General features: G+C 42.5%; 2 protein-coding genes across 2 annotated transcripts; one reads left to right on the forward strand and one right to left on the reverse strand.

Annotated features, from left to right (window-relative positions):
* Window positions 1-11,690: 11,690 nt before the first annotated feature.
* Window positions 11,691-21,589, reverse strand: LOC138771128 (C-type lectin domain family 2 member D3-like). Its single transcript, XM_069950616.1, has 8 exons — window positions 21,520-21,589; window positions 20,189-20,269; window positions 19,214-19,321; window positions 17,188-17,229; window positions 16,392-16,433; window positions 15,831-15,884; window positions 14,245-14,399; window positions 11,691-11,807 (listed from the first exon to the last, which is right to left on the reverse strand). The coding sequence occupies exons 1-8, from the start codon at window positions 21,566-21,568 to the stop codon at window positions 11,691-11,693; spliced, it is 648 nt and encodes a 215-aa protein (XP_069806717.1). The 5' UTR covers window positions 21,569-21,589.
* A 20,748-nt stretch (window positions 21,590-42,337) lies between these two features.
* LOC138792543 (CD209 antigen-like protein C) lies at window positions 42,338-54,076 on the forward strand. Its single transcript, XM_069970151.1, has 8 exons — window positions 42,338-42,557; window positions 42,642-42,752; window positions 43,437-43,478; window positions 46,498-46,542; window positions 47,419-47,472; window positions 49,111-49,262; window positions 51,645-51,754; window positions 53,198-54,076. Exons 1-8 carry the CDS (start codon window positions 42,527-42,529, stop codon window positions 53,403-53,405), a joined length of 753 nt encoding a protein of 250 aa, XP_069826252.1. The 5' UTR covers window positions 42,338-42,526; the 3' UTR covers window positions 53,406-54,076.
* Window positions 54,077-72,089: the final 18,013 nt, after the last annotated feature.

Below are 72,089 nucleotides of genomic sequence, written 5' to 3' on the forward strand. Positions count from 1 at the left end.
GACTGGACCTGGATTTCTGGTAAGTACAGCCTTGTTTTACAGCATGATAACAACAACAAAAAATAATGAATGTAAATTGCAAACTTGCTTTATATCTACAGTTGATTTAGATTTTGAAAGTTATAATGACAGTGACACTTTAATGAAAAACATTTTGCAAACTAAGTATTGAGACAGACCGGTAGCCAGGACTACACCTCTTAACCAGCAAAGACTGTTATATAGAGTTATATCCATGTTTATAGCTGTATCCATGTTTTCCAGGCGTTCCTCAGGTGGTCATATAGCAACACTGCCTAATACTTTATCTACATACATATTGCTATACAGTGACCAGATAATAATGCCATGATCAAAAGCCAACTGGTCCACATTGCTATAGTTGGATGTACAATAGATCTGTTGTGTCCATTCCCATCCCCTGAAGACTCTCTCAGCTGGATGCTTGTTTCTCCATGATCAACTGGGATGAAACCAGAATGGTGGAGCTCCCTGGAGGGTGATGGTCCTGGTGTAATAATATTTTATCATTATTGTGTTTATATTGCCATTGTAACATGTTCATTGTCTTTAATGCCTTAAAAATATATTTTATAAAATGAAAAAAAAAAAAAAACTTTCCTCCATTCTCAGTATTGCCTTTCTGCATGTACACATGGACCCTTTACTTAAAAGAAAAAAAAACATATAATGTGGTGCAATATTCTGCCAGGATTGTATTGTAGATACTTGAAAGAAGAACTCCTCATACTCACATATACTGTATATAAGGACTCTGCATATATGACGGCCTTCTGCCCTACCAGCTCAGAGACTGCCATGTAGGGTAGTATGAGTCTTATATCTCTGTCTCTAGGTTGAGCTCCCACTGAAGATTCGCCCAAGTAGACGTACGTTGTCAGTAAGATACTTCGGCATTTAGCAACTTTGTCTTACTGGGGATCAGTCCCTCTTCCTCTCATTTAGAGGGTGACTGTCCTGATGTTTAAGAAGGATCCCAGGCATAGACAAGGGTTTACACAGCTGACAGTTACCCCACTTCTAAAGCATAGCACTGCATACTAGTGGTGTCAGTCTCTCTTACAGAACTTATGGTGCGTTTACACAAACAGATTTACTTGATAGATTTTTTAAGTCAAAACCAGGAACAGATTATAAACAGAGAACAGGCCATAAAGGAAAGACTGAGATTTCTACTTTTTTCAAATCCATTCCTGGCTTTGGCTTCCAAAATTGGTCAGATAAATCTCTCTGTGTAAACGCACCATAAGGCTCCTCTCACTATCCTGACTAGATAAGGACTTGGCACTCACAACTCAGAACCCCGAACTAAACGGAAAACCCTTATCTTATATAGTGTTACGTGACAGGAAGAGGGAAGAATAGAGAGGTTATAGAGTAGAACGTCTGCACCTGTAATTGGACAACATATAACAGATCGGCTAAACCTAAAAGTGTCACTGTTGTTTAATTTCATTTTTTTTTTTTTTTGCAGTAATCAATAGTACAGGTGATTTGAGGAAACTGTGTAATTGGGTTCATTACGCAAATATGCCATTATCTGCATTTAAAAAGACTTTCCCCAGCCCCCCCCCCCCCCCCCCTCGATTAGCGAACGATTAATGATAATTTTAGATTTAGATCTAAATCAACAATCAATGACACACAAACGATTTTTCGATCGTTGCCTGCAATTATACATAACGATTAGCATTTAAATTTGAACGATAGAACAATTTTTCACACAATAATCGTCCTGTGTAATAGGGCCCTAAGGGCACCTCGTGCACAAGGCAATCACCGGAGGTTTCACCCCCTTGAGGTTTTGGTCAATAGACTTCTATCTTCACCTAAGTAGGGAGAGATCTACCAATCAGAGCCAGCGAGGTGGGGAGAAGTTGAAATGACTTGGCGCCTAGTTCCCAGCTAAAAGTACCATTATTCTTACTCTGAAATGTCGCAGGATGCCACAGCTCACTGTACAAGGTGTTGTAGCGGTAGGACGGCCGGTCACTTGCTAGATGGAAGTGTGACGCTACTCCTGTGGTGGATGGCCGAGATACAGCCAGACCTTAAGGTTTTGTCACGTAACGCCAGTGCCTGGTGGGCACACAGGTGTGATGGCACGTCTGCTTTTAAGGAGTAAGGCCAGTTGTACCCTTTTCCCCTGTGGTCAGTGTCCTGTTGGGTTGCTACCGGGTCCCTTGGGATAGTCTAGTCACAGATGATATAGTCACAGGTGGCCAGAGCGGTGTAATGATCCTCCCAAATAGTAGGACCTGACGCCCACAGAAAGGAAAGATGTCCCAAGGTTGCAGTGTATATGCTGTGCAGGTGGTAGTGGATAATCACAGACTCCGTGGATAACATTGACTCAATTTAGTATTGGCAAATGTGCAACAGGTGATACAGATGAGCTCGGATATACACTTGATAAAGTTCCAATAAATACTCGAACATAGAACCACCAGATTTGTGTGATAAGTGATACTAAGTAGGTTATAGTAGAGTTGGTAAAGTTGCACTAAGGTAGCGTAGTAGAGAGGAGGGTGCCGTGAGAGTCTCAACCCAAGTAGTAATGTTCGCTGCCAGGATGTTGGAGTATATAGAAGAATACTTTTAGAAGAAGAATGAGAAAAACCTGTGCCTGTGTATTGACCTTACTATAGTCTTCACACCACCTTATGCCCACTAGCATTGGCTGAACCGTACTAATAGGTGACACAGGCCCCAGACCTTGTTACCTGGGATGAGCAGAGCGCTGAGGGCTCTTTGGCTGACACTCGCGCTGCGAGATGGAGTTCCTAGATGTTACAGTAACTTTGCTCCACCCGGATCAGTTGCTTTTTGGCTCTTTAGTGGATACTGTTCTGCACTGTTGTTTCTCCTAGTCCACGGCGTGGGTTAAGATGATCTATTGGCTAGTCCTCTCCCAAGGGGTTTAACACTGCATCATGCAGGGTTTAGGCACTGAAGAAAGAAGTTTATAAGAGGGCACTGTCCTGCGTCCTACCCATGCGGGGCACTGACTAAGACTACAACGACTCTAGAGACCACTGTGGAGAGCTATCTGGTCTGCGTCCTTCCTCCACAGAATCTCGTCTAAGACTCCTCCTTCACCCAAGGGACTAACTTCCTATCCAGTTTCTAACGTGCGCTGTGGTTGGGTGGAAAGAGTGCAGCAGAAGTGCAGAAAGAGAAGAGGTGATAGAACAGAAGAAAGTAAAGATCCTACTGATTCACAGATTCTGGTAAACATAAATACATTAACCCTTTGAGACACTTCAGCAGTGCAGCTTCCACATTTCAATACATAACACAGTGACATCTAGATGTCATCTCGTAATACTACTTTAGCTGCAATAAGACCACAAAAACTACAGACTTTTGCTAAGGCTGTGAACAACAGTAACACCCCTAGTGGGACACCACATATCCTGTGTGAGAGCTATAGGCTTACTAATCCCCCATGTGCTTGCATTGCTTTCATAACATGTTGCCCTTGGACACAACCCACTAAGGTAGGTCAGACATGCTCAGTTCAACTGCAATTGGTCTCTAGCTAGGCTGCAAGCAAGGGGGGTTGTGGGAAATTGTGGTCACTGTTACTTGGCAACAGCAGGATCACTGCTTAGAGAGTAAACCATGGAGTGATTAAAATCAGTACAGTGAGTACACATCTGATTTTGTAAGCTTTGCTCCATGACTCAACCCCTTTAGTTTCCTTCTGCAAATGCATAATGCAATATATCACTCTCCACAGGTCAACAGCGGGTTATCATGATATGTAGTCAGTCTTGTTTTTTCTCTAATGGACGGACCACAGTATCATGGTGGTGTTCAATGGTCAATATTTTAGACAACACAACTTTTTGTATGTAATCACATAAGATTATGCTTTAGATGTAAATTATACTTAGTCTTCTCTGATGACAGTAGTGCAGGTTGTATGGATGAACCTTTACCCATTTAGGGTGGGTTCACACTACGGAATTCTCGCGAATAAACTCTGCGGAGTTCCGCAGTATGTCCGCGCGCACGGCCGTGCACCTTTCCGCCGGCTCCATAGACACCATTCTATGGGCTGGCGTATTCCGCTATCCGCCGAAAGAAGTGACATGTCGGCGGAGTTTATCCGCGAGAATTACGTAGTGTGAACCCACCCTTAGTGTTCCAAAATGTGATTCTACCGTGGCTCCAGCCCCCGACCATAACTGTATCCTATGTCAGATCCTCTGGAGGCCCAAAAGCTGTTTGGTATCTGGTCTATCCTTAAAGAGACTCTGTCAGTAGGTTTATGTTGTCCTATCTAAGGGTAGCATTAACTATTGACAGAGAAGCTGAACAGAATGATGTATCACTTACATAGTTCTGTGCAGCTGATCCAGAGATATTTGCCTGAATAACATGGACAATAAGTCGTCTGCTCCATAATGTGCATGAGCTTAGTAGTCCTGGATGTTTATGAGAAACAGAAAACTCTGCCCACCAGCTGATGATTGACAGTTATCTATCTATGCTCTGTACAGGCAATCAACTGTCAGTCAGCAACTGGAGGGCAGGGAGGGAGGGGTGTGGCAAGAATCCTATTCTCCTGCATATTAGGAGAACGGCTTAACAGAATGATGTAAGTAATTAACCCATCTGTTCAGCATTTCTGTTACTAGTGCATGCTGTCCTCATTTAAGGCAGCATAAACCTAGTAACAGATTTCATTTAAGCAGACATTTTTCATGTTGTGCAGCAGTTCTGACAGTTATGTGAGATGGTGAAACAGCCACATTGGCTTTAACCAGGGAAATATAACTGTGTATAGAAATATGTATGATTTATTGTTTCAAACTGACATTCTGCATTTTGCCACAAGATGTCGCTGTTTTGCAGTACACCTATGTTGTTAAGGCTGTGTTGTTGTCATGGGAGACGGAACTGACATTTTGAAAATGTGACCTGAGGGAAGAAGAAGTAGGAGATGAGGGCAGCCATTTTGATGAGAGAGCTGGCTGTAATAAATGCAGACTGAGGCCTGACACCATAGACGAGAGGCATATTTCTTCTGGGATCCCCCAACCGCTGTGGAAGGCAGCTACACTTACCTGTGACTGGATATTGCTGGGAGAGAAGAGGTTCACTGAGTCAGCTAAGGAGCCCTGTCAAATCCAGTTGTAAAGAGGAGCAACCACCATCTTTGGTACAGAACTTTCACAAGAGGGCCCCCCTCTCAAACTTTCTGGGACCAATATCAGGACTGTAGTTACTATTATCTGTCAGAGTCCGCAATATATCATGTAAGGAACATCGCAGCTGTAGGACATTGAAACAAATGCTTGGCCCGTGATACCACCTCTCAGGGTATTTGCCCATTTGTCTTTTTATACTGTACTTTGTGGTTTGATAATATAGAAACATAGAAACATAGAAGATTGTCGGCAGAAAAAGACCACTGGGTCCATCTAGTCCGCCCTTTTAGTATTTTCTTCCTTATTATCTTAGGATAGATATATGTCTATCCCAGGCGTGTTTAAATTCTGTTATTGTAGATTTACCAACCACCTCTGCTGGAAGTTTGTTCCAGGTATCTACTACTCTTTCAGTAAAATAATATTTTCTTACATTGCTTCTGATCTTTCCCCCAACTAACCTCTCACTGTGTCCTCTTGTTCTTGAGCTCAGTTTTTTACTAAAAACACTCCCCTCTTGAACCTTATTTAGTCCCTTAACATACTTAAAGGTTTCAATCATGTCCCCCCTTTCCCGTCTTTCCTCCAGACTATACAGATTCAAATCCTTAAGTCTTTCCTGATATGGTTTATGCCTCACACCCTCCACCATTTTTGTAGCTCGTCTTTGGACCCGTTCTATTTTATCAATGTCCTTTTTTAGGTGAGGTCTCCAGAACTGGACACAGTATTCCAGATGTGGCCTCACCAGAGCTCTATACAGCGGGATCACAATCTCCCTCTTCCTACTGGTTATACCTCTAGCTATACACCCCAGCATACGATTTGCTTTCCCCACCGCCTGGTTGCACTGGTGACTCATTTTAAGGCTTTCAGAAATCATTACCCCTAAATCCTTCTCTTCTGAAGTCTTTTCCAGCACAGTACTGCCGATGTGATACTCGGATAGAGGATTCCTCCTCCCCAAGTGCATTATTTTACATTTGGAAACGTTGAACTTCAATTTCCACTGTTTGGACCACGTATCTAGCAAAGCTAAATCGTTTTCCATATTACTGACACCTCCAGGAATATCCACCCTATTGCACACTTTTGTGTCGTCAGCAAACAGACAAACTTTACCTATCAACCCTTCTCCTATGTCACTTACAAACATATTAAAAAGAATAGGACCCAGAACAGACCCTTGTGGCACACCACTTGTAACCAGTCTCTGCTCAGAATATACACCATTAACAACAACCCTCTGATATCTCTCCTTCAGCCAACCACAAATCCACTGAACTATCCAGGGATTTAGTCCAATTCCCTGGATAGTTCAGTGGATTTGTGGTTGGCTGAAGGAGAGATATCAGAGGGTTGTTGTTAATGGTGTATATTCTGAGCAGAGACTGGTTACAAGTGGTGTGCCACAAGGGTCTGTTCTGGGTCCTATTCTTTTTAATATGTTTGTAAGTGACATAGGAGAAGGGTTGATAGGTAAAGTTTGTCTGTTTGCTGACGACACAAAAGTGTGCAATAGGGTGGATATTCCTGGAGGTGTCAGTAATATGGAAATAGTGGGTATAGTTTCTAAGATTGTAAGCTACTGTGCTACACCGCTAACGCCCATGAGACGCATTCTCACATAGTTGTTCCTGTTTATTCAAGTGTATGGTGGCCGGCATATCCGAACTCACTAGTAAGTAAAGTTATTACGTACAACATATTTCCTGATGTGAAAACTGCATTTGTCTGTGCCTTGTACTGTAAATTGATGCTATTCAGTGACAGAAAGTACTCTCTGCAGGAAGTTAAGGGGTTAACTGTATGTTACAGATTGTATGTGCTTGAGAGGAAGTTTGCCAGCCACTTGGCCAGGGGCGTAACTAGGATTCATGTGGCCCCGTAGTAAAAATCTTTACAGGGCCCCCCTCCCCTACACACAGCACAAAACACTGCATATATATATACATATATATATATATATATATATATATATATATATATATATACATATACTGCCTTCAGCTACAAAAGTCACTGCCAGTGCAGGGAGACAATGGCCGCTTGCTCTGTCAGTCCATTGTATTTAACTATAAGGGCCTATTAGGAGCCCTTATGTTAAATACATAGGTGCAGGAGCAGACTGCCTCCTTCCTAACCCCTTCTGTACTGCAGTGTAAGTGACCCAATGTTCACTTACATGCTGCAACACAAAAAAAAGAGGGAAAAAAAAAACAAGGAGATCTCTGCTTCACTGCTCGTGCACTGATAACCCCTCACCTCTGCATGGAGAGCAGATTTTTCTACAGAGAACAGAGGTCAGGGGTTATCAGAGAAGTGAAGCAGAGAACTCCTTGTCTTGTGCTTTTTAACCCTTTTTTGTGTTGCTGGGGTCACTTACACACTGCAGTAAAGGGTTAGGCAGAAGAACACAGGATGGCCCCATAGCAGCTGCCTACCCTACCTCTATGGTAGCTACTCCACCTGGCCTATCACAACCCTTCCTCAAGTCTCCCCCTTCTCCTGTCCATACTGTGTCGAGCTACCTCTGGCTCCTCTCCACCAATAGGGAGCTGCCTAGCAGTCTTTAAGTAGAGCTGGAGAGAGCCATGTGCTCAAATTCAGTACCAGCCAGTTCCTAGTCAAGTCTGAGTCCTGCTAAATATGCATCTAGCCAGGCCAGAGGCCTGTTAACACTCCAAGAGGGCGGCTACTGCAGACGAGGGACTTAGGTATGTCCATGCTGGAGAGATTGTCATTCTAGGTATTTTCTCACGTCCTGACAGTTTACAGAGAAACTTATCAAAGTGGTTAGAAAAACGTGCTATATGCCCCCTTGTCTTATGCTCAGCTTCTTTTGCTTAAAGGGGTTATTCAGCATTTAAAAAAAAGTCCACGTTCTTCCAGAGACAAAACAACTCTTGTCTCCAGTTCAGGTGTGGTTTACAATTAAGCTCCATTCACTTGCAAACCCAACCCAAACTGGAGACAAGAGTGGTGCTGTCTCTGTACCTAGGATTTCACTGCATTGAGCACTTTAGCTAGCAGTCGGCAGTGTTGTCGTTTGGCTGGTCTCCCTGAGATCAGTGATCTGTTTTTCTTATGGCTTTACAAGGCATTGCTCCCACCTAGCCAGAATTCTTCTCCACACTGATGAGGGGCAACAACCCGAAACAGCTGTATGTGGATGGATACCTATGGGGATTTGCTAATGCTCTGAACAGTTCCTGACATGGACCGAGGTGGCAGCAGAGAGCACAGTGTCACACTGGAAAGAATACATCACTTCCTGCAGGACATACAGCAGCTGATAAATAACTTTCTGACACCAGTTGACTTCAAAGAAAAACATACTTTTTCACTTCACCTTAATTTCTTAATTTTAATTTTAAAAAATTTACTGACGCAATAATACAATAATTGCAGAAGATTTGGTTAATCCTACAGCGACTGCTGATGTCTGACATGCACTTAGTGCAGCACCTAAGGGGTCGGCATGTGATTGGCTTCTCAGCCAATCAGTGTGTGCAGTGGTGTCCTGCCTCTGATTGTCTGAGCGGGCGATTCCTCATGTCAACCCCAACCCCCAAAATACTGTACAAAATGAAGATGGTGGCAGCAGGGGAGGTCACAGATACACCCTGACACTGGTATTTAGAACCACTATTACATACAAAACATGGTAGAGATTTTTTCTATTAGAGCCCAGGAGCTCCATCTTCTGTTGCTGCTTGGTATAGAAGGGGTCTTAGCATATTTTTATCTTTTACAAATATAATATAACTTAACAGAACAGTCTCGATCATTCCAGCGTCCTGATATGGTTTCTACACAGTGTTCAGTATTCAGGTAGTTGTCAGGCTTACCTGGTGCCCAGTTGCTGTAAATGAATGAGAAGAAAACAAATAATTTTGATGTAAAAAAAAAAATGTAATATCGAACATACAATCAAGAGATACATCTGTCCTCATCTATAGGTCTTATCAAACTGAGATGACAGGAAGCTTCTTCTACAGAGTTTCATTATCGTTTAAAAAAGTTCAGTATACAGTATTAGTAAGTGTACTCACTGACAGCAGCTCCTTATGTACTCACTAAACTTACTGACAGCAGCTCCCTATGTACTCACTGCACTTACTGACAGCAGCTCCCTATGTACTCACTGGACTTACTGACAGCAGCTCCCTATGTACTCACTGCACTTACTGACAGCAGCTCCCTATGTACTCACTGCACTTACTGACAGCAGCTCCCTATGTACTCACTGCACTTACTGACAGCAGCTCCTTATGTACTCACTAAACTTACTGACAGCAGCTCCCTATGTACTCACTGCACTTACTGACAGCAGCTCCCTATGTACTCACTGGACTTACTGACAGCAGCTCCCTATGTACTCACTGCACTTACTGACAGCAGCTCCCTATGTACTCACTGCACTTACTGACAGCAGCTCCCTATGTACTCACTGCACTTACTGACAGCAGCACCCTATGTACTCACTGCACTTACTGACAGCAGCACCCTATGTACCTTTAACCAACAAAGAAAATGCACATTTGGATGATACACCTGCTATATAACTAAACAGTAAGTACCTAAACTTGCTAGGTGAATCAATAATCTGTATGTATTAGTATCTGTAGCTATAGGCCAATATGTCTTACAACACCTATTTACAAAGAAATTGCCAAACTATCAAATTATCACTGTATTGAATCTTTATTAGATAAAACTATATATAAAAAAAAAACAAAAAAGTGTCAGCACTGATAAACTAAATGGCATGGGACAAACAATGTATATAAGTGTCATAGAGCAGCATGAATGGTAAACAATATATAATAGAATACTACAGCTGCCTATGCAAGATGTAAACTACTGCATGAAATAGATCGCCAATGAAAATAAAGTGCCTAAGTGCAAATAAATTATCAAGTACAAAATAAACGGCAACCCAATGCTATACACATGTAATCTTCAATGCCATTACCTGTATACAGTCCCAGCGGCCATGTGCTCCCACGCATTTCGGCATCCACCTTTGTCAAGGAGGACCTTGTGAAAGTTGTAGAGCTAACATCAGAACCCCCTCCTCCAGGTTGTGTTATCCTGGTCTGTATGCTGAACAGAGATCCTGTCCACAAGATGGCTGAGCAAGGAGGAGCATGTGACTATGCCCCTCCCTCTCTGTCTTCCATAGACATATACAGGTGCAGTGGACGGCACTGAAGCAGGGGCATGTGAAGTGTCCCAAAGCTGGTGTCCACTGCTTCATCTATGCAAGTATAGGTCGGTCTTGTATGTGCATATGCTCTGAGACTGAAGTTGTAGTATGCTGCTCCCACCACTTGGTTTCACTGTACTGTTTGCACGACTGATGGAGAAGCTATAAAAAGATTAACTGTCTACTGTGATGATTTTATGTGTATCCTCTATTATTTATGCCACTGTTTGCTGTGACCAATCTCTGAGCTAGGTACCTCAGGGGTCCCCAGCCTATCCTAGAGTATTATCTTAGTCTTTCTGCTCAATAAGAGCCCCCCCTGATTAAGTATATATTGGGATTAGGGTTCTGTGCTGTCAGTATGTTTTCTGAGAGAAGGTTTGTAAAGAGAGCTCCTGCTGCAGTGCCTTTCCAGGGCCTGGCCTGGAGGCCAGGACCCATTTGCTACGTTTCCTTAGGGGTTGCCCCAATGGCTTGCTTCTCCCACCTACATTCCTATAAGTCTTCAAAGTTTTATGCAAATTTGGAGATAAAGCTAACAGGGTGTTCCCCTGGACTGAAAAAGGTCAGCAATAGAGATGAGCGAACCTTGAGCATGCTCGAGTCCATCCGAACCCGAACTTTCGGCATTTGATTAGCGGTGGCTGCTGAACTTGGATAAAGCCCTAAGGCTATGTGGAAAACATGGATATAGTCATTGGCTGTATCCATGTTTTCCAGACAACCTTAGAGCTTTATCCAAGTTCAGCAGCCCCAGCTAATCAAATGCCAAAAGATAGAGATGAGCAAACCCGAACCCGGTTTGCTCATCTTTAGTCAGCAACTATCAGTCCCTTACTGCTAATGCTTCTATTCCCAGAAGTAAGCATCTGATCTGTTTACAATAAGGAGATAAATGTTGTTGGGCTTTTTCAGTGGAGGGGACAACCCTCCCCCCCCCCCCCCCCGGGCTTTATCATGTAATTTCCATACAAGCTCTATTGTAAACCGCCTTTATTTATCCAGCAAAAAGATAATGACAGGTCCACTTTAATACATTGGGTGGTTATAATCCGTGCCTCACAGGATGTGGGGAGTCAAGTTAAGAATCAATGGATCTGGAGATGGTGGGTCAAATAAGTAAGCTAGTGTCAGGTGGTAAGATGTGTGTTGGTGTCAACCCCAAGGGAGGTCCCAATTTAATCTTTTCTATAGGGACCTCTTTGCTCTGTACCTGAACATTATGCTAATGAATGTAAATGATTACTTTAACATTGTGTAGTTGCTATGTAACTCCTAGATTGTCATATGAAGTCTCCTTACTTATAGGAGACTTGTGTCCCATCCAGCCACTTCAAGGTTTGATCTTCTTTTGAGTCTCGTCTCATTCCGATCCAGTATCTACTGTTCATGTTATATAATTTTTTCAAAGTATCCTAAGAAAATTAGTGACAATGAATGTTTAATGGAAAGATAAATGAATGGATAGATAGCCCATATATTTACAGGGAATCTAGAAGTATCATCTAAACCATGGATCTCCAAACTGCGGCCCTCCAGCTGTTGCAAAACCACAATTCCCATCATACCCGGACAGCTAAAGCTTTGGATTTGACTGTCCAGGCATGATGGGAAATGTAGTACTGCAACTGCTGGAGGACCGCAGTTTGGAGACCCATGATCTATACTAACCCACTTGTATACTCTATTTTTCATTATCATTAATTTTAAAACTAAAAACTGCATTGGAATCAGGATGTCATGAGTTACAAGATCATACAAGTTGGCTATTATACATGATACCGGTAATAGATTCCCTTTAATGAAGAACTCCAAGTTTTTCCCCATATAAAGCTAATTCACTCCCGGTAGTCCTTCAGTGTAATCTGTTTCATCCCAGCTCAGCTGCATTAATAAATTTCAATATTCTATCTGGGTCATGTGATCCCCAATCTGACTACCAGAAAATTAAATGATTTATGTTGACAGGATGTCAGTCTCTTATGGGTTGATAACTTCCTGTTACATCATCACCTATCTGATCCCTGCCCATTCATCACCACCCTCCTTGTTCCTCTGTAAGTCTACCCATGGGAAGAGATATTGAACATAGAATGTCTTTCCCTTTGTAAGAGACCAGGAGAAACGTGATGGTAAAGGAGTCCATACAATGATCAGCTGCACAATAATACAACTCCGATGACTCACGCTGCCTGTCTCTTCTGTGGGAAGATTCTCTAGTGTGTCCTGTTGAATGCCACATGACATCTGCCCTCCTCCTGTGTGTAAGGACACTGAAGCTGCATCTCATATATTACTCTATAGTGTGAATTAAGGAAGAGCTGCTCTAGTTGTTGATCAGTTACTTGATCTTCACCTAGTTTTGACTCAAAGAAGGTGCTCTAATGACACTCCCGTGTCTCTGCAAAGTCAGAGTCATCATGGGAGATGTAGGTTGCATTAGGATAGCCACATCAGAGGGGAAACAGGAGTCAAGATGGCAGACATCCCGTCCAACACAGTAACTAAAATGCTGGTTTCACATATGGGCAGGTTTCGTGCAAAATTACTGTGGAAAAGCATCGATTTTTTGCAAATCATGGCAGAACTGTAGCCAGGAGACATTTCACCACTAAAAGTATCAGTCTTTTTGGGTGGCCATGGGCCCCCAGGAGCTCAGGGCCCCGGGCTACCGCCCAAACGGACATATTGTAATCCGGTACTGTTTCAGCCAAAACCAAAAGTGGATTTAAAGTAATGAGCAAAATAAAGGAAAAACCTATATGTCTCCTACCTGCCAGATCCACTCCTGGCTTTGGTTCAAAAACTGCAGAGGTAGTTTTCAAAAAAAAAAAAAAAAAACCCTGCCATGTGTGAAATCAGCAAAATAGCTATACACAAGACATCTACAAGAGCCTCTAAATGATTTGGGGGGAAAAAGAGCCAGTGGAGCCTCATTTAAAAGACTTAAAACACAGGACTAGCCAGATATCCCTCCAGGAAGGACCCAGCCAAGGGGTGGCTCCTGTAGGGAAACTACCAAAACCACCAAATTAAGTGGCCCTATAAGTCAATGTAATGACAAGGGAAAAACCAAGGCCAGGTATCAATCCACAGACAGCTGTTTCGGGGTGTTGCCCCTCATCAGTGTGGAGCAGGATTCTGGCTAGATGGGATTATGCAAAAAACGATCCTGTGGAGCCTCATTTAACTGCTCCACAGGCTCTTCTTTTTGCATATTCATGTTTCCCAAGGGCGCAACGCACCTAGGATTTCACTGCGTTGAGCGCTTTAACTAGCAGCCAGCAGTGTAATTTTTGGCTGGTCTCCCTGAGATCAGTGATCTGTTTCTCTTATGTCTAAATGATTCTGTAATAGCAGCCTATGCTGCGCTATATAAGCAGGAAGTTTTCCTGGGTGCTTCTTTAAAGGGGAACTATTCTCAAGTTAGATTCATCTAACCTGCTAATAGTCCCCTATAGTGCCGGGAACGCTGAGGAGTAAGGTCTTACCTTACTCCTTGGCGCCGGTCCCGCGCTGTAAGTTGGAATAAATTCTGCTCTGGAGAAACTTTAGGAGCACTGACGCATCATCCAGCCTACCCCCTCCATTGATTATCATTAAAATTTACCATGACTAACAGTGCGGGACTGACGCCAAGGAGGAAGGTAGTAAGAGGCTATTAGCAGGTTAGATTTGTGTAACCAGCTGATAGTTCCCCTTTAACCTGTATACTTCTTGAGTGATGTGCTGAATGGAAGTAATTGTATTTTATTTCCATTTATTGGAGATTATTTTCAGATACTATTGCTGTTACTTTGTATTAGAAAGGATAACTGTAGGTGATTCTCGTTTCCTCTATACAGTTCTTACCGCTTCAGCCTTGTCCTTTATCATTACAAGAACAGATTTCATTTGAGAGCATTTATCTCGGGCCTCATCCCAGGTTTTTGTTTCCTCAGACACGTAGTAATATGAGCATCCATTTGTATACCAGCCATCATCAGAACATGAGGGGAGGATATTCCCTATGCAAACAGAATATACAGCAGTTAGGCAGTAATAGAAATATGGCAGATAGCAGTGCAATATCTAATATTTCTGGGGAAATCTGGCCATGTTGGATAAATTTGTGTGCAGAATTCATTGTGCCTTATTTTCTCTGTGAGGCTTGGGTGGTCTAGTGTCCTTACGTCAGTGGGGTCAGAATTTCATATAAAAGTTTTTTTACCTTTGTCAATAAAGTAGTTTTATGGGTATTTCATACTGCTGTGACATCTCCTAAGGGCAAAGTAACACTCCTATTTCTCAGCCAGTATGTAAGGGACTTGATTCAAAGACAGGAAGCCCTAGCGCTAGGCCTTCCAAGACTGTCCCTGCCTACTTGTCGTTTTTGTCAGTGTCTGACTGGCCCACCAGAGGACCGGATGATCCGGTAGGCCCCCAGCTTTACAACCTGAACTAACACTGACTGACATGTCGTTTCTCACTGGTTCTTCATTGGTGGGCCCCCAGCATCATTTCCTCTGGTGGGCCCCAGATACCCCAGTCCGACACTGGTTCTTGTGCTAGGCTGCAAGCGAAGACTGGGGGTCATTTCCTATGCTGGGTAACTGAAACACAGAACGAGACAAGACGGACAAACACAATAAAGAATGCTCAGGATGATACAGGTCAAAACGGAGATAGCAGAATAGTACAAAAATAGCAGGTAAAAACAAAGGTCAGGACAGGTAAAGAGGTCAGAATTCCAACTAATCCAATCCAGTATATAAACCCCAGCCCAAGCTACAAGACTATTGCAAGCAAGGTCCCAGAACACAAGGGAACCTCTTAGCCCTTTGACATCTAAACCACACAGAACAAAGACTGGCAGGGAGGGGAGGGGAGTGGTGAAGGCAACTGTCTATCACCTATCAGTCTAAACTATCGGCAGCCCAGGACTAGAGCTAGCAAAAGAACCCAGATGGGTGTGGTGAAAACCTGTCGATCACCACACAGCAAGAACTAACATAAGACAGAGTTCAGACAAAGGAAACATACAATTCAGTAATTCAGACACTGAATCGATGCCAAAAGCGTAGTCTAGGCCTGGATTGTTCAGCCACCTTGGGCCTTCATTAAACACCCCCTAACCACAATGTGCAGGCTGCATGCATGCTGATGCGGTAACCTAAAGCAACAAAGTTTGTGTCACTTACACACTGCAATAGATAAGAGGTTAAGCAGAATATAGTCTGCTCCTGCACCTATGTTATTTAACCATAAGGGCTCCTAATAGTCCCTTATAGTTAAATACAGTGGATTGACAGAGCAAGCAGTCATTGGCTCTCTGCTCTGTCAGTCAATCTTATGGCTGCAGGCAGTATTCTGCCTCCGGCCACAAGAGATTTTATTTTTCAAATAGTTAATAGTGAAAATTATAAGTAAAATTGTTGAGAATCTTCTGTAGGACCCACCAAAATCCATTTTGAAAGTCTTGACACTTTCAAGGGCCTTCTGTTGTTGATCGTCTACAGGAAATAAATGCAGATATATTTTAATACAACTACAATACAAAAACAGTGCTGTATGTTGATAAACTTCATGAAAAGAAGCCCCTCTAGATATCCTAAATTAAAGCACATAATAAAAAAAAAAGTCATACTTACCCACCCCTATGCCTCTGCAGCACAGCATCTGGTCTCCTGAATCTCCCAAGTTCCTGTTTAGTCAAGGCCTCACAGGAACTACCCTTTCAGCCAATACAGCAGTGTCCCGCCTTAGTCACTAATTGGCTGAGCAGGCATTACAGAGTGGGGCTGTGGGGATCATGAGTGGTGACGCTGCACTGCAGGGGCAAGATTGGTCAGTATGACATTTTTATTATGCATCTACCACCCTCTGATTCTCCCACTAGATTTTTCTCCTTTGCCTGACATCACTGAATATGGAAGTGACACCATTCCTTGCCAGACTTTATACATGTGAAACAAATAAATACACTGAGGAATATAGTCTGTGATGTGGAGGACACTTACTATGATTCTTCAGATGTAACATCTCTTCAATCACTGACAAGTCTAGAGAATATATTTGAGAGAAGACAGTTTAAAGGGTTTATCTGGTTAGGTGAAATACATGTTAAATAATTGCTCCTTCCTGGAGACCTTCCTGCTCCATACTTGTTATAATCTTATCAGTCTCCTTCCTGAGTTCTCAGTCTGCTGCTTTCTGCTAAAGACAGAGTGTCCTGAAGAAGTTGCCAAGAGCAATGGAATGCGTGGGGTCCAGGGACAGCTGATTTTGCACATAGAGTTGTTCATCTATACTATGATATGGCCCTATTTCAGTTGCCTTGTTTTTTTGTTTTTTTTTGTGAACTAGTAAAATCTATTTTGTAACATTGACATTGAGTGCAGCCTCTGTAGGTACACAACCTTTTTCTTTCTTGCTTATTGGGAGGGTTAATCCCAGTGAGGTCACCAGCAATTTGACCTCAGAGGGGCCAGCAGGCATCACAGAGTGCAGTGACAGCCAGCCAGAGAGAGTTCAGAGTGGACACGGAGAGAACAGCTCAGACACAGTTTACTATGTCTTCAGCAGAAGGCAGCAGACTCAGAACTTGGCTTTTTCCATAGTCAATGTGTAGTAGTCATCTGGATGGGACCCATGGAGAGGAGTGCTGCTATTGATTAGAACAACCCCTGTGCACATGGCCTATTCAAATATACAGACATCATCCAGGGGGCTACCTGCACCAATTACCCCTATCAGAGAGGATGTGATACTATGGAATACAGTAAGGAATACAGTCTTTGCTGGGAGGACACTTACTATGATTCTTTAGATGGGACATCTCTTCACTCATTGCCAAATCTATGGAATACATAGCAGATTTGTGAGACAATATTAGTTTATTATACAGTATAATTGTGGTGTCCTACTAGGCATGTTACTATTATTCACACCCTTTGTAAAAGTCTGTACTTTTTGTGGTTTTATTGCAGCCAAAGTATTACTAAAGATGACCAATAGTCGCTGTATTGCATATTGAAGTTCGGAAGCTGCACAGCTGAAGTGTCTCAAAGGGTTACTTTGTTTATGTGTACCAGATTCTGTGAGCCAGTAGGATATTTACTGTCTTCTGTACTATCACCTCTTCCCTTTCTACTCTTCTGTTGCCCTCTTTCCACCCATTCACAGCGCACCTTACTCGCTGGTTAGGAAGTTAGTCCCTTGGGTGAAGGAGAAGTCTTAGTTGAGCTTGGTGGAGAAAGGATGCAGCTCAGATAGCTCTCCACAGTGGTTCTACCTGGGCCCTGGCCCCCTGCCAGGTCCTCTCTGCAAAAAAGTCCTAAACTTAGTCAGTACCCTGCACAGTTAGGATGCAGGACAGTGCCCTATTACAAAATTCTTTCTTGAAGTACCTGCACGCTGCGTGATGCAGTGCTAAACCCTTCAAGAGAGGACTAGCCAACAGATCATCTTAACCCACACCGAGGACTAGGAGTACCCACAGTGCAGGACAGTATCCACTAAAAAGCCAAAGAGCTAGGAACTGATCCGGGAGGAGCAAAGTTACTGGAAAGTCTATGAACTCCGTCTCGCAATGCGGGTGTCAGCAGGAAACCCTCAGCACTCTGCTTATCCCAGGAAACTAGGTCTGGGGCCTGTGTCACCCATTAGTACGATTCAGCCAATGCTAGTGGGCATAAGGTGGTGTGAAGACTATAGGAAAAACAATATGCGGGCACAAGTTGTCTTCTTCTTCTTCTAAAATTATTCTTCTATACACTCCAACATCCCAACAGAGCACATTGCTACATGGGTTGGGACTCTCACGGCATCCTCCTCTCTACTACGCTACCTCAGGCACTGGCCGCATGTGACAAAACCCAAAGGTCCGGCTGTATTTCGGCCATCCACCACAGTAGTGGCGTCACACTTCCATCTAGCAAGTGACCTGCCATCCCACCGCTATAACATCCTCCGGGGGCTCACCACAGAACCTTATAGTTTTACATGTCATGTTGGTGGAGATCGGTATGGGGGGGGGATTCTGAGTTTCTGTAGTTCAGGTTGTAAAATTTCTTTGTAAGACTTTATCCATGGTCAATGTTTAGTATTCACTTAAATGAAGCTGATACCAGTGGTGGTGTCCATATGAGTACATGATATCCGGTAGACAGTTACTGGCTTAGCATACCCTAGTATATGTCAGAAAGGATGCCTCAGCATGGCCAGGTTTAATTACATGGGCAGCATTTTACAGAACTACTGGCAGAACGTTTTGCAAAGTTTGGGAAGATGGAGTCACACAGCTAAAAATAAATAAATCATTTTCTCACCTGTCCGCACTCCCCCGTTGTTCTCTTGTTGGTCTCCGGTTTCTTCAGAAGACTGTAGAGTGACACCCCGCTCAGCCAATCACTGGCCATTGTGCTGTCCTGTCCCAGTCAGACAGTGATTGGCTGAGCGGGTTGCCACTGGAGAAGAAGGGGTGGGACCAAAGAAAAAAGACACCAGGGGAGCACGGACAAGTAAGTACGATGAGCGAACTTTTGGAACTGCACTAAAACAGCTAAAAGCCTGCAATCTTTTAGCTGTTTTAGTGCGGTTCATTTAAAGTTCGGTTCAGATGAACCTTTACATTAAAGTTGTGAAAAGTTTACTCATTTCTAGTATTTACCCCTACCCATACCTCCCTCTGTTCCTGAAGCTAATATCAGCAGGGAGGAAGTAAAGGGCTGGAGTATTTCAAGTCTCCCTCTAATCTACCCTGTAATAAATAATTATAGTAAATAACAGTAATAACAGGAACAATGATAAAAATAAATAATCAATAGTAACCAACACTCACAGTATTTTACCATGAAGCTTGTGATGACAATCAAAATGATGACCAGGATAATAAGAAGGATCAGAGTCGCTAGAATTACCCGAACTTTTATGATGTTGCTGGTGGACTCTAGAAGTGAAGAAGAAAAATCATGATAGTAACTGATAATTTACAATATTATACAGAAATGAGCCCTTTATTATTGGTTACGTTTTATTTACATTAATCACCTACATTTATTGACAAACAGCTGGGGATTATTAGTATTATTATTATCGTACACTGTCATTAAACAACGGCCGTTGTTGCAAACTGCAACAACGGCCATTGTTTAGTGTAAAAATATATAGTGTGCTCATATCTCAGACTACATCATAGATTCCCAGCTTTAAAACAAATCCAAACATTTTGATCCAGTTACAGAGATGGGGCTTTTACAGTAGCCGCTCCCTTTTACCTCACACTGTCCTAGCTGAACTCGGGATAGACTGTAAAGACCCTTTCTTATACTTCAAGCACAGCCTAGGATAAACTGCTCATGGAATGACATCTTTATAATGGGTAGGCTTATGTTTCTCATATAGAGCTCCAAATCCCCTAAATGAAGTGAAAAGATTACAATCTGGATGTCCACAAGAACCACTAGGGGGAGCTCTTCACGTACTGGTTGTAAATATTATATCATTATGCTGCACTATGCATAGTGTTATTTTGTTTTGAAGCCTTCCATGGGGTTTGTGGGGTAGACTGTTCCACAGATTCACAGCTCTCATGGTAAAGAAGGCTTGTTGCTTCCGGAAATTTTTATTTTTTTTTTCCTCCGGATGGAGGCAGTGCCCCCTTGTCTTTTGTTGTTTTTTTTTTTACCTGGAACATCTATTTATATAAGTTGATCATCCTCGTATTCTCAAGACTAAACAACTGTAATTGCTTTACTCTATCGTAATAACTAAGATGCTCCATTCCCCTTAGTAGTTTAGTTGCCCCTCCTTGTACCTTTGTCAGCTCCAGGACGTCCTTCTTTGTTTTTTTTCCGTTTATTTGTATTCACATACAAATCATCATTAGTATAGGTATCTGAAATTAGAGACATTAGTAGAAAAATATCACATTTTCATTTATTTTCCAAAACGTTCTAAGGCCAGGTTCACATACAGAACGGCCGCTGTCTGTTAAGTTCATCCCGGCTGGTACTGCAGTACCGACCTAATGAACTTTATTTCTTATTAATTGGAATGTGGGCACGTTCGGGTGTTCCTGCATTCCAATTAACCATAGCAGACAATGTAAAGTGTGCCCGAAGCCTCACTTTACATTGTCTGTTCTGTCAGTCTTATGCAGCCGCTATTCAATGAATAACAGCCACACAAAACTTACGTGTCACTTTTTTGCACGGCCACTTGGAATCCCGTCCGGAGTGTATACAGTTTGTATACAATCTGGCCGGGTTTCCAAAGACTTCAATACGATCGGCTAATTCTTTAAATAACGTCCATTGTTGCAAAACTGCAACTACAGACGTTGTTTAATGAATTTTCATGTTGTGTGAACTTAACCTGTCACATAAAATAAAAGTTATGCAAGTTACATATCATTGTAATTATACCGACTTGAGGAACGTAGAAAACATGTCACTTTTACCCTCGGCTGAATGGCGTAAACCCAACCAATCCCCCCACCCCAATTTAAAAAAAAAATGCATTTTGTTTTCAATGTTACTCCACAAATATTTTGTTTCACGGTTTTCCAGCATATTTTATAAAATTATATTTTATGCAAAAATTAAGTCTGCCATTGCAAAGTGCAATAAGTGGCTCAAACAATAAGGGCTCATGTGGGTCTGTAGGTAAAAAAAAATACAAGAGCTACGGCCTTTTAAACAAGAGGAGGAAAAAACATGTATACTTACCTAGTCCCGCTCCCCTGTCGCTGCCTGATCCAGGGCCGCCCTGCTATCAGTGTTTTCATAACATCCGATGAGGTATCGTTCCCATTAAAAATGGCCATTTCCAATGGAAACAGGACATCAGAAGATGTTATGAAAACATTGACATTACACAGAGAGAGCGGCCTGGAATCCAGCAGCGATGGAGGAGTGGGACAGGTAAGTATATATTACTGACATGCTCACCACAGCCCCGGGAGCATTGCTAAGTATGAATTATTCCCAGGCAACCCCTGTAAATACTCCGGGATCGGCTCCTGCCCTGTTATTTAGCAAGATGGAAAAGTCCTTTAAAATAGTGATAGAATGCTTTTTAGTTCAGTTTGGCCATTAATTGAAGATTATTATTCTTATATCTATATTTTGGCTGGGTATTATTTACCTTTCCTTCTTTTATGATCTTGAGTATTCTTCATTTCGCTATTTCCCATAGTTAGGTCAGATGTGGAGTCCTGTGCTGTATTCTTAAGAAATGTTACTTTATGTCCTGGACAGCATCAAGTGTCCCCTCTACATGTAAAATATACATATCCGAATAACATAGAAGACCACATAGAAAAAGGAAGTGCGTGTCTGTCAGTGTATGGTTAACCAAACTTCCTGCAGTTATTGTATAGTATTAGTATTAGTATTAGATATTGTATAGTATTAGTATAGTATAATATAGTATTAGTATAGTATAGTATTAGAAAAATGAAAATTAAAACCTCCTATGTCACTATCCTTACCTACCAAACCTTCTCCTATGTCACTATCCTTACCTACCAAACCTTCTCCTATGTCACTATCCATACCTACCAAAACTGCTTCTATGTCACTAACCTTACCTACCAAACCTTCTCCTATGTCACTATCCTTACCTACCAAACCTTCACCTATGTCACTATCCTTACCTACCAAACCTTCTCCTATGTCACTATCCATACCTACCAAAACTGCTTCTATGTCACTAACCTTACCTACCAAACCTTCTCCTATGTCACTATCCTTACCTACCAAACCTTCACCTATGTCACTATCCTTACCTACCAAACCTTCTCCTATGTCAGTAACCTTACCTACCAAACCTTCTCCTATGTCACTATCCTTACCTACCAAACCTTCTCCTATGTCACTATCCTTACCTACCAAACCTTCTCCTATGTCACTAACCTTACCTACCAAATCTCCTATGTCACTATCCTTACCTACCAATCCCTCTCCTATTTCACTAACCTTACCTACCAAACCTCCTCCTATGTCACTATCCTGACCTACCCAACCTTCTCCTATGTTACCATCCTTACCTACCACACCTTCTCCTATGTCACTAACCTTATAGCTACCAAACCTTCTCCTATGTCACTAATCTTACCTACCAAACCTTCTCCTATGTCACTATCCTTACCTACCAAACCTTCTCCTATGTCACCATCCTTACCTACCAAACTTCCTCCTATGTCACTAACCTTACCTACCAAACCTTCTCCTATGTCACTATCCTTACCTACCAAACCTTCTCCTATGTCACTATCCTAACCCACCAAACCTTCTCCTATGTCACTAACCATACCTACCAAAACTGCTTTTATGTCACTAACCTTACCTACCAAACCTTCTCCTATGTCACTACCTTACCTACCGAACCTTCTCCTATGTCACTATCCTTACCTACCAAACCTTCTCCTATGTCACTAACCTTACCTACCAAACCTTCTCCTGTCACTTACCTTACCTACCAAACATCTCCTGTTACTATCCTTACTTACCAAACCTTCTCCTATGTCACTAACCTTATAGCTACCAAACCTTCTCCTATGTCACTAACCTTACCTACCAAACCTTCTCCTGTCACTTACCTTACCTACCAAACCTTCTCCTATGTCACTATCCTTACCTACCAAACCTCCTATGTCACTATCCTTACCTACCAAACCTTCTCCTATGTCACTATCCTAACCTACCAAACCTTCTCCTATATCACTAACCTTACGTACCAAACCTTCTCCTTTGTCACTATCCTTACCTACCAAACCTTCTCCTATATCACTAACCTTACCTACCAAACCTTCTCCTATATCACTATCCTTACCTACCAAACCTTCTCCTATGTCACTAACCTTACCTACCAAACTTCCTCCTATGTCACTAACCTTACCTACCAAACCTTCTCCTATGTCACTAACCTAACCTACCAAACCTTCTCCTATTTCACTATCCTTACCAACCAAAGCTTCTCCTATGTCACTATCCTTACCTACCAAACCTTCTCCTATGTCACTATCCATACCTACCAAATCTTCTCCTATGTCACTAACCTTACCTACCAAACCCTCTACTATGTCACTATCCGTACGTACCAAACCCTCTCCTATGTCATTAACCCTACCTACCAAATCTCCTATGTCACTATCCTTACCTACCAAACCTCCTATGTCACTATCCTTACCTACCAAACCTTCTCCTATGTCACTATCCTAACCTACCAAACCTTCTCCTATGTCACTATCCTAACCTACCAAACCTTCTCCTGTCACTAACCATACCTACCAAAACTTCTCCTATATCACTATCCTTACCTACCAAACCTTCTCCTATGTCACTATCCTTACCTACCAAACCTTCTCCTATGTCACTGACCTTACCTACCAAACCTTCTCCTATGTCCCTAACCTTACCTACCACACCTTCTCCTGTCACTATCCTTACCTACTAAACCTTCTCCTACTGTATGTCACTAACCTTACCTAACAAACCTTCTCCTATGTCACTGTCCTTACCTACCAAACCTTCTTCTATGTCTCTTTCCTTATCTATCAAACCTTCTTCTATGTCTCTTTCCTTACTTACCAAACCTTCTCCTCTATCACTATCCTTACCTACCAAACCTTCTCCTATGTCACTATCCTTACCCACCAAACCTTCTCCTATGTCACTATCCTTACCTACCAAACCTTCTTCTATGTCACTATTCTTACCTACCAAACCTTCTCCTATGTCACTATCCTTACCTACCAAACCTTCTTCTATGTCACTATCCTTACCTACCAAACCTTCTCCTATGTCACTATCCTTACCTACCAAACCTTCTTCTATGTCACTATTCTTACCTACCAAACCTTCTCCTATGACACTTACAAACATATTAAAAAGAATAGGACTCAGAACACACCCTTGTGGCCACCACTTGTAACCAGTCTCTGCTCGGAATATACACCAATACCAACAACCCTCTGATATCTATCCTTCAAACAACCACAAATCCACTGAACTATCCAGGGATTAAGTCTGATTTTCCTTAACTAAGTCCAGAAAGGCGACATCCACGGAACCTTCATCCAGCACTTCTGACATGATCAGCCCGCAGTTAAGCCATGCTGGTTTGGATCCATTAAGTTGTTGATCCTTAGGTGATCCATTATATTCTTTTTTTTTTTTAAGAATTTATACTACTACAGATGTTAGGCTTACTGGCCTGTAGTTACTGGGCTTCTCTCTACTCCCCTTCTTGAGGATGGGTATAACATTGGCCGTTCTCCAATCATCAGGAACATCTCCTGATAGGAGGGATTGATTATACAGATCTGTCAGGGGGACAGCAATCGCAGATCAGAGTTCTATAAGAACCCTGGGGTGGACACCATCTGAACCCATCAACTTATTCCTCTAAAGTTACTCTGTAACATGGGCTTTTAAAAATAGTGGGACTGAACCCAAATAACATGAGCCAGTGCTATGTCTGTTTTCAACTGTACTTTTGGACGTTTGGCATTTTGAGGTGAAAATGCAGCTGTAATTTTCAAAATGGAAATGACCGCCGTCCAAAAACTACGTAGAAAAATTCACATTATGTGAACATAGGCTCACTCTTTTCCTGTACTATAGCCTTTACATCATTTGTAAACCATAGTGGTTTCCTTTTGCTTTTGCTAATATCTCGTGCATATAGTCTAGTTGCTTTCCACCACATAAAATAACCCACAAAATAGATGGTGGATATTGTCAGAGATTTAGCATTTTCCACTGGGGCTCCAGAGCTTCACTTCTGTAGAAATGCAAGGAAAATGCTACCATATAATAATATATACAAAATCTCTAAAAAATCTCTCTAAAGATATAGTGACCCTGGTGATCGTGTGGGTGCAGCACTCGTAGCATGAGAGTTATCTCCAGTGACCATGTAATCTCTGCAGCCATGTGGTCACCAATGCTAGGGACCTTACCCATGTGCACATATACTATCATGGCTATATTATAAATGAACAGCTTTCTGCTAGTAAATAATATTTATTTTTTAGAAATACTACTACTACTATATTTTCATTCAGCTAGATGCATTTGGATTCTATAATCAGAAATAGCGATCGGCACTAAAGTAGTGTGAACAGTGTCCCATAAGGTTTTATCATATGATTATGCCTTATATTCCGTCAAGACGAAATAGGGGTGCTCCTCCTAAAGAATTCAGATTCAGATACAACTCCAGTAAGAAAAAATAGAAAAATAGGAGGGCACTCACCATACAACTTGACTTTTATTAGGGTTACATTAAAAGCGATCCATATTGTTCAGGCGACCTAGACGCCAGCACCATGCGGTGAAACCACGTGACAGCTGTTTCGCGAGCGTAAGCACGCTTCTACTGACAGTAGAAGCGTGCTTACGCTCGCGAAACAGCTGTCACGTGGTTTCACCGCATGGTGCTGGCGTCTAGGTCGCCTGAACAATATGGATCGCTTTTAATGTAACCCTAATAAAAGTCAAGTTTTATGGTGAGTGCCCTCCTATTTTTCTATTTTTTCTTACTGGAGTTGTAGATGCATTTGGAGACATGGTAACTGGGCATAGAACAGGGGGGCTAAACGTGCGGCCCTTCAGCTATGGCAATTCTCATCATGCCCAGACAGCTGAAGACTATAGATGCAGTGGTTCCTAGAGACATGTGATGCTGATGACCACGGCGTAAAGTAACAGTATCAAAGAACACAGCACAGGACTCCACATCTGACAATAAAGCAGGGAGAAAAATAAAGAAATGAAGACTATTCAAGATCATACAAGTAGTGTCACTCCATCAGATCCAGATCTTAGGGTCCTATTACACAGCCAGATCATAAACTGTAAAGAAGAGCCGATTCACTGGCCAAGACAGGCCACCGGCCACCAGCTGCTCAGCCACTCACTGGCCACGGCCTGTCATGCAGAACAGACAGAGCTGCAGACAGCAGAGAAGGCCTCCAAGGACACCGGGGAACGTGGTAAGGGGAGTTAATATTTTTTTATTCTATCCTACAATCATTAGCCTTTGGCTAATACATAGCTAGTTGTGGTCAGAGGACGTTGATTTTAGGTCTGGACCTACAGAAATGATCAGCCCACGGTTGTTTTCTAGGCTGATCGTTCTCTCTATTACACGGAGGGATAATCCGCCGAATCAGCTGATAGTTTCTTTGGATCCAGAACTAAAATCATCGGGCGTGCACCACTCCATGTGAGTTCTCCCTGAAGAACATATAAGACTACATATACTCACTAGAGATGAGCGAATCACATACAAATGAATGTTTATAAACCCCTTCACGTCAGTAACATATATATATATGTGTACACATACCCCGTGCAGTAGGAGTGTACATATACGTTCCTGACTTCAGGAGGTTTGATGTGTGCAGGACTGCTGCAGTGAGAGTGGTCCCGCACACATCAGAGTCCAGGGAGCCGAGGGTAATGACAGGCAGCTGCAATCCCGCAGCTGCTTGCCATTAACCCCTTAAACGCCACAATCTATAGCGATATCGTGCGGGGATCCCGATCGCTTGTGCCGTCGGGCAGGGGTTAGTCACTTATCTCCGTCCTGTCGGATCGGCCATCCATGCATAGAGTCTGTTCTCAGGCAGGCTCTATACATAGATCGACGATAACACTGATTTATGCTATTCTATGGCATAGCATAGATCAGTATATGCAATCTAATGATTGCATGTTTAAAGTGGAAAAACTGTGTAATAAAAAAAACCTTATAACCCCCCCCCATAAAAGTTTAAAATACCCCCTTGCCCATTATTAAAATAAAAATATTGAAAAAAATAAATAAATGTATTATATATCATAGCGTGTGGAATTGTCTATTAAAATATAACATTATTGTTCCCGCACGGTGAACCGCATAAATGAAAAAACACACACACACACCAAGATTGCTGATTTTTTTTTTTATTATATATCAGAAAAAATTTTATAAAAGCGATCAAAATTTTTCTGTTACACCAATACATAAATAAACCAAAACCATAAATAAACCACCAATACATAAAAACACCATTAATAAATTACAGAGTAGCAATTTTTACAAACAGCAGCTGCTGTGACAGTGTCAAAATTGGTAAATGTAATTTTTTTTTTAAATGTCAATCAACCTGTCAATCATTCAATTTCCGCCATGGACAGTAGTGGACGTTGGTGGATCAGCGGCGTAATATCAATTTTCTCCCAGGACAGCAGTGGACATTGGTAGATGAGCACCGAGTGAGGTATTAAGATGGACACTGTGTTGACTGTGACTTCCTATAATGCACAACCAGCACCCACCCAGAAATCATTTATAGTTCCAAATAATAGTAGATGAGTGAGTTAGTTTAGTTGATACTTGCAAAGGACTATCTGTAACTATATGACCCCGCTATTCATCTATCACTGTCAATAATGTTTCTAGAATACTTTGAGTAAATTTTATAACATGTACAGGAACGTTGTACATTTGCTCCATAGCAATAGCCCAGAATCTTTGTGGGCTTCAGGACAGGCCTAGTGGCTAGTAGTAGTGGCTAGTAGTAGTGGCTGGTAGCTGGCCCGCTATCCATTCTGAGGCCCTTCACACCATATTACAATTGCAGCTCATTGTGAGGAGAGACATTAATTTGCCGGAACGGAGGAAGCTGCAGGTGTATGAAATGGCTGTTTTGGCCTGAAGCTCCTGGTTGCTGTCAAATACAGGTGTAACTTCAACATTAAAGGAGTACTCCAGAGGAAAGAATTGTTTTTAAATCAATGGGTATCAGAAAATTACAGATTTGGAAATTACTTCTATTTAAAAATCTCACATCTTCCAAGTAGTGTACGCTTTCCACTGAGACAGTGCTCTCTACTGCCACCACTGTCCAAGTCAGGAACTGTCCAGGGAAGGAGAGGTTTTCTATGGGGAGTTGTTACTGCTCTGGACAGTTCCTGACGTGGACAGAGGTGGCAGCAGAGAGCACTGTGTCAGACTGGAAAGAATACTAGAAGACTTAAATGAGAAGTCCAGCAAAAATTTTTATTAAAGTTGTGAATTGCCCCCCAAAAGTTATACAAATCAGCAATATCAGTTATTACGGGAAATTCTTATAAAGTGCTTTTTTCCCTACACTTACTACTGCATCAAGGCTTCACTTCCTGGATAACATGGTGATGTCACGACCTGACTCCCAGAGCTGTGCGGGTTGTGGCTCCTGGAGAGGATGATGGCAGGGGGATGTGTCCTTCCAGTGCCCTGTTTCCCTCAGTGCCCCCTGCCATCATCCTCTCCAGCAGCCACAGCCCGCACAGATCTGGGAGTCGGGTCGTGACATCACCATGTTATCCAGAAAGTGACATCACCATGTTATCCAGAAAGTGACATCACCATTTTTATCCAGGAAGTGACATCACCATGTTATCCAGGAAGTGACATCCCCATGTTATCCAGGAAGTGACATCACCATGTTATCCAGGAAGTGAAGCTTTGAGGCAGTAGTAAGTGCAGGGAAAAAAGCACTTTATAAGCATTTCCCAAAATAAGTGTATATTGGGCATTTGTATAACTTTTGGGGAGCAATACAATACTTTAATAAAAAATTTTGCCGGACTTCTCCTTTAAGATTCTTAATCAGAAGTAATTTAAAAATCTGTATAAGGGTACAAACACACACAGCAGATACGCAGCAGATTTGATACTGTGTTCAGTTATTTAGATCTAATCTGCTGCGTATCTGCTGCGTATCGCAGCAGTAAATACGCAGCGTATATGCTGTGTGTGTTTGTACCCTAAGCTATGTTCACACTACGTATATTTCAGTCAGTATATTTCAGTCAGTATTGCAACCAAAACCAGGAGTGGATTAAAAACACAGAAAGGATCTGTTCACACAATGGTGAAATTGAGTGGATGGCCGCCATATAACAGTAAATAACAGCCATTATTTCAATATAACGGCCGTTGTTCTAAAAAAACAGCAAATATTTGCCATTAAATGGCGGCCATCCACTCAATTTCAACATTGTGTGAACAGATCCTTTCTGTGTTTTTAATCCACTCCTGGTTTTGGTTGCAATACTGACTGAAATATACTGACTGAAATATACGTAGTGTGAACCCAGCCTAAGGGTCCATTTACACAGAAAGATTATCTGACAGATTATCTGCCAAAGATTTAAAGCCAAAGCCAGGAATGGATTTGAAAAGAGGAGAAATCTTTGGCTTTCCTTTATGACCTGTTCCCTGTTTATAGTCTGTTCCTGGCCTTGGCTTCTAATCTTTGGCAGATAATCTGTCAGATAATCTTTCTGTGTAAATGGACCCTTAATTTCTGCCATCAGTTGATTAAAACAAATTTCAAAATAGAAATTTGAGTTAATTTAAAAAAATTGTAAAACATAGCAAACAATGGCAATGCTCTTGTTACGGGCATGTTGTATTGATTTAGTTGGTCTATTAGCAGACTCAGTTTTCTTTTAGAGACTTTAAGAACTAAAGCAGATAAGAGCTGGTATCTTCTTCACATCTTAACAGTGTGCACCTTCCTGCAATAACCACGGAGGAAGATAAAAATAACTGTACATGTTCTCACACCAACAATTACTTGTCTGTCGTCTGATCTCTGAGCCTGTTACACAGGGTCGTCCAATGGTCTCCCATGTAACAGAGCCCTTATATTATAGCAGCAGATTCACCTTTCTATTTCATGAAGCTGTAAGGAATGAAAAGTGGAATCTGATTGGTTGCTAGGGGCAACTGAGCCAGTTTCACTTTACACCATGTTTGATAAACCTCCCCCATTGTGTCTATGCCCCCAGCCTTGTACAGGAAGGCCCAAACTTGAATTATCAGTACAGTGAAATCTTGGATTACGAACATAAGGGGAGATTTATCAAACATGGTGTAAAGTGAGACTGTCTCAGTTGCCCCTAGCAACCAATCAGATTCCTCCTTTCATTTTCCAAAGAGTCTGTGAGGAATGAAAGGTGGAATCTGATTGGTTGCCAGGGGCAACTGAGCCAGTTTGACTTTACACCATGTTTGATAAATCTCCCCATAGGCTATTGAAAGATAAATGTAACTGATTTGTCTAGAACAGGGATGGGACAGCTTTGGTTGTCCAGGCATAATGGGAATTGTAGTTTTGCAACAGCTGGAGGACTTAAAGTGACGCTGTCCCCCCCACCCCCCCACCCCCACCCTTTTTTTGCATTCTGACTTCTCTACACAGGTGTCAAAGCTGACAGCTGCATTTTTATAGTATCTGTGCCCCCTGTCCCTGGTGTCTAGTGGGGGATCTCCCCCCTGTGATGCGATCGCGGAGGGGAGATCCATTCTAATGAGCCGTCCGGGGCTCGGCGTCGGAATGACGCTGATCCCGGCCCAGCAATCCATGTATGTGATCTGCAGCAGACCATTATAATAGAGCACCGATCTGATGAATCATTGCTCTATTATATACACAGCATTGATCTCAATGGGAGATCAGTGCTGTGTATATAGAAGTCCTCCAGGGGGCTTCTAATTACTGTATGTGAAAATAAAATAAAGTGTTTTTATTATTAAATAACCCCCTCCCCTAATAAAAGCCCAAATCACCCATCTTTCCCCATTTTATAAATAAAAATAAATAAACATGTTTGGTATCGCCGCGTGCGTAATCACCGAAATAGTAATTTATTTAATTCATGATCCATTACGGTAAACGGCGTAAGCGCCCAAAAAAATTCCAAAGTGCAAAATTGCGCATTTTTGGTCGCATCAAATCCAGAAAAGTTGTAATAAAAAGCGATCAAAAAGTTGCATATGCGCAATCAAGGTACCGATAGAAAGAACACATCATGGCGCAAAAAATGACAACTCTCTCAGCCCCATAGACCAAAGGATAAAAACGCTATAAGGATGGGAATAGAGCGATTTTAAGGAACATTTATTTTCTGTAAAAGGTTTTATTTTTTTACGAGCCATCAATTGATATAAAAGTTATACATGTTACATATCAATTTAATCGTACCGACTTGAGGAACATATATAACATGTCAGTTTTTCTATAGGACACACTGCGTTTTTGTTTTTTTACAATTTCGCCGCGCATATAATTTTTTTCTGGTTTTACAGTGTACTTTATGCAAAAATTCAGCCTGTCATTGCAAAGTACAATTAGTGCCACAAAAAATAAGGGCTCATGTGGGTCCATAGGTGTAAAAATGCAACTGCTATGGCCTTATATAGATAAGAAGGAAAACACAAAAATGCAAAAACGAAAATTAGCCAGGTCCTTAAGGACAGAGCCAACTTACATTTTTGCACTTCCGTTTTTTTCCTCCTTGTGCTTAAAAGGCCATAGCAGTTGCAGTAGCCGTTTTTCACCTAAAAACCCACATGAGCCCTTATTTTTTGCGCCACTAATTGTACTTTGCAATGACAGGCTGAATTTTTTCATAAAGTACACTGCTAAACCAAAAAAAAATTCAATGTGTGGTAAAATTGAAAAAAAATTTGTTATGTTATATATGTTCCTCAAGCTGTTACGATTAAAACGATATGTAACATGTATAACTTTTATATTATCAGATGCCTTGTAAAAAATTCAAACCATTGTTAACAAATATATGTTCCTTAAAGAGGACCTGTCACCCCCCGTGTCGGGGTGACATGCTCCCGACCCCCTGTTGGATCCCCCTATACTTACGTGATCCCGCCGGGTCCTGCTTCCTGAGCCGGCCGGGTCCCGGAGATTTCAGCTCCCGAAGCCCAGCGCGCACGCTGAGAGATGAGTCCGATGCCCGTAGAGAATGACGGAGCATCGGACTCCCCATTCACTCTCTATGGGCGTCTGACTCTGCTGTCAGCGCGCACTGATATCTCCGGGACCCGGCCGGCTCAGGAAGTGGGACCCGGCGGGATAACGTAAGTATAGGGTGGTCTAACAGGGGGTCGGGATCCTGTCACCCCGGCACGGGGGGTGACGGGTGTCCTTTAAATTCGCTCCATTGCCAGGCTTATAACGCTTTTATCCTTTGGTCTATGGGGCTGTGTGAGGTGTCATTTTTTGCGCCATAATGTTTACTTTCTTTCGGTACCTTGATTGCGCATAATTGACTTTTTGATCGCTTTTTATTACAATTTTTCTGGATTTGATGCGACCAAAAAATGCGCAATTTTGCACTTTGGGATTTTTTGGCGCTTACGCTGTTTTCCGTGCGAGATCAGGAATGTGATTAATTAATAGTTCGGGCGATTACGCATGCAGCGATACCAAACATGTTTATTTATTTATTTATTTATTTATTTTTATTTATAACATGGGGAAAGGGGGGAGATTCAAACTTTTATTAGGAGAGAGTTTTTTTTTACTAATATTAACACTTTTTTTTTCTTTTACACTTATACTAGAAGCCCCCTGGGGGACTTCTAGTATAAGCACTCCGATCTCTCATTGATCTATGCTGTACATAGTAATACAGCATAGATCGATAAGATAGGCAATCGATTGCTTTCGGCTGCTGCAGCCGGAAGCAACCGAGTGCCGAGCCGGGATCAGCATGATTACAGCGCAGACCCCGACCGGCAGCAGACACGGAGATTGCTCCTCCGGTACAATGTCCTGGGGGGGGCGATCTCCGCCACTAGACCACCAGGGATCAGGCTGCATAAGTAATCAGATGCAGCTGTCAACTTTGACAGCTGCATCTGATTTATTAGCCGCGGTCCCGGGCTACATACGGCACCCGGGACCTTGGTGGTTCAGAGCGGGGTCGCCACGCTGCCCCCCTCTGAACTCCCCGAGGCGGCCGCAGGGTGTAAATATACGCCCTGTGTCGTTAAGGGGTTAAGAAGCGAAAGCTTATTGCCACTCTAAACATATAGACTGTAGCCCCTTTGAACTTTTTTTTTTGCTTCTCCTTATTTGTAGAATTAATAAGTTGTAGACATGATAGTTCACAAAACATCCCTGAACCGAAATTAATAAACTTAGAATCCAAACTAGCTGTTAGGCCAGAGACCACAGATTACAGATTTGTTTTTTTGTTTTTCTATTTTACTACACGGATACTCCTCATTTTCCCATTGGTCTACAATGTTCCTTGTTACTGTACCTGAAAGTCTTCATTATGCCCTATTACTTTACCTGTAGTCACCCCTGTTACTGTACCTAATAGTTATCCCTGTCCCCTGTTGCTGTACCTCCACTGATTTTAGCCAATATTAGTGTACGTAATCATCGCTCCTGTTGCTATACCCGGTTGTCACTGCTATTATTATTATACAGTATGTAAAATTTTAAAAATTTGCTACTAACCTTCTAAGCCAACATCCTGTAAAGTAAAAGAACCTTTACTAAATAATGCAGACATAGAGAAGACATAATGTAAGTGAGAATTAAAGTTTCACTTGTGCTGTGGGATTGTCTTTGTTAGGCTGCAAGCACACATCCGTGATATACGATCTGCAAGCCGACTGTAGGTTATGGACTGAACTGTCGACTAAAATTTACTACGAAGACTAAGCGCAATTTGTCGCGAGAAAACAGTCTCAGAATCACTTAGATAGATTTAGGTTTCACAAATTTATCACCTCATAAAACAGGACCGAGCAGATGTGAAAAATAGGGCTTTGTCCTTAATGCCAAAAGTGGCTCCGGAGTTAAGGGGTTAAAGAAAATTAGAAAATAGGAGGTCTTGTTACATTTATTTATTGGTATCAGTAAAGGGTGATGCTGCCCCTTTACAGTGTATATATATGTTATATTGAGGTCTATAACATTACACATATGTTTAAAAAAAATGGCTGTACTGAATAAATATCATGTTCTTAATTGTTGGCTGTTTTGGGGCAAAACTATAATTTTTTTAAACAATTTCTATAAACTTGCTTTTTACAGCCAATTTTTTTGTACAGTTACAGAAAACTGTGTGTTTGAGTCTTACAAGTTTGAATGAATCTTTTCCCACTAATCATTTTTTCAAACATGGTGTAAAGTGAAACTGGCTCCGTTGCCCCTAGCAACCAATCAGATTCCACTTTTCATTCCTCACAGACTCTTTGGAAAATGAAAGGTGGAATCTGATTGGTTGCTAGGGGCAACTGAGCCAGTTTCACTTTACACCATGTTTGATAAATCTCCCCCATTGGGTATTGTTTAACACTGCCGCTGTTTCACATGTTCACCCGGCCGAACGGCAGTATCGACCAGATGAACATCACTTTACTTGAATTGGAATGTGGGCACATTCGTGCAGTAGTGTATTATAATAGGGGCGTTTCGGGCGGCAGCCCGGGGCCCTGAGCTCCTGGGGGGCCCATGACCACCCAAAAAGACTTATACTTTCAGTGGTGTACTGTCTCCTGGCTACACTTCCGCCATGATTTGCAAAAAAATCACAGTTTTTTATGGCAATTTTGCACAAATCAGGACATCATGACATTATCTATACTGAACGCCAGGCTAGTGCCGCCATAGTAACAGTGGGTTGGGGGGCCCAGGCTTGGTGAACAGCCCGGGGCCTATGGTAAAGTTAATCTGCCTCTGCATTCGTGTGTGCCCGCACTCCAATTAGCGAAAGACCACAATGTAAAGTACGGGCAGGAGCCGTACTTTACATTGTGAGCACAGGCTATATTGTACGGCTGCTGTTTACTGAATAGCGGCGGCACAAAATAGAACTGTCAATTATTTTGTTCCGCTGCAGAGAACACCGACCATAGTGTATACATTGTGTTAACCTGGCCTTAAAGTGACAGGTTTCCCATAAGAACTAATGAAAGCGCTCAGCCGGCAGTGTTATCGTTTTGGCTGGTCTCCCTGTGATCAGCGATCTATTTCTCTTTATGGCTCTTCTAGGCATTGCTCCCACCTAGCCAGAATCCTGCTCCACACTGATAAGGGGCAACACCCTGGAACAGCTGCATGTAGATGGTTATCTGGCCTTGGTTTTTCCCTTGTCATTACATTGTCTTGTAGGGCCACTTAATATGGTGGTTTTGGTGGTTTCCTTACAGGAGCCACCCCATTGCTGGGTCCTTCCCGGAGCGATATCTGGCTAGTCCTGTGTTTCGAGACTCTTTAATGAGGCTCCACGGGTTATTTTTTTGCATATTCATGTTTCCCAGTGGGCAATGCACCTAGGATTTCACTACACTGAGCACTTTCATTGGCAGCCGGCAGTGTTATCGTTTGGCTGGTCTCCCTGAGATCAGTGATCTGTTTCTCTTATGGCTCTACTAAGCATTGCTCCCACCTAGCCAGAATCCTGCTCCACACTGATGAGGGGCAACACTCTGAAACAGCTGTATGTGGATGGATACCTGGCCTTGGTTTTTCCCTTGTCATTACATTGACTTATAGGGCTACTTAATATGGGGGTTTTGGTGGTTTCCTTCCCCTTGACTGGATCCTTCCCGGAGGGATATCTGGCTTGTCTTGTGTTTCGAGACTCTTTAATGAGGCTCCACAGGTTCTTTTTTTGCACATCACAGACAGGGGCTCAGCTAATCGTCACAGCATTGACACAAGATGTCAAAGTGATTAAAAAAGATTTAGAGTAATGGACTTCCGGCGGGGGGCAGGACAACTTGAACACCGTGGGTGCCAGCAAAAAAGGTAATAGCACTACATGACAAAGTTATATAACTTTTTAATGTGATGCTAGACTTAAAAAAAAAAAAAAAAGTCAGTATTGCACCACCCATAAAGTGTGAGTGCTCAAAGGGTCTTTTTTTTTTTTTGTCCAGTAGTGAGTGTAGTAAAATGAAAAAAGTCAGCACAATCCCCCAGAGGAATGGTTACCGGTGGGTGTGAGTTTAGTTCCGCTCTGATGGTCCTGCAGAGGAAAAGAAAGTATCGCTTTAAAATTTCATTATGAAAACTAGTTTGGTTACAGGTCGCATTATTTCAGTACGATCCAACATCTCTTCACATAGCGGCAACCTCAAATCATAAAAGTAATTATAGGTCAAGAAGCCAAGATGCAAGACGTATACGGGAACCCAATGGTGCGAGCCTATAAAGGTATTAAAAGATTTAAAAAATATTTAGTTTTTATATTTCTGTGGCTTTGAGGTTTGGATAGTTGCGGGCGAGTAGTGTTCCTATTTTGTATGTACGGTACAACGTAGGAGCGTGTTGTGTGGCGTAAGGGTCAATCATAGTTATCTTGTATGGTTTTATATGTTATCTGTTTGCTTAAAGTGTCATTTAACAATACAAAGACAAAACTTTTAAAGTTTTGAACGGTCGTGGTCTGGGTGTTCGGACCCCCACTGATCAATAGAATAAGCTAAAGGAAGTGTGCAGCCATGTGTTCACCCCCCAAACCCCCCTCCTACCCCGTTTCACTGTAATTTCTATTCAATTGCAGGAGCGCCTTATAGATTAAGGGAGGCATTTATTAAGTCCGGCGTTTTTTACGCCGGCCGTAAAAATGCCCCCGCAGCTCCGGCGCTACGGAGATTTATGTAGAGGCGGACTGCCTCTACATAAATCCCGTGCGCGCCGTTGCGCACCGCCGAAAACCTACGGCAGCTGAGGACTGGAGTAGGTTTTCGGCGTACATTTTGGCGGAACGGATGATAAATCGCGCAGACTCTGAGCCCGCGCCCTCCGTTCCGCCCACTTTCCGCCCCCTTTCCGCCCCCTGGCGTACTCGGCGGAAAGTGCCGATTTGCGAATATTTTATTCGCAAATCGGCCATTTGCGTATAAAAAAATACGCAAATCGGCACTTTCCGCCGAAAATCATCCGTTCGCCGGATGATACATGTGGCCCTAAGGGTCCATTTACACAGAAAGATTATCTGCCAAAGATTTGAAGCCAAAGCCAGGAAAAGACTATAAACAGAGATCAGGTCATAAAAGAAAGACTGAGATTTCTCCTTTTTAAATCCATTTTTGGTTTTGGCTCCAAATCTTTGGCAGATAATCTGTCAGATAATCTTTCTGTGTAAATGGACCCTATGCTGCGATAATTCGCCCAATCGATCGTTTAACAATTTTGAAGCAACGATTTGGTTTTTGTAACGATCAGCGTTTAGACGAATAAATCGTTAGAAAAATCGTAAGAAAATTCATAAGAAAAATTGTTAATGCGATCGTTTTTAAGATCGCTTAAGCCCATCTTTTACATGGGGTGAATCTTTGAACGACTGTTTACACGAAACGATCTGCGAATTTTTAGCGAACGATGAACGACGATTTGAGAACATGTTAAAAGATCAAAATGAACGATTTTTTGGCTCATCACTTGATCGTTGGCTGAGTTTACACAGAACGATAATTGCTTAAATGCGATCGTTATTGCGAAAATTCGAACAATAATCGTAATAATATAAGGGCGGACCAGATGGACAAGGTGGTCTTTTTCCGATGACATCCTTCTATGTTTCTATAACATTGTTAACCTGACATTTATCTTTATGTCCAGGCTGCAATCTAAATCAAGACCATGATGATGAGGAGGAGGATGATGATTATGAGAACACGAATCCTTGTGACCCGACACCAGCCGTGCCCTACAGAATTACAAGAGAAATCCAGCATGTGATCAAAGATGACTTCCCTATGAGATGTAATGTATACGCTTTGACCCACTCAACTCTACTTAGACTTTTTTATTATTTTTTATTATTAGTTTTTTAAGGACTCTCTTGCCTCGTTCGGCTTCGTTGTCTCGTTCGGCTTAGTGTCTTATACACCACAACCATCTTTCTTGCATACTTCCTTTAGATGGGATCTGAGTTAAAGGAGAAGTCAGTTGAGGCAACAAATATTCACTTCGGGCAGGGGGTGGGTTTAATGTAATAAAGAGCTTATATTTACCACTCACCGTGCCCATGCTGCATGGGCATCTGCCGGCACTCTCCAGCTTTCCCCTCTTCCACGTAACGACCCAGTTGATGAATGCCCCACTCAGCCAGTCAGTGACGTTATTAGAACTCCTGCCTTCTGGTGGGGGTCCCGCACCTTCTGGCATGGTGATTCGTGGGCACAAGGAGAGGTAAGTAGATGTTCCTTATGATTTTCCCCCCTGCCCCTGAATTTAAAAATAAAAAAAAACTGGACTTCTTCTTTAATTGGACTTCCTAGCAAAATCATCTTTAGTAACAAGAAGCTGCCTAGGGTAATACTTGGAAGTCTTGGTCATGCTCTTCCAGCCAATGTTGGAAATTTTTAGTTGTGTGAAATGTCATATGGTCTTGCTGGAAGATCCCATCCACCCCAAGAAAGACAATTAGCTAGTATGAGTGTAGGTGATCTGTAAGGATGGATTCATATCCAAATCAGGTGAGAGTGCCTTCACCTGGACGAGTGGCCCAGAGAACTGCACAAGAACATTCCCCATGCCAGCTGCCCCACATCAGCTTGTGTTCTTCCAGCAATGGCTACAGGGTGTTTGGCATATCAGGTGAGAAGTATCAGAAAACAATGTCCATCCATTTGATGAAGCAGAAGAATGCTGCGTTTACATGGAACGATAATTCGCCCGATCGTATGATTAACGATGTCAGAGTAACGATTTTTTTTCATAACGATCAGCGTTTAGACGGAACGATATATCGTACGGAAAAATTGTTTTGCGATCGTTTTAAGATCGCCCACCCGCAGCCCGGCCCGCCCACAGCCCGCCCCCTCGCTCATCCGCAACCCGGCCCCACGGTCATCCGCAGCCCCCTGCGCCAGCTCGATCGCCACCCCCGCCGCCCCGATCGCCATCCCCGCCGCTCCGATCGCATACTTTACCTACTCAGCGTAGCGGGAGTTCAAAATTCCCGGCTCCCCTCTTCAGTGCATTGATTGACTGAAGAGGGGAGCCAGGAATTTCAAACGGCTCCTCTTCAGCCAATCAGTGCTGAAGAAGGAACTGATTGGCTGAAGAGGATCCGTTTGAAATTCCCAGTTCCCCTCTTCAGTCAATCAATGCATGGCAGCACTGATTGGCTGAAGAGGAGAGTCGGGAGTTTCAAACAGCTCGTCTTTAGCCAATCAGTGCTGCCGTGCATTGATTGGCTGAAGAGGGGAGTCGGGAATTTCAAACACCCGCTACGCCGAGCAGGTAAGGTATGCTCGCGGCAGGGGCGATCGGAGCGGCGGCGGCGGGAGTGACGATCGGAGCGACGGGGGTGGCGATCGGAGCGGTGGCGGCGGGGCGATCGGAGCAGTGGCACGGGTGGCGATCGGAGCAGCAGGGCGATCTGAGCGGCGGGGGTGGCGATCGGAGCGGCGGGGGTGGCGATCGGAGCGGCGGGGGTGGTGATCGGGGCGGCGGGGGTGGCGATCGGGGCGGTGGGGGTGGCGATCGAGCCGGCACAGAGGGCTGCGGATGAGCGGGGGGCCAGGCTGCGGATGAGCGGGGGTCGGGCTGCGGGCGGCCGGACTTTCGCGACGACTGTTTACAAGGAACGATGTGCAAATTTTTTGCGAACAACGAACAACGATTTTAGAACATGTTGTAAGATCAAAATGAACGTTTTCCCGTTCGTCGTTTGATCGTTCAATGCGTTTACATGGAACGATTATCGTTCGAATTCGATCGTTATCGTGCGAATTCACGCGATAATCGTTCCATGTAAACGCAGCAGAAGTGACTCAGATCACAGAAGACAACCAGTGGAGTCCAACTAGCGTTGAGCAAACTTGCCGAAAATTTGGGTTGACAATGTTTACCCGAACCCGAATTCTTGGCATTTGACTCCAGTCATTTGAGTCCAGGCTGTATCCATATTTTCCTGGCAGCCTTTGGGCGGCAACCAGCTTCAACACTAGACGTGACAACTGAAGTTTTTTCATCTGATGATCATCTTGGTTGGCAGAGGTGCAGTGACCACCTATCTGCTCCAGAGCCCTATCACAGTAGGTCTTGTTGTTGTTTTAGACACATCTGGTTGCCCCGTGGTTAATTTTAGTAGATGCTTGGAACAAACTTCCAGCAGATGTGGTTGGTAAATGTGTAAGTGTAAATCTGTCTGGGATAAACATACTGTATATCTATCCTAAGAAAATAAAAAATGTAAATGATATAAAGGCAGGCTAGGTGGTCTTTTTCTGTCCTTCCATGTTCCTAGAGGCTATGTTCTCATGTTTATTTTTGAACATATTTGTGGACAGCCATAATTTTTAGGCGAAAAAACAGCTGTATTTTTGCCTCAAAATGGCCATTCAGATATATGTCCAAAAACAAATGTTAAGTGATTATGGCCTTAACCTCCCATTTATCTTTTTGATCCTCCAATCTCAATCAAGACAACGATGTCGACTATGATGTTGATGATGAGGAGGAGGATTATGAGAATTCTTGTGACCCCACACCAGCCGTGCCCTCCAGAATGACAAGGAAAATAAAGAACGTGATGAAAGGTGGCTTACCTATGAAATGTAATGTATGCTGACCAGCTCACCTCTACTTTATATTATTTAATAGAGTTTGCTTATAAGTTTATTTATTTATTTTTAATACACTATACACCAGGGGTACTCAACAACTTTTAGTGAGGGTCCACTTACCGGAGTCTATTGTCAGGGGAAGGTTGGAGCTGAACATCAGTAGGAAACGTGTTTTGTTACTTTTCACAAATGTTTTTGAACTATTTACATACAGAATTGATGCTTATTAGTGGGAAAACTGGCATTTTTTTTTTAAATTAGGTACAAAGGGGGTGACTGCCCCAGTAGTATATAGCCTTCCTGTTGCTCCCCCAGTAGTATATAGACCCTTGTGCGCTCCCCCAGTAGTATATAGACCCCTGTGCGCTGCCCCAGTATTATCCTATACTACCACCAGCCTGCCCAGGCTCAACCTATATATCCTACAGAAGAGGGCTAAACACAGATATAATCTCAAAAAATCAAATATCTTTATTCAATAATTAATTAATCATTAAAAAAAATATGCAGAACAAAGTTAAACAATTCTTCACACAGGGTGGAATATCACAGCAACATGATTGAATAGGAGGGCAAATATGAAAAGCACAATCCTATTGTAAATCCACAATGGGTTAAATCACATGCTGACACCAATCTGCACCAAAATCTGCTGCAAGTGTGTAAATGCTGGCCCCCTTAACCCGCTGCCACCCGGAGCACACATTACCTGCTCCACGCTACAGCTGCATCTAAGGCTCCCAGCTCCCCCTCAGCCAATCAGTGACTGTGATGGGGCCATCTACTGATTGGCAGGACCTACGGGGACCAGGGGCCTCAGATGTAGCCAAAGCGTGAACCAGGTAAAGTATGTTATGGGCGGAGGGTTAAGGGGGCCGGCATTTACATACAGTGACAATCCTGCTGAGAGTATGTAATCTAAGTGACTGGAAAGGTATCCGCAGAGGATTTTGCTGCGAACTCACAGCGTGAAATCCACTTTGGATACAGTATGTACGAACCCACCCTTAAAGGGAACCCATCACCTTCCTCAGGGAGTGTGCCCCATTACCTTATAGCTGCCGGACACAGTTCTCCAACAGTATGGCCGGAAGTCTCTGGCGGGGTGGTAATTTATAAAAATCCATGTTTGCAGTGGGAGTGGCATGTAGCCACGCTGCCTCCGCCCTCTTCCCAGCCACTCACGCTTGATTGGCAGCCCATGGAACTTAATGCAAAGCCCAGTGCTCAAGCTGACAATTAAGCATGAGTGGCTGGGAAGAGGGCGGAGGCAGCGTGACTATATGCCACTGCAGCTCCGCCCTCATGACTAGTTACAAGGCACCAGGACTGACCATCAAACATGGATTTTTTTTAAGTGCTACCCGCTGGCAGCTACAAGGTACTGGGGCCGGGCAACACTACCTCAGGAAGATGATTGGTTCCCTTTAAATTAATAACATATTTTTTGAATTTGTCACCTTTGATCTAGTGATTTACCTTTTGGGAGGAGCAATTTTTTTTTTTTAATTGATATTTTAGGGGAAAAAATGCAATTTTTTCCATTTTACAATCATCCATATCAAAGCATGAGTAAACAATGGGGAAAAAATCTTCAGTTGAGCCCATTACATTGGAAAAATAGTTGTAGTTTGGTATTGTATTACTGTGTGTGAACAAAGCCTCAAAGTAACTGTCAAGAAAACAATGGTATGTACCACTAACCCCTAACCGTTTCTTGTTTCTTATTGTTGTTATATATGTGAAAGTGTCAGCAGTCATGGCCAATGACGCATGCCCAGAATTACAAGGTAATCTCATATATAGTATATTTCCAAAATAATCACCACAAAAACATCCACAACAATACTTGCAGAACCTTCTTTATTTTTCAGCTATGCCAAATAAGCAGAGATCTAGAAGGTGGGTGTTGGTTTTCCTGACAGTCTGGATGGTCATCATCTCCATCACCCTAGCGGGAATCACTGGGTTCATATTCCTACATTGTAAGTAAACTAAAGTTCATCCTGAGTGTATTAAACACAATCTTTTTTTTTTCCTATTCAATAGACTATATAGACTTGTAATTTACTTTTATTTAAAAAATTTCCCCATACTTATCAGCTGCTGTATGTCCTGCAGGAAGTGATGTATTCTTTCCAGTCTAACACAGTGCTCTCTGCTGCCACCTCTGTCCAAATGAGAGATTTTCTATTGGGATTTGCTACTTCTCTGGACAGTTCCTGACACAGACAGAGGTGGCAGCAGAGAGCACTGTTTTAGACTGGAAACAATACATGACTTCCTGCATGACATACAGCAGCTGATAAGTAGTGGAAGACTGGTTATTTTTAAATAGAAGTAATTTACAAATCTGTATAACTTTCTAACACCAATTGATTTGAAAGAAAAAAAATCCCCTTTAATTTGCCTTGTCACAGCTCTGATTCTGATGCATTGAAACAAATCAGCACAGAATTTTGAACTGAAAGCTGCAGGATGTTGAGCTCTAATTAAAAAAAAAAAAATAATATATATATATATATATATATATATATATATATATATATATATATATATATATTTATATTAATTTAAAAATAGTACACATAGGGGATCATTGTGGGGCATGGCCTATTATGATATTTTGTTTTATTTAGTTGTAATAATTTTAATTTTATTTTCCACAGACTTTACTGTTTCAAAAAAAGTGTCGGACTTAGAGAAAACTGGTAATATCATCTGTATATAGCGACCTTTCTTTAACCCAATATACAGGCAGCTAAATTACATAGAATGTTATGGAAAATTTGTGATCTTTGGGCAATTGTGGATTAATATCAGTATAGCTAGATGTGAGGTACTGAGATCATGTCATAATAAGGCAGAATAAATAGTTGAATAAGTGGAATTTAAAGGAGAGGTCTAGCCAATTTTAAAATCTAACAGCCGGCAAGGGCAGGGGGGAATTTGATCAGGAGTATGAACTTACCTCTTCCCTTACCCACAGTGAGTGGTGGGACTGGCCTCAGGACCTCCAGCACTGACACGGCTGATGGACTGGCCGCTCAGCCAGTTACTGACTGGGGCAGGGCGCCACTCCTGTCATTGATTGGCTGAGCGGCCAGTCCATTAGCCAGGACATTAGCCAGAGTCATGATGTTATCACAACTCGAGGGAAAATGCCTTCCGGTGGGGGTCTCAAGGCCGGGCCACAACTCACCCAGGGCACGGGGAGAGGTAAGTTCGTACTACTGATCAAATTTGCCCCTGCTGGCTACTAGATTTTAAAATTGGCCAGACTTCTCCTTTAAGCAGCAGCATACACAGTGCACAGGTAATGATTTAAATGGTCTGAAGGTTTTGCAGCCGATTGTTTTATAGGACTAGTATATCTATAACTAAACGTTTCAAAATTCGGAGAACCATTTTAGAGGTGAGATTAAAAGTCCCTTACTGTGACATGTCAAAAGGTTTTCTTAAACACAATGCCCACTTAAAGGGAATCTGTCAGCTGTAATTCACCTTACGGCTGTTAGGTCAGGGAGACACATCCTTTCAGGATGTAGAAAAATGTTTTTATTCTCTGGTAGTTAAGTGTTAGTGTAATCATTTAAATATACTGCTGTGCTGGCAGAGAGCTTGCACAGCTGTTTCCTCTTCTGACTAGAGGATTCCCCCTCTCAGAGCTGGGTCATTATTGTAGAGATCACTGCCCTCTGCGTGTGGACCAGATACAATTGTGGTGTACGCTCGACCGGTCACTTGCTAGGTGGTAACGTGTGACGCCACTGCTGTGGTGGTTGGTCGGAGTACAGCTCAGCCAGATGGTATACTGTTGTGGCGCCAGTGCCGGTTGGGCACACAGGTATGGAGGCACACCTGCTTTTAGTTTAGAGTAACGGGCTATACCCTTTCCCCTGTGGTCGGTGACCTGCCAGGCTGTGAGGGGGTTCCTTGGGCACTTATGGAGTGGAGTGGGGTTGTGACCCACCCGGACTATTGGTACCACCACCCACAGAAAGGGCAGATGACTCAAGGATGTGGTATCAACTGTGTAGGTACCTGAACAATAATCACTGTTCTGTTATCATGAATAGATCTTCTTTACTGTAGAAATACTTTATACAATAGCTGACTGTAGACTTGACGGAGCTAAGAACCTTTAGGGTAGTAGAGCTAAGAGCAGTAGAGAGGAGTTTGTACTGACAGTCCAGAACTATGGAGAAGAGTTTGTGCTTCAAGTTCAGAGTAGTGGAGAAGAGTGTGTGCTGAGAGTCCCAACCCAGGGCAGAAGTGTGCTCTGCCAGAACTTTAGAAAAAGTAGTAGTAGAATACTGAAGACTTGAAAGTAGACGTTTACTTGTGCCCGTGTTTCAACCTTAACTGTTGTGTACCACCTGTTGCCCTACAGTGTCTGGTGACCCGTCCCATGAGGGTGACACGAGCCCCAGACCTTGTTACCTGAGTTGAGCAAGGTGGCCAAATTACCTGGTTACACCAGCGCTGCACTGTGAGTTGCTTGTAGCACCTGCTCTGCGCTGTGAGTTGCTTGTAGCAACTTGGCTCTATCCGGATCAGTTCCTCTTGTTTCAGGATACTGTCCTGCACTTTTAGACGAGTTCTCGGCGTGGGTTGGGATGTTCTCTGACTTGTCCTCTCCTGAGAGTAGCTTAACACTGCATAGTGTGTAGAAGTGCTGCTTTCAAGAAACTGGTGTCTGCGTCTCCCATGTTGTGCGTCTGTTCACTACCACACTTCAGACTACACTGCAATGGTGGGGACCTGGCCAGGGCCCAGATGGACTACAGCAGGGACCAACTTGCATCCTCTCTCTACCAAGACTTGGGTAAGACTCACTAAGTGTGGGTGTATACTTCCTCTCCCCATGTGGCAACTTCCTACAGGAGGTGTAATGTCCCCTGTGAGTGGTGGAGAAGAAATCATAGAGAAAAAGGAGCATAGAGATAGGTAGAGAAGAAAAGTGGGCTCTCATTGATGCACAGATTACAACAGACAATAACTCTTTAGTTACCTACAGCTGTGCAATATACAAGTACAGTTACATACAGACATCTAGTGGTAAAACTTAGGTACTACTTCATTACCACAGTTACTTAAAGTACAGACTTTTGTGAGGGGTGTATAAATCAGCAACACCCGTGGTGGGACACAACACAATCACATTAGTGAGATCACTTTGACAGACCCAGAGATGACTCAGCTTAGACTCTGACTGAACTGGATGCAGATTCACTGGAAAAGCCAGGGCTAAATTAACTTGCTTGCTGCAGGCTTTGCAAGGAGGGATATGTAGAATGAACTAGGCCTAGACCTCCTCACCTCACATGGACTAGCAGGAGATAGACCGGCCTATCTGCTCACTAGGTAGACTAGAACAATCGTTGGACTTAAGAAACTGCTCCCTTAAAACATTCCAGTAGTTTCTAGCAGAAGCTAGTCAAGGGGGGGAAGGTCATGTGACTAAAGTTCCATGCATCCTTTGTTATCCAGCATTGATGTAGTAGTGTTCTTGAGCACCTTTTTGTGTAGGAGGACAAACCTAAAGGCATAGGAGTGGCTAAACTCTTCTACATGTGGTCAGCTATCAGGCAAATCATGGGAAATTCTTGTTGTAAGATCATATACAGAACATATCATAGACATTGCAGATCCCATTGTTATTGTATATTATGCTCTAGTGACATGACATAATAATAACTTTAGTCCGCAATGTTTTAATTCCTACAGCCTCAGAATTTCAGAGCAAAGTTGCAGATCTCAATAATACAATAGGTAAGCAACAATCAAGATTTTTTTTTGATGATTTTAAGTCTCCAGGACCCAGATAACTAGTCATTAGGTAACTAGTCAACTAGGTTCCCTACCCTGTGGGTCTTCAATGACACGTCTCTCCCTATACACTCCTATCTCTTTTTTCTGATAGAGTGTTCCAAATCCCTTTGGGAAACAGCTTTTTGAGTACAGTAAGAGTCTTTAAGACCAGAGACGTACAATGGAGCCCGTTTCCTGTTATAAGTCGGAGAGGAAAGTGCAAAGCCATGTTCTTCTCCTCGCTCTGTATAGTGATATAGTGATCAGTGGGGACTAGAGATGAGCGAACCGGGTTCGAGTTCGAATCCATCCAAACCCGAACGATCAGCATTTGATTAGCGGTGGCTGCTGACCTTGAATAAAGCTCTAAGGCTATGTGGAAAACATGGATATAGTCATTGGCTGTATCCATGTTTTCCAGACAACCTTAGAGCTTTATCCAAGTTCAGCAGCCCCCGCTAGTCAAATGCCGAACGTTCAGGTTCGGATGGACTCGAACCCGGTTCGCTCATCTCTAGTGGGGACCTCAGAACTAAGAACCAGACAAATTGAAACTTTTGACACGTGAAACATAAAGAAAAATGTCCAACACCCACAATCACAAGATTGTATGAAGACATACCTTCTTGTCGAAGTAGATGTTGGACGCACCTCAACGGGTCTCCAATCCCAAGCAAAGACCATAGGACATCACAGAAAAACTTGGTCCAACAGCATCCAGTAAGTTTTTCTGTGACGTCCGTGTAACAAGTCAAAAGTTTCGATTTTTATGTGTCAGTAACGTTTTAAATGGTGCTCTCTCTATTGGTTGTCATACTTGCAGTTTTTATATTGCAGTGAAATTACAAGACACATTTGTGGCCAATGTAAAATTCCTGAACAAGACATTGGGTAAGTAGTGAAATTGGATGGGGTTAATTTCTGATGATTGATGTGGTCTCTATTATTCATCTTTTACAGGTTCTTTTTACATTAGGAGGCCTTACTGAACCTCAGTCAATGCTGATCTAGCTGGCGTGAGTGCCTCTACCAGATAGGTCCTTTAAAGTATATTCAGTCTTAGTACGGCCCGGTAGCAGGCTTGCCTATATATTCGCCTTCCCATGGCGCTATTCAGATCCTGCTGACTCCCACATGACCTCTTCTCTAGCTGTCCCACGTTAACAAAGGCCTAGAAGTGACTGTCTATTGTGCATTTCTATGAGACTGCTCTTATCGAGATGCATAGAAGACAGTGACTTCTGCCTCTTCAACAGCACTGTAGATTTAAGCAAGCCATGTGGGTGTCAGAGGGATCTGAACAGTGTCAGCCTTGGTATACAGTACTATAAGTATATTGTATAAGTAGACAGGCAAGACTTGAATTTGTATGTTTAAAGAGGTTACATGTGAAAATCTTAACCATTCTATACTTCCCCCTTTGGCAGAAAACGTTAAATGAGCCATACTTACCCCTCTCCTCTCCCCCTCTGCTACTGCTGTGTGATCAATGTCGGACTGGCCTATCAGAGGAACGGAGAATCCTCTGGTGGGTCCCCATCTTTAGAACCTGCACTTACACTGACTGACATGTTTTTTCTCACTGGTTCTTCATTGGTGGGATCCCAGGATCATTTCCTCTGGTGGGCCCCAGATACTTCAGTCCGACACTCTGTGTGATACTCCTGGCTGTGCTCCCATTCTGCTAGCTTCCATTGATTCCCCCCACCCCTCCACCCCCAACCCCGGCTAATCACAGAGCTAAAGGGGAGAGCAGGTAAGCTGGAAGAAAGAGAACACAGCCAAGACCAGAAGATCGCACTGTAAGAGCAGCGGGGCAGTGAGGGTTTGTAAGTATGGCACGTTTGTTCTTTTATGCTATAGGAAGGTGGTGGAAGAGTTTAGGATTTTCCAAGACAACCTCTTTATTTAAAGGTGTACTCCGGCGCTGGTAAAAGAAAACAATCAATCCATCATAAACAGTTTTTACATTTACCATCCCTCCGGAGTCTGTCTCCGTTTGAATTTCCCGCTGTTTGCAGGTCCCTGAAGCTCCAGTTGGTGGCTTCATTTTTTCTTTACTTCCTGGTTTGGACTTTCCCATGATGCACTTTGTCTCCTGTGATGTCTAACTGACTCTGTAAAACTGTTAGATGGCTTACATCTTGCTCAGCCAAAGCTGAGCAACCTAAGTCATCTGACAAAGGGAGGCTGGCCTCACAGGGCTTAGATCCGCCTCCTTCTTGATGATGTCATTGTCACAAAATGTCTGCCACAGAAAAGCCTGGGGTCAACAGTCATTAGGTAAGAATGAGTTTACTTCACTTCCTGGTGGGGGATTGAGGGGGAAAAAGATAGGGAAGGGGGGCAGATAGGTGATGGAAGCATATAGCAAAGTTATATGACTTTGTAATGTGTTTCAATTACTGGGAAAAAGCTTTTCGCTGCAATACCCCTTTAAGGTGTTAGGCATTTCCATTATCAACCAATAGTAACATGTAATCATTATTTCCCAACTGTCACTTATTGCTGTATATTCTCTTTATATAGAGAGCATCTGCCCCCCATGCCCTGATGGCATGTATACGATGGGTCCCTCATGTTATTATTTCTCTGAGGATAAAGTATGCTGGGAGGAGGCCCGAGATAAATGCTATAAAATGAACTCCGTTCTCGTAATGATAAAAAACAAGGCTGAATCGGTAAGAGCTGTGTACAGGGGACAGTAATCACTCTACAGGTATCCCTCTCAATATTAGCAGCAGATTTAAAGAGGTTTTCTGGGCAAAATGAACTGATGAGCTATCCACAGGATACCAAAATGCAACAGTATATTAGATATAAAATGCAGCCGTATTTTGAATATAATAATTATCTTCTTTCTTTCTTTCTATCTATCTATCTATCTATCTCCTATCTATCTCCTATCTATCTATCTATCTATCTATCTCCTATCTATCTATCTATCTCCTATCTATCTATCTATCTATCTATCTATCTATCTATCTCCTATCTATCTATCTATCTATCTCCTATCTATCTATCTATCTATCTATCTATTATCTATCTATCTATCTATCTATCTATCTATCTATCTATCTTCTATCTATCTATCTCCTATCTATCTATCTATCTATCTATCTATCTATCTATCTATCTATCTATCTCCTATCTATCTATCTATCTTCTATCTATCTATCTCCTATCTATCTATCTATCTATATATCTATCTATCTATTATCTATCTTCTATCTATCTTCTATCTATCTCCTATCTATCTATCTATCTATCTATCTATCTCCTATCTATCTATCTATCTTCTATCTATCTATCTCCTATCTATCTATCTATCTATATATCTATCTATCTATTATCTATCTTCTATCTATCTTCTATCTATCTCCTATCTATCTATCTATCTATCTATCTATCTCCTATCTATCTATCTATCTATCTATCTATCTATCTATCTATGTAAAGTAGATTGTCGGCACTCCGGATAACGTGAAAAAACAGTGCAAATTTATTCAAAGTTGTCACAGCATTACAGGAAGGCAACGTTTCTGTGGCCTCTCGCCACCATTTTCAAGCCGAGAGGCCACAGAAACGTTGCCTTCCTGTAATGCTGTGACAACTTTGAATAAATTTGCACTGTTTTTTCACGTTATCCGGAGTGCCGACAATCTACTTTACATATCTACAAGTGGGCTCGAGGTTGGAGTTCCTTGCCTGGCACCCTTATTCTCCTGAGTGCTGCTGAATTTACTTAAAGATATCTATCTATCTATCTATCTATCTAAGAAATTCAGAATGAATGCAGCACTCGTGTAACGATAGATGTGGTGCCAGGCGGTATATACCAGCGACCACCCGGTATAGGTAATATAAATGAGAAGAATACCGCAGCACTTATGGGATAGAATTCAACACAACGTGTTTATTTCCCCAAACCGCGACGTTTCGCTCTCCACACTGAGAGCTTTTTCAAGCAGTTTGGGGAAATAAACACGTTGTGTTGAATTCTATCCCATGAGTGCTGCGGTATTCTTCTGATTTATCTATCTATCTATCTATCTATCTATCTATCTATCTATCTATCTATCTCCTGTCTATCTATCTATCTATCTATCTATCTATCTCCTGTCTATCTATCTATCTATCTATCTACCTATCTATCTATCTCCTATCTCCTATCTCCCATCTATCTATCTATCTCCTATCTATCTATCTATCTATCTATCTCCTATCTCCCATCTATCTATCTATCTCCTATCTATCTATCTATCTATCTATCTATTATCTATCTCCTATCTATCTATCTATCTATCTATCTATCTATCTCCTATCTATCTATCTCCTATCTCCTATCTCCCATCTATCTATCTATCTCCTATCTATCTATCTATCTATCTATCTATCTATCTATCTCCTATCTATCTATCTCCTATCTATGTATCTCCTTCTCCTATCTCCTATCTATCTATCTATCTATCTATCTCCTATCTATCTATCTATCTATCTATCTATCTATCTATCTATCTATCTCCTATCTCCTATCTATCTATCTATCTATCTCCTATCTATCTATCTATCTATCTATCTATCTATCTATCTCCTATCTATCTATCTATCTATCTATCTATCTATCTCCTATCTATCTATCTATCTATCTATCTATCTATCTATCTATCTATCTATCTATCTCCTATCTATCTATCTATCTATCTTCTATCTATCTATCTATCTATCTATCTATCTATCTATCTCCTATCTATCTATCTATCTATCTATCTATCTATCTATCTATCTATCTATCTATCTATCTATCTATCTATCTATCTCCTATCTCCTATCTCCCATCTATCTATCTATCTCCTATCTATCTATCTATCTATCTGTCTATCTATCTCCTATCTATCTATCTATCTATCTTCTATCTATCTATCTATCTATCTATCTATCTATCTATCTATCTATCTATCTATCTTTTTCTATAATCTGCCAGGGTGATTATAGTGCAATACATATGGATAGACATGGCATAATAGTGTCTATTTTTCTATCATTGTCACTAATATTTCTAGGATACTTTAAATCAGTTATTTAAGACAAATAATAGATATTGGATTGGACTGAGAAAAGACCCTACAGATAAAAGATGGAAGTGGCTGGATGGGACACAAGTCTCCTTTACGTAAGTATTGAGCAGAAGGCTTCACATATGGAGAAAACAAAGTAGAAACTAGACAATGAAGGCATTCCTTTTGCTATAATGCTAAGTTTGCATAGAAAAATAATAACCCTATTCTTACCTCACCACGGTGTCCTTCGTCAGGTTTCCCACTGATCACTCTGGTCACCACTTCAGAGACAGACTCATCCAATGCCAGCAGTGACAGACAGTCAGCCAATCACTGGCCACAAGACTGTGCCGCTTCAGTCAATGATTGGCTGAGGGGGCTGTCACTGCTGAGACAATATCTATGTACAAACCAGGTACTGTATATATAGACCAGAGAAGTTTTCATTGGAAGGAATAAAATAATGGCCTCTTCTGATTCTGGTTGACAGTACCACACACTATGACACCTGGCAGTAGGATCTAATGCTTGTTTGGCCCGTGATCTCTTGATCCATAATTCTTAGGGCCGTATTACACGTCCTGATCACTCATGTAAGCGAGGCCCGATTTGCTAGATTGGCACTCTCTTAGAGCTCTATAATCGCGCAGCAAGGGCTGTTTATCTATCTATCTATCTCCTATCTATCTATCTATCTATCTATCTCCTATCTATCTATCTATCTATCTATCTATCTATCTATCTATCTATCTATCTCCTATCTATCTATCTATCTATCTATCTCCTATCTATCTATCTATCTATCTATCTATCTATCTATCTCCTATCTATCTATCTATCTATCTATCTATCTATCTATCTATCTATCTCCTATCTATCTATCTATCTATCTCCTATCTATCTATCTATCTATCTATCTATCTATCTATCTATCTATCTATCTATCTATCTGTCCCATTAGCAATCTCTGTGCAGCTCTTGCCCTAGTGTAAAATAATAAACTTTATACCTACCTCTCCGTACACCCCAATGTTCTTAATGCTTTGGCCCTCTGCCCACACCCGCCGCTGGAACTTCTGGTCCGGTCTCAGAAGTGACAGGCCCCTCAGCCAATCACGGGACAGTTCCATTGCCAGTGATTGACTGAGCAGCCTGTCACTTCAGAGACCGATCAGAAGTTCCAGCGGCGGCTGTGGGCAGAGGCTAGAAGGACACTGGGGAGCGTGGACAGTCATCAGCAGTCAGCCGTTATATATTCCAGCCTAAAAATCATTGGCAACCAATGACTTTTAGGCTGGAATAAACAAGAACGATCAGTCAATGATCGTTTCATCAGCTTATTGTTGGCCTGATTTGGCAAATTACCGCTCTGTGTGATAGGGCCCTTAGGTAGGTGGTTGCTTTATCAGCTGGTAATACCCATTAATGACCCAGAAACTTGGGAGGAGAGCTTCTTATCATCCTTATTTTATGAGAAGTAGGACAGAAGTGCCTTGGATTTACCGTCAGCCTCTCTACAGCCAGTGACTTGTTTCTTCTTATTTATCTATTTACAGAAAGTGGGGAAAGGATGAACCCAATAATGCCTATGATATTGAGAACTGTACAGAAATTATATCCTCTTTTTGGAATGATTTTCCCTGTACCGAGACGTTGCTTTATATCTGTGAAAGTATAAGAACATGCTGGAATCCAGTAAACCAGGCAGTGGACCAACTTGGAGCTGCAAAATCTGGGCCTGGGACCTCACCCAGGTATATTTAATGCTGGCTCTACAACTAACATGGTTAGATAGTTATATAGATCGATCATGTATACACTGCATGCCAACTAAAGTACTATCTATACAGTATATATGGGGTTGGCAGGCAGTTTGCCTCTGGCTCCCAGTCTAGACAAAAATCAGCTATACCCTGTTTTGGCTGGACTGGGCAACTATCTAATGTGTATTTTTGGCTTTTGAGTCCCTTCAGCATCAGTGTGCGCCCGCATCAGAACTTCCCATAGCGCACAGTAAAGCAAGCGGCCGGAGCCGCTCGCTTCATTGTGTGAACCGACAGGGTTTTCTACGGCCTGAATTCACTGAATTGCGGCCTCAGAAAACTGACTTGTCAGTTATTTGCGGCCCCGTGCGGGATCATGGTCGGAGCGCATGCGATGTGTATACGCTCCGGCCGGGATCCCATAGAACAATAGGCTATGTTCCACTCCACACAAAGTATGGCCGTTGTTGCCGATGGCAACAACGGCAGTACTTTTACGTAGTGTGAACATAGTCTAATGTTGTAATACAGGACATATGAGAAGAGAATGAAGGGGCTCCCAGGAGGGTGAAGACCCTGGGGCAATTGTTAGCCATGAGAATTATAGAATTTATAACAGACCTTACGGTTTACAAATGATTTTATAATCAATTTATGAACAAAAATACTACAAACGTGACAAATAACTTTTGATGATTTTTGTACTTTAGTATTATTGTATGTCTATTACTATAGTAATTGTAAATGTCTTTTATGTTTTTGAAAAATAAACAATGTGGTAAAAAAAACAAAATGCTTTCTTGAGTTGTTCTTAACCCCCTGGCTACCCACATAAACAGGCAGGACCAATAAATATTACAACTTTACAATGAATACTACAATTACGACCAATCATAATACACTTCCCCATCAGCCACCACTTAGAGACAATCAGGATTACTTTCATGATCGAAGAACTCGAGCAAACACACCGCGTGCCGATAAGCTGTAGTAGTTAGTTCCAGGTGAATGCAGAGCAAGTGAATATATAGTCCCCGGAAAATGGAGATACAAAAATGTAGAAGCTTCATAAGGTAAAAAATTGTAAAGGCTTTATTTCCTTAAAAATGGACATACAAAATGGACTTAAAAAATACTCTGACGCGTTTTGAGACAATAGTCTCTTAATCATGGTTAAGAGACTAATGGTGCGTTTACACAGAGATTTATCTGACCAATTTTGGAAGCCAAAGCCAGGAATGGATTTGAAAAGAGGAGAAATCACAATCTTTCCTATATGGCCTGTTCTCTGTTTATAATCTGTTCCTGGTTTTGGCTTTAAAAATCTGTCAGATAAATCTGTCTGTGTAAACGTACCATAAGACTATTGTCTCGAAACGCATCGATGTGTTTTTTTAAAGCCTTTTGTATGTCCATTTTTAAGGATATGAAATAAAGCCTTTACAATTTTTCATTTTTATAAAGGACCTCCTACATGTATGATAAAAGAACCGTCATCATCAAATTGGGCTTTCACCATCTTACAATATACAGTATACTGCATGCAATACATTAAGTCTACCCTTCATATGGTATATATGTAATGTCATTAACCTCTCTGTGTTTTTTAGCCATTTACTGTCTTACGAACCTATTTCCTCCTTATAGAAGCTGATAAGATTGATAAGGACAGATCCCTAAAGCTGATATGGAGTTACGTTATGTTCACACTTTGTAAGAGACTGGCCGTTCCGTCACCCGGCTGGGTCACGGAACGGCCGGTATCAGAAAAGATTATCCCAGCTGGTACTGCCGTACCGGCCAGATGATCTTTAGCGCGACTGAGTTCTGATGCAGGCGCATCTGTGCGTGCCCGCATCAGAACTCTCCAATGCACACAATGGAGCGTGCGTCCGGAGCCACATGCTCCATTGTGTGAACTGACAGGGTTTTCATTGAATAGCGGCCACAGAAAACTGACATGTCAGTTTCTCGTGGCGCAGCTAGGGATCCCGGCCAGAGTGTATACTATGTGTATACACCCCAGCCGGGATTCCCTCAGCCTGCAGCACTTCGTAAGTTCCGCAATAATCTCGGTGATTAGTACAGAACTTTATTATGTGATCATCCAGCTTACAAACATGATGCATTACAGATGGATTATTGTACAGAATATAGGTGGTAGTCACCTAGCATCCTGTGCGCCATTGAGGCATAACAGGTTACATACTTAGTTTCCCGTTATGTGTTATATGTGTTAGAAGTCATATGGAAAAAAAAAAAAAAAAACACTGTGCACAATCCTTTGGCTTTTATATTGAAACCCTCTTGCTATGGCCATTTCTCAGTCGTCTAGCTGACCCATTAATATACACAAAGGTTACTTAGGGTTCTATTTTATGTATCCACCGATTAACGATAAACGATTGCAAATGAGCGATATTGGGAATGACCTGAAATCATTCACTATAATATATGGAACGGTAGTCGTTAGTCGTAATTACATTCGTTCATATACTCTAGTGTAAGCACAATCAGATTTACCAACGATTAGCGGATGATTTTATGGTCGGCTAAAAAGATGCCATCAACACACAGATAGAAAATGATCGCTTCAATCCAAACGATATAACAATTTTTCCGCACAATAATCTTTCAGTGTAATAGGGTCCTTAGAGGCATAGGAGATAAGTACTGGTATCTTCACATCCTAAAGCGAATGTAGCAGCGGTCCATCGCTTCTCTGTTTTTATAGAATAGAACGGAGCTGCCACAGGGATGCCGGTGCTGCGGTCTTTTTTTTTAACCGCAGTCTGGTTCCCAAACACGGCGCTGGTCTATTACCGAGGACTGGCGCAGCCTGAAGTCCAGGAGGTGGACCGCCCTGTCCACAAGTGGGAGGAAACTTCCTCCCGTCTATGACGCAAATTATTTTAATAGGCTAGCCATACATTGTTCCCCTGTGGTCAGTGACCTGCCGGGCTGTTGCGGGGTCCCTTGGGTACTTATCACGTTGTGTCGGAGTGGAGTAGTGACCCACCCGGACTATTGGCACTGCCACCCACAGAAAAGGGAGATGACCCAAGGAGTATGTGTGTGTGCTGTGTCGGTTCTTGGCGAAGAATCACAGAGTCTCTTTAGCATAAATATAATCTTGTTCACTCTGAAGATACTTGAAGTAGGCAGTAGATAATACAGCTTTACCTTGATACAATACTTTACACTTTTTTTTATTTTTATTTTTTTGACTGTTTTCCATCAATTAGTAGCAAAAAGAAAACAAACCACATATCCACATCCAAGTATAAATTAGAAATCACAACTTATAAAACAACCTTATATCCCCTTAACCCCCCCCCACCCCGTCCACTGAGAGAAAAATAAAGAAAAAATAAACGAAATAGAGAAGAAAAAGGAAAAAAAAAAAAAAAACTGACCCTTTCAACCGAAGTGTTTTTCATAAAAAATGAAACATTTTTCCCAGTCCCCCACTTTTGGTGCTTCTTTTGCTGCCCAGTTCCTTACCAACACCAACCTAGCATAGAAAATGAGTCTCACTATGATCTGTCTCTGATCTTTTCGCAATTTAATGCTACCCGTGTCCCCCAAGAGAACGAACTGGACCGTTCTCGGGTTTTTCACCCCTACTTCACTCTCCACTCTCAGACCCACATCCTATGTATATAATCTACTCCACTCACTCCACATCTCGGACACTGGTCGTGGGGTTTACAACCAATCTTGTAAAGAAAAACCGGGGTATAGTACAGGCAATGGACAAGGTTAAACTGTACAAGTTGGTGGTTACCTGACCTGGAGACCCTTTTTATATTCTTAAATATTAAGGACCAATTCCAGTTCACCTCTTCCCCAACTTCTTTTTCCCATTTGTGACAACTTCTAAGCCTAAGAGCTGAGTCCATTACCTCATTACTCAAGTGTTTATACAGGAAGGAAATTTCCTTTTTCCCAATATTTTGACCAATTAATTTTCCCACTAGCCAATCTTGCCCTATGACTTGCCACAACCTCTTTTTTAAGTCTGCCATCAATGCTGATTTCAAACCCTCGTATTCTAGCCATAAGCCCTGGTCAATATTGAATTCCTCCCTTACCCTTACCAAGCTTTTGATTACCACCCCCCTTACAATATCCCCAACTTTCTGAATTCCCAGTCTATGCACCCTCTCTATCTTCTCTAACTTGCTAGTATTCTCTAAACAACGATTTCCCCAAAGTGGGGCAAAATCACAGAGTCCCCTAATACCACGCAACCTCTTCAACTCTTTCCACACCTTTATAAGCAGTTTTACCATGGGCCATTGTCTCAACTCCCCCACTTCTAGGCTCCCTGCCTCTAATTTTTGGAATATATCCCAACCCTGATTATCTCCTTTTACTCTTAATTGGCCAAAAAAAGAGCTAGATCTGTGTTTCACCAACCAGTATATTTGTGAGGCCAACCAGTACCTTTTTATGTCAGGGACCCCCAGACCACCCTTCTCCCTTGAGATGCATAACATCTCCAATTTTATTCTAACTCTACCCCTGCCCCAAATTAATGCATAAAATAAGGATCTGATAAGTCTAAAGAATCTTTCCTCAATACAACAAGGGGAAGCAGCAAACAAAAATAATAATTTTGGAAGGCACACTGATCTAATTAGTGTAATTCTGTCCACCCTCGATATTGGAAGGTTTCGCCATACTATTTTTCTAGCCAACTGATCAATTACCGGCTTAGTATTAAGGGAGTTAAATTCTTCCAGCCTCCTGGAGACACACACTCCAAGGTATCTAAAGGAACCATTCATCTCTAGGGATCTCAAGGGGGGGAACTCAAGTCTCAAGTGTTCCTCTAGAGGCATTAACACCGACTTGGACCAATTTATCTCCAAGCCAGAGAAGGCCCCCAACTCTCTAACTATTTCCATCACCCTGGGGACAGATGTCTGCGGATCTTTCAAAAAAAGGAGCAAGTTGTCTGCGTATAGAGACACTCTGTCCCCCTCACCCCTCGCCCCAAACCCTATTAGACCTTTATCTAGTCTCATTTTTATCGCTAAAGGCTCTATACACAGGGCGAAGAGCAAGGGGGAGAGAGGACAACCCTGCCTTGTACCTCTGCCAAGAAGGAAAGGAGCAGAGGACTCTCCTTCTAGCGAAACTTGAGGCGCTGGCACCTGTATATAGCAATTTAACCATACCTATAAAGCCCTCTCCAACCCCAAATTGTCTTAAGGTCTCCCACAGGTATTCCCACTCCACCCTGTCAAAGACTTTAACTGCGTCCAAAGACAGGATGGAGTGGGAGACCGGCGTTCTTTCAAGTTGCATATTTTCATACAAGCGTCTTATATTATTTTTCACCATTCTTCCCCCTACAAAACCGCATTGATTCTCATGTATCACCTCTCCTATGATGCCGCCAAGTCTGGTCGCCAACACTTTCGCGAACAGCTTGGCGTCGGTATCAATAACGGAGATGGGCCTATATGACCCCACTTCCAGAGGGTCTTTTCCCTCCTTAGGTATTACTACAATCTCCGCCTCCCCCATCGACTTAGGAAGCCATCCGTCAGTCAAAGACTGACGAAGAGTTTGTTTCAAGGAGAGTCGGGAGGAGTGTGTCTCTATGCTGTTTATATACACCAAACGGAAGGCCATCGTTACCCGGAGCTGAGTTCCCTCCTGTTGAATCAAGGGCTCTATTCAGTTCTGCCAAAGTTATGGGTCTATCAAGGTCCTCTTTTTGATCTAGGGATATTTTTGGAACTACTATTGTGCTAAAATAATCCTTCAAATCCTCCCACCTATACTCTACTTCCGATGTGTACAAATAAAATAATCTAAACTCTTCTAATATTTATTTTTTTTGTGTGGTGACCCCCCTCTTTCTGTTTTAATTGCATCTATACCTTTTCTATTTTGTAGGTTTTTGATAAGTGCTAATAATCCCTTATCTCTTTTTTCCCATAAACTCTATCTGGTGTCTTGCTTTTTCCAGCAAATATGCATCTAAATTATCTTGGGCCCTCTTTAAATCCTCGTGAACATTTTGTGATGGAGATCTAACATATTCCCTTTCTAAACCCCCCACCCTCTCTCTTAATTTACTCTCCTCTACTTTAAACCTCTTTTTCATACAACAAATAGCCCCAAAATAAAGCCCCCTCAAACTCGCCTTTACCGTGTCCCACACCCACTGTGTCGAAGCAGTCCCTAAGTTTAACTCCCAGAGTTCCTTAATATCCCTACCTATCTTGTCCCCACTGTCCAATATCTCCAACCAATACGAATTCAATTTAAATTTACGAGCTATTCTCTCCCTATCCGTATTTATTACAGTCAGAGTTGGGACATGATCGGAGAGGGCTCGTTTTAAATATCTCATCTCCCCAACTTTGGGGACCATCTGAGAATTCACAAAGACTAGATCAATTCTTGACATCGTCTTACTGGATCTATTCCAGCAAGAAAACTCTTTCCTCTTTGGATTATGGGATCTCCAATAATCTATCAGGCCCATTTCATTTACCAGGTGACAGAGAGGGGAGTTATTGGGGATCCTTACAGTTTCATTCATCCTCACTCTATCCATACCTTCATCAACTATGGAGTTGAAGTCCCCTGCTACTAGGACAGGACACCCCGGAAATTTTTGAACATAGCTAAACAGTTGCAGCAATATGTCAGATCTAAACGGAGGAGGAAAGTACATAAAAGCTAACATACAAATTAATCCATCCACTTTACAATAAAAAAAATATGAACCGCCCCTCCCTATCCACCCTTAAATCCATAACCTCCCAATTAATACCCTGATGTACCAGAACTGCAACCCCTATTGAATAATTAGAATGAAAATAAAAATATTCCTTAACCCACCATGATTTGTGCACCACGTGCTTAGTTTCCTCTACTAGAGGAGTTTCCAAGAGGGCAACAATGCCTGGCATATAGTTTTTTATATAACTCATAACTCCCACTCTTTCCCTCCTCTCATTTAGACCTCTGACATTCCATGTCAAAATTTTAACTGTCATTTAGCTAGAACCGGGACAGAAAAGGGAAAGAAGAGAAAGAGAGGGGAAAAAAAAGGAAAAAAGAAAGAAATTATTTTACTCATATCTGCCCGTAACGTGGATATTTCAGTTGTAAGAGACCCAACCTGGGACGAGAGACCAACAATTGATGCATCACATTTTTGTATAGCGTGCAAAATGTCACTTAACCAGCTGGGCTGTTCACCGTCCTCTTTCCCTATTGCCGACAAAGATTCATCCCCCCCACCCTTCCCACCTATCTTCCCCTTAGCATCAGCTCCTGGGGAGAAAAAACTTATCTTATCTATTTTTCCAGATGACTTTTCCTTCCCATCTTTGCCCAGACTGTTCATCTTAATGGCCTTCCGACTCATCTTAATCCCTTCCGCCCACTCCTTAGGTCACAGTCACTCCTCAACTTGAAAAGAGGAAGATTCCAGTGCGACTCAAAACCACTAAAGGTATTTGATCAGTTCAACTCCTGTGGTAAAAAGTAAGTTTTTCAAAAGATAAGAACAGTGATAATCAATAGATATTTGCAAGGAGACTCCTTATTTCTTAGCTCCTTCTCAGAGATCCTAGGGGAGCGAGAAAGTCACCGTAGCAGTTAGTGGTTTAGTGAAATAACACCTGCTTGGCCCCTCTTCGTTGCTTACATCCCCTGTAGCTGCGCCCGAAGTCCCACCTCGAACCGTGACAGCAGTTTACACAGACTCCCAAATGATATTCTCATCAAGCACTGCCTGTATTGACTCTTCCCAGGGGCACTCCAACTCAAACTCCAACATGTGCTTTAAGTGTCCATCCACTGTTAAGAAAAAGTTAATAATTCCACCAGAGGCTGTATTCCACCTCAATGTATTAACCAGGGCACCTAGTTGGATCACCAAGTTCACAAAACCCCAAGTCACTCGGTCCAGCCAGACAGGGGCCACCCTATGTGTACAGAATGGAATCCCCTTTAACCAAGTCAGTCAGTTAACCCTTGAACTCAGGAACTCTCCACCTTAGCTCAATCAATGGCCGAATCTCAGGTGGATGGAAGGTTAGTTAGTAGTTAGTATATTAGTCCAGCCATGTAGCAGCCCATGCAAGCCCGTAGTCTAGTGGCAAACACCGTTTGATTACACCTTTCCTAGAACCAGATAACAGAGCAGGGATTACTGAAGCCCCAAATCAGCTTCTTGGGAGCCTCAATCACAGTCCCAGTGTCAAAGGGTCCTTATGCCTCAGGGCCCAAACCCTGTTCCCGTGGCAAAGTCCGCAGCAGTGAAAGGGTCAATAAATATATATGATAGTCAGTAATTTATTCTGGCCACCGCACTCCACAAATTACACTGTAGTAGTAGTGACCACCTTAAAGCTTTATCCGTCTGCTGCCGGGAGACAGTTCTACTCCTGCATTTATAAAACAGATATAGACAACTCACCACAGTGGCCCCACTTCACCTCTCACCAATCCTCTGCTCGGTTTGATGCTCTGGCAGGTGAACCCCTCTCACCGGTCCCACCGCCTTCCGCTTCGGCACCTTTTCTCTGATGCGGCACTTCAGACCGCAGCCGTCGGGGACAGGACGGTGCTCGCTCTCCTGCCAACAGACAGGCCACCGGCCCGGAAAGGGATTCCACCTCCTCCACTGCAGCGGACTCCGGCGGGCCACCGTCTCCTTCCCGACCCTGGCGTCAATACTGTTTGCTCCGGAAGTGCTCCGACCTCTCTCACTGCTGCACGCAATCCTTCACTCCGCTCCAAACTACCACTGTCCACGGGGCCCCAGCGTTAGACAATCACCAGCACCTCTGCAGCCTTAACCTCCTCTCACATGGCATGCTCAGGATCTCCTGGAGACTGGACGGACGAGGTGAGCCTCAGCCCCTCCTCATGCTCCTCCTTCCACAATACTTTACACTTGATAAGATACTTAATACTTCAGGATCCAGATCTGTATTAAGAGTAGAGAGAGTGGTACAGTCGTGCTGACTGAGCTGCATGATGAAAAGTAGAAGAGAGGGTCAGAAGAGCAGAGAGAAGGATGTCAAGGTAGTCCCAACCCAAGTAGTACTGTGCTCTAACCGAACTTTTGAGGTAGAAATAGAAGAATACTTGAGAGTAGAGAGAATACTTGTGCCTGTTTTTTGAATCTTTGGTCTTTGTACCACCTATTGCCCACCAGTGTCGAGTGACCCATTCTAGACGGTGACACAAGCCCCAGACCTTGTTACCTGGGATGAGCAGAATGCTGAGGGCTCCCTGCTTACACCTGCGAGATAGAGCTCATAGGTTTCTAGCAACTTTGCTCTATCCAGATCAGTTCCTTTACTTTTCTATGGATACTGTCCTGCACTGAGTCTCTCCTTGTCCATGACGTGGGTTTGGATGATCCCTGACTTGTCCTCTCTAGTGAAGGTTTAACACTGCATAGTGTTAAGTGAGGTTGCTTGAGGAAAAACTGTAGGGAATGTCCTACCTCTACAGAGTCTTAAGGCAAAAGACCCCACACTTCCTCTACCTATGTGACTTCCTTTTTACAGCGCTTGTAAGGTGTGCTGTGAGTGGGTGAGGAGTGCGTGTGTGAAAAGTAAAGAGAGAGATGATAGGTGAGAAGAGGAAAGAACTCGCATTGGCGTACAGATCCATGTGAAACACAAACAAACAATAACCATTTGAGTAACACAGCTGTGCAATAACTGAGCATACACACTCACAATAATGACATCTTGTGGCGAAACTCTGGTACTACTACATCACTACTTACACTTAAAAAGTACAGGCTTTTACAAAGGGTGTAACCAATAGCAACACCCGTGGTCAGACACCACACATCCATCCAAAAAAAAAAAAATGCTAACAGGCAAAAAGAAGACACTGTGGGGCCATAGCCAAAGGAAAGTATCACTTAGCAATAACATTGTGAAACCTCAAAATACACATTTACATACTGCAAATCACTCAATATTTGAGCTGGAAAAGGGAAGTTGTTATAGATGGTGCGTAGATGTGGTAGCATGCGGTTTGCTGTATGCTCATATAAAGGAAATCTTAAATCATAGCAGTAATATCATAGAAAGTAAGTAATAGACTGAGAAGCAAACAAGCAGAACATATACTGAACCTCAATGCTGCAAGTAAACACGGTATTTTATTATATTATTATTATTATTGGTGCAGATCAAACTGGAAACAAGAGTGTTGCTGTCTCTGGAAGAAAGTGGCCATGTTTTTATTACGTTGGTTAACCCCTTTCACGACCAATGGGCAATGATTGCATTAATGCCCAGGTCGTTTTTGGACTTCAGCTTATGGGATCGTAATGATCCCATAAGCTGAAGTTCCTAGCTCTGCCCCCTCCCCTCTGTCCCCTGCCTATGTAGGAAGCCTGTAACAGCAGCAGGGGAGAGAGGGGAGGGGAGAGAGCTTGCGGCTGAGCGCTGGCCTTCCCTCCTATCCCCGCCGGCCTCCGTAGCGAGGACTCCAATATATGATATGACCAGAGATCAGCATTTGTGGCATTTGGTGACATGTGTGACACCTGCCAATTCACTCTCTACATGCTGAGATCACTATTGGTCAAGTCATGTAGAGCAGCTCACAGTCTAGTCAGGCGCCGGTCCCTATCTGTGCCCGACATCAGGGACTCCACAGCAGAGACTACACTAATGATAACAGCCCTGCATCCTCTGTGTAGGCTCAGTACAAACAGTAGATTAAGCACCTGAAATTATGTCATGATCACATGACTATGATCTCCCAGAATGGAGACAGGAGTGCTGCACTGTGATGCCGGTTTACAGGTGTTGGTGTTGGGTTATACAGTTGGTATAGTATGTATTGGTGCAATATGATGTTGTGTTATTCAGCAGAATTTATTGGTGCAGCATGGTGTTGGTTTATACAGGTGGAGCAATATTTGTTTGTGCAGCGTGTTGGAACAGCATTGAGTTCTTATGTATACAGTATGTATAGATCAATATGGCATGCCACTTCTGTCCACTAGAGGCAGCATTAATCCCGATTACTGACACTGTATTAACAGGTTTTAGAATGCTTGTCTTGACTGAAGAATTTACCTGGATGATGGAATTTGGGTGGGGGTAAGTGCTGGTGCTCTCTGTTTGTATGTAACATATATAAGAGTGGTATTAAATATATAGGGGGAGATTTATCAAACATGGTGTAAAGTGAAACTGGCTCCGTTGCCCCTAGCAACCAATCAGATTCCACCTTTCATTTTCCAAAGCGTCGGTGAGGAATGAAAAGTGGAATCTGATTGGTTGCTAGGGGCAACTGAGCCAGTTTCACTTTACACCATGTTTGATAAATCTCCCCCTGTATATGCTATAATAAAGAGAGACGCGTTAAAACGCGTTGCTGTACAAACAAGCTTTTTATATGGATTGTATCTTGTGAACAATAAAGGACAATAAAGGTACATTTTAGGCTATGTTCACACTGCGTATGAATCTGTCCGTAGATCATACGCCGCCGTACATGTGCGGCTGAAACTACGGGCGTGGGAAAAATAGACATGTGGCCGAATGCGTACGAACCGCGAACATGCGCCCGTAGTTATGCTTCCCTAGCTTGTTTCGAAGCGATCTGAAACAGGTCATTTACTTGGAAATCTTCGCCCAGCCCCGTAAACCACACAGAACCTTTTGGATCAAGTTCAATTTAGTATGTAATGTAGTGGCAGATAGGTTAGAGAGGGGACAGAACAATGAGGAGGGAGGAGAAGGGTCCTGTGGGGGGAGGATAAGACCAGTGCATAGGGAGATCCATATGTTGCGGATGAGCAGTGGGGATGATTGTAGCCACAGCACAGTAATAAATCCTATTTCTTATAATGAAGCGGTTAAACACGATGGTAATATAAAGTTATGGTTACTAATGCCAGAAGTCTAGCCAGCAAGATGGGGGAGCTGGAGGCCTTGGTTCTGGAGGAGTCCATTGATGTGGTTGGTGTGACTGAGACATGGCTGGACTCCTCACATGACTGGGCTGTCAATATTCAGGGATTTACGTTGTTCAGAAGGGACCGGGTGGGCAGAAGGGGAGGAGGAGTACGTCTGTATGTCAGAAATGATATTAAAGTGAGTGTAAAAGATGCAATAGTGGGAGATGACTGTGATGATGTGGAAGCATTGTGGGTAGAACTACAGAAGGAGGAAAAGAGGGAAAAAATTATTCTTGGTGTAATCTATAGACCCCCCAACATTACTGAGGAGGTAGATGGCCAGTTGAATAGACAAATAGAGCGGGCTGCCCGGGAGGGAACAGTAGTGATAATGGGGGACCTCAACTACCCAGATATAGATTGGGGTCACGGTTCAGCTAAAACCACAAAGGGGAGGGAATTACTTAACCTCCTGCAGGATAATTTTCTGGGCCAGTTTGTGGAGGAGCCAACTAGAAGTGATGCCTTGTTGGATCTGGTTATTTCTAACAACGCTGAGCTGGTTGGGGATGTCACTGTCCGTGAACACCTGGGTAATAGTGACCACAATATAGTGACTTTTAGCTTAAAGTGTAGAAAAGAAAAACATGTTGGGAGGGCAAAAACTCTTAATTTTAAAAGGGCCAATTTTCCTGGGTTAAGGGCAGAACTTCAGGGCATAGACTGGGAGCGGCTGCTGTCACATACGGATACAGCTAATAAATGGGAAATCTTCAAATCCACATTAAATAACTGTACTGCCAAATATATTCCTATGGGTAACAAATATAAACTGTTAAAATCCAATCCCACATGGCTTACAACCGAGGTTAGAAGGGCTATAAATGAGAAAAAAGGGGCATTCAAAAGATACAAATCAGAGGGGTCAGCTTTAGCATTTAAACATTACAAAGAAGTCAACAAAACCTGTAAAAATGTAATAAAAGCAGCAAAAATTCACAATGAAAGGCAGGTAGCTATAGAAAGCAAAAGAAACCCCCAAAAATTCTTCAAATATATTAATGCAAAAAAACCAAGGTCAGAGCATGTAGGACCCCTAAATAATGGCGACGGGGAATTAATAACTGGGGATCAGGAGAAAGCTGAGTTACTTAATGGGTTCTTCAGTTCTGTATATACAAAAGAGGATGGAGCTGTGGTGGGTGGGGCCAGTACTGAGGTGGGTGGGGCCAGTGCTGCTAACACATGTAATGTACTGAACTGGTTTACTATAGATATGGTCCAAGATAAATTAAACAAACTCAATGTAACCAAAGCTCCAGGGCCTGATGGATTGCACCCCAGAGTTCTTAGGGAACTCAATTCTGTAATTTCACTACCCTTGTATGAAATATTCCGTGATTCTTTGCTTACTGGTATTGTGCCGAGGGACTGGCGTAAGGCAAATGTAATGCCGATCTTCAAAAAGGGTTCTCGAACCTCCCCAGGTAACTATAGACCCGTAAGCTTAACGTCCATTGTGGGGAAACTATTTGAGGGGCTTATAAGGGACTACATCCAGGAATATGTAGTGGCTAATAGTATTATAAGTGATAACCAGCATGGTTTTACTAAGGACAGAAGCTGTCAAACCAACCTAATATGTTCCTATGAAGAGGTAAGTAGAAGCCTGGATGGCGGCGCGGCTGTGGATATCGTGTACCTGGATTTTGCAAAAGCGTTTGACACAGTTCCTCATGGACGTCTGATGGGTAAGTTAAAGTCTATCGGTTTGGAAAATTTAATGTGTAACTGGATTGAAAACTGGCTTAATAATCGTACCCAGAGAGTGGTGGTCAATGATTCCTACTCCGAATGGTCCCCGGTAATAAGTGGTGTACCCCAAGGGTCAGTACTGGGCCCTCTTCTGTTTAACTTGTTTATTAATGATATTGAGAATGGAATTAACAGCAATGTTTCTTTGCATCTTTGCAGATGACACCAAGCTTTGTAGTACAGTACAGTCTATGGAGGATGTGCAGATGTTACAGGATGACTTAGACACACTGAGTGTTTGGGCGTCCACTTGGCAAATGAGGTTCAATGTTGATAAATGTAAAGTTATGCCCCTGGGTACTAATAACCCACCTGCATCTTATGTCCTGGGGGGAGTTACACTGGGAGAGTCGCTGATAGAGAAGGATCTGGGTATACTTGTAGATAATAGACTACAGAACAGTACACAATGTCAGGCAGCTGCTTCTAAGGCCAGGAGGATATTGTCATGCATTAAAACAGGCATGGACTCACGGGACAGGGATATAATATTACCGCTTTATAAAGCTTTGGTGCGGCCCCATCTGGAGTATGCCGTCCAGTTTTGGAACCCGATTCATAAAAAGGATGTTCTAGAGCTGGAGAGGGTACAAAGACGGGCAACTAAACTAATAAGGGGAATGGAGCATCTTAGTTATGAGGAGAGATTAAAAGAATTACATTTGTTTAGTCTGGAGAAGAGACGTTTAAGGGGAGATATGATTAATTTAATTAAATATATAAATGGCCCCTACAAGAAATATGGGGAAAAGATGTTTCAGGTAAAACCCCCTCAAAGGACAAGAGGGCACTGCCTCCGCCTGGAGAAAAAAAGGTTCAATCATAAGTCTTCTTTACCATGAGGACTGTGAATCTGTGGAACAGTCTACCACAGGATCTGGTCACAGCAAAAACAGTAGAGGGCTTCAAAACAGGGAGAGACAAGTTCTTAGAGCAAAATAATATAGATGCATATGTATAGAACCTATCACCCCTCCCCCTTCCCTGTATCCATCCCCTCCTTGGTTGAACTTGATGGACATGTGTCTTTTTTCAACCGTATTAACTATGTAATTTGGCTGAAATAAGTACTTCGTACGGGACCGCATGGAAATCCACGGGCGTGAGTTTCAACATTTCCGTCCTCAAACAATGGTCTTGTTCATTTTTCACGGCGCCGTATACGATACAGCCGTAAGCTCATACGTAGTGTGCATTGTGCAGGCGTATATCGTATACTTTCAAGTGAAAGCATCAACCTCAAAACTACGTGCATATATTCGCGGTTGACACTACGGACGGATTCATACGCAGTGTGAACATAGCCCTAAACTGTAACAGAATTTTGGCGCATTGTTTAGCATGTGGTAGGCCACGACCCCTTTATTGAAGCCTCATTCACTTTAACTGAGGTCAAATTCCTTTAACTGCGGTGACCTCACTTTTGTTAGCGACAGAAACATTGTCTAAAGAGTAACTAAAACTCGTAATATATATATTATAAGTGGGACACGGTAAAGGGGTGACCTTTCTTTGCTCCCCAACATTTCCCTTCCACCTGGGTAGTATCGCTTCTAAGACAGATGAGTACTGTACTGCAATCACTGAATGTAGATGAAACCACAGCCATAGGCGTCGGCCAATAGGCAGACAATGTTGGACAACCAGCGTCTGCCATGTTGCACAGCCTATTGTTGCAAAGCCTGTTTATGTGAAGCCTGATCCTGTTTATACGTCAAGAGTGAACCGCAAAAAAATAAAAACTATAAACTGTCCTTTAACTTGATGGACAACACAGAAGACTTGGCTTGGGTGCTTGGTGTGTAGGGGGTAGGTGGTACCTAGGTGAAGTAAGGCAGTAGAGTAGGGATAGGGAACCTTTGGCCCTTCAGCTATTGCAAAACTACAGCTGAAGCTGTGGCTGTCCAGGTATGATGGAAATTGTAGTTTTTCAAAAGCTGAAGGGCCAAAGGTTCCCCATCCCTACTCTATGACTTACTTCACCTAAGTAACACCTACCACCTACACTACAAGAACCCAAGCCAAGTCTTCTGTGTTGTCCATCAAGTCACTGATTGGACAGTATGGAAACAGAACAGTGAACACAGTTAACTTTTCTAGACCTTCAGCTGTGCAACATAATAGGGGAGAGTGAGACACCAAGTGGTGAAAGCATGAAACTGCAGCCTTCATCCTAGAGTGTGACCCCTGACAGAGATACCTTACGACAGGTTGAATACAGATGTAGTGGCACACCTGTACTGGGACACTAAAATAAGGTTTTGTTTAGATAAGTATTAACAATTCCATAACACAAAGAATCAGCAAATTTTGAGGAGGGTTTCATGTGTGTATATTCCTCAATTTTGTAAATATACCATCCTTTAGACGTTTCAGTCCTAGGACCTATATGTATGCAGGTACTCCTTACTCCTACGCTTCTGCCCCTTCATTTTAGCAATTGGCGGGGTTCTCAGCATCCGGACCCCCACCAATACAATTTTCTGTCATGTGGCTATAACATGTCGGAAGTTTGTTGTAATGACAGGTACAGTTTAAAGGAGAATTCCAGGCAGGGGGCTTTTTGCTAAAGTGTCGGGGAGGGGAAGGTTGAAAGAAATAATGTACACTTACCTGCCCAGCTCCAGTGCTGAAGTCTGTATTGGGCACCCAGCCCCTTCATGGTTAGGGTGGGTTCACATTGAGGAATTCTCTCGGATAAACTCTGCGGAATTCCGGCGGCTGTACGCGCTCACAGACGCGCGCCTTTCCGGCGGCTCCATAGACACCATTCTATGGGCCGGCTGATTCCGCCAAAAGAATTGACATGTCAGTTCTTTCGGCGGAATGCGGAATCAGCCGGCCCATAGAATGGTGTCTATGGAGAGGGCGAAAAGGGGCGCGTCCGTGAGCGTGTACAGCCAGCGGAATTCCGCTAAGTTTATCCGCGAGAATTCCGTAGTGTGAACCCACCCTGAGAGGACCTGGGATATGATGTTCCAGGCCCACTCAGGCAGTCAGTGACTACAGTGGTGTCCCGTCCCAGTCACTACTTGGCTGAGTGGCCAATCACTCAGTTGGACATGTGACGTTGCAGCTGGAAGAGCTGCAGGACACTGGCGGCTGTCAGCTGGACCCAGGATTGGCGCTATGGGGCACGAGGACGGGTAAGTATACTTTATTTATTATTCCCCTGCCTCGCCTTCCTCCTTTTTTCGAATTTCGCGGGGCTTCTCCTTTAACTTAAACAGAATTTCTAAATTCTGTTGGGGGAGTGCCCCTTTTAAAATAGGGTGATTTATGGGGGTTTCTTGCCACAGACCTCCCAGATTTCCACTTTAGAAATGAACAGGTCCTTTGTAAATTCAAAATTTTTATGAAAATATATAAATTTGCTGCTAAGTTTCTAAGCCCTCTAACATCCTGACAAAAATACCTCAATCATCTGGATCTGTTATATCATCACAAAGTTATTGACACATTAGGACAGTTCGGATTTGAATATGGGGCTTTGTCCTGAAGGCCAAAATTGACCGGGTCCTTAAAGGGTTCTTCCTCTCTGAGCTTGTAATCCTTTATCCATAGTGTTTCAGGAACTTCAGGAACTTCCTGTTTTTTACTTTTCAACAAAATCAAAAATCTACTTAGCGAAGCTCTTTCTATGTCTCCAGGTTTCCTGCTTCTGTTTTTCTATTCCAGCCAACAAATAGTTTTTTTTTGAATAAAACTGTAAAACACTGAGCACAGTTATTGAATTCTATAGAGAAGACACTGATGAAATTAGAAAAAGAGTTCAGTATATTTTCTTTAAAAACAACCTGTTTTATAGGCCTGGTTTAAAGGGGAATTTCTGTGAAAATCTTTTTCTTTCAAATCAACTGGAGTCTGAAAGTAATCTAGATATGTAATTTACTTCTATTTAAAAATCTCCAGTCTTCCAGTACAAATCAGCTGCTGTATGTTCTTCAGGAAGTGGTGTATTATTTCCAGTCTGACACAGTGCTCTCTGCTGCCACCTCTGTCCATGTCAGGAACTGTCCAGAGCAGTAACAAATCCTCATAGAGAACCTTTTCTGCTCTGGACAGCTCCTGACACGGACAGAGGTGGCAGCAGAGAGCACAGTGTCAGACTGGAAAGAATACACCACTTCCTGCAGGCCATAAAGCAGCTGATAAGTACTGGAAGACTTACAATTTTTAAATAGAATTAAATTACAAATCTACATAATTTTGAGACACCAGTTGATTTGAAAGAAAATAAATTTTGCCGGAGTACCCCATTTATAAGAAAAATAAAAAAAAATCTGTGCTAAGACTATGTTCACTATGACCAATCCAGAAAACAGAACAACAAAAGTCACAGAACTCGGTTCCCATTTCTTACATAACACCAGTGTTTATTATACACAGGCCTGGAGCATTCACGTTACATTTTGTATTGTTTGACACATATATATAGAATTCCTGCTTTTATGCAAATTTGCAAAGGGTTATACATACTGTACATGTGGACATAGGCTCTTCTCCAGTCATTTGTCATAGAATGTACATGCTGCATTAATGTCATGAGCTTAGATCTATTATTACGGCCAGTCTTTGCCCTGACATGATACAATATTCACAGATACGCTCAATAGACAGGAAGCTGAATGAAACGTTCTGCTTCCTGGTTCTGTGTAATGGAGAGCAACAATAAAGACCCGTGGAAGTGAGTGGAAGTGAGTGAAGTGTTTCTAGGAATCCTAATTGAATATTGTCGACCCATGTGAAAACGGTCTCTACATGCAGTGGTCAGCCGTCAAACAAGTAAACACTCGTTTATTGATTGGATCTTTTATGTGGTCTATAGCATCATCCTTACTGGCAACACATTGCTTTGTCCAATTGGAGGTTGTGTTGGTAACATCAATTGCTACATAAACAATGTGGTGATCATTTGTGCCCGGCCACATAATTAATTGAGCCTTGCAA

The sequence above is a fragment of the Dendropsophus ebraccatus genome, chromosome 1, assembly GCF_027789765.1.
Source record: "Dendropsophus ebraccatus isolate aDenEbr1 chromosome 1, aDenEbr1.pat, whole genome shotgun sequence".
NCBI lineage: Eukaryota > Metazoa > Chordata > Amphibia > Anura > Hylidae > Dendropsophus > Dendropsophus ebraccatus.

Coding starts and splice junctions, on each gene's coding strand:
- LOC138792543 (XM_069970151.1), top strand. CDS start 42,527: ATGGCCAATGACGCATGCCCAGAATTACAAG. Junction 46,543..47,418: donor AGATCTCAATAATACAATAG/GTAAGCAACAAT, acceptor TTTATATTGCAG/TGAAATTACAAGACACATTT. Junction 51,755..53,197: donor GGGACACAAGTCTCCTTTAC/GTAAGTATTGAG, acceptor ATCTATTTACAG/AAAGTGGGGAAAGGATGAAC.
- LOC138771128 (XM_069950616.1), bottom strand. CDS start 21,568: ATGGGAAATAGCGAAATGAAGAATACTCAAGATCATAAAAGAAGGAAA. Junction 15,885..16,391: donor GTTACATCTGAAGAATCATA/GTAAGTGTCCTC, acceptor TATTTCCTGTAG/ACGATCAACAACAGAAGGCC. Junction 11,808..14,244: donor TAAAGGACAAGGCTGAAGCG/GTAAGAACTGTA, acceptor TAATTTTCTTAG/GATACTTTGAAAAAATTATA.